The 60948-nt window shown below is 36.9% G+C and overlaps 1 long non-coding RNA gene across 1 annotated transcript; it reads left to right on the top strand.

The window, feature by feature from the left end:
• The first annotated feature begins 15062 nt into the window (after nt 1–15062).
• Nucleotides 15063–18102, top strand: LOC148224914 (uncharacterized). Its single transcript, XR_015801992.1, has 3 exons — nt 15063–15291; nt 16730–16827; nt 17957–18102. It is a non-coding gene; the product is annotated as an uncharacterized LOC148224914 (long non-coding RNA).
• The last annotated feature ends 42846 nt before the right edge of the window (nt 18103–60948 follow it).

The raw sequence follows: 60948 nt of genomic DNA, 5'->3' as shown, positions 1-60948 counted from the left end.
TTTTTATTTCCTTATTTAAAAAAAAAAAGGAAGAAAAAAATTGAAAAACGTCTCAGAGCAAAGAATTTTTTGCAGGTGAAAGCAGTCTCTTTGCTACATTTCTGAGTAGAAACTGCAGAGGCATAAACAGGAGAAATATAGAAACTCAGAAATTCTTCCAAATATTGCAAAATAAAGAAATAGACAAAAAAGAACCATGAGAAGCCAGGAGTCACGCTGTGCTTTCCAGTACTCCATCAGTCTCAGGACCGCACCCAAACCTGCTGAATTGTTCAGTGAACACCCTTCAAAGTGCTGACTGTCATAGAACCCCACATGTACCCAACAGGGTCACCTTCACAACTCAAACTGTATCCACGGTGAATGTGAGGCAATTACAGTAAACTTCCAATGGACAGCATGAATTTACAATCTTTTCCTTCTGTTTTAATGATGTGTTGGCTTACTGATTTATTTTCCAATCCAGTTTCAGGTTTGGATTCATGTCTGGACTGAGGAATGTTGCAGCAGCAGAAGTTGTTCGTTGTGTTTTCCTTCTCATTCCTCCCTTTTATTTGTGATCAGCCCTTATCCCTTCCTCTCCCTGATGAAGCCCCAAGTGCAGGGTTAATTGTTTCAAAGCAACAAATTAATTACTTGACTCACACACACACACATACACACACACACAGAGGTCTTGCTTTATTTATGAACTTGTTGGTTGTTATTTTTACTTTCTATTTCAGGAGCCTAAGTCACTTTTGCCTCAGATTCTACAAGTGAAGTATAATTAATTGCTTTATTATTTTTTATTCAGTGTCTTTATGGAACAAAGTAAAGTGCATTTGCTTCTTTACAAAGCACAATTTTCTCAAAAGTCTGCTACGCGATGATGTTTTGGAACAGGGGGACCCAGTAGAGGTCTGCCCTGCTGGCAGAGGTATGACAGCTCAGTATTTTGTAAGATGATCTTTTGCATAAAATCTCAAGCTGTTCCAGCTGGCTTTTTTGACTGTGTCCATATGGGAAGGGGAAGGAGCAGCTCTGAGAACAGGCAGTGTCCAAGCCTCGTGTGTGCTACTGCCGAGCACTTAGCCATACCTGCATCTCTGTTCCCTGCTACTTTTTGTCTGCCAGTGATTATTTCAGATCACTCCCATGCCCCTGCATGTCACATGAAGAGCATAGCAAGGCTTTGGAGCACTGGAGTAGGTCCTGAGAGATGCTAAGCAGTTAAGATATGAGCAGAAGATAATGGTAAAGTAGGAGCAGCTGGAGGAAGCAGACTGATCTCACTATCACCCAGGGCTCTCTCTCCAGCACTGCCCGTTATTCTTTCCTGATACTGGCTGTATGACTGCATGCTAAATCTATTGGAGACTGGCTTCTGCAAGGAGGACAAAGCACATTTTTATGGTAGTCTGTCAGTTCGGTGGTGATCTAGATGAGTCCGGGTTAAATTTAACAAAACCCTGTAAGCAAACCCTAGAACTCCAGTTCCCTACAGATAAGGTATGTGTCAGGTGAAGCCAGTCACACATTGCACAAGCTCAGGATTTAGGTTAGATTGGGCCTAGGAAGGGCTTGGGTGAGATTTCACCTAGAAGAAAGCTTAGAAAGTTGTGTCACTTCTTCAGAACTGGCTTCTGTTTTGAAATATCTGTGTTGTTGTAGGACCATCTGACATATTTGGCACATCACACCTTAGCAGACTGAGCAATAAAAAATTGAATTAACAGGAATGATAAGATTACCTTTGAAAGAAGTAAATGCTAAATAGATATATTTTTGATAGTAAATATTTCATAAATATTTTGTAGTGTTTTTGAGAAGAAAAAAGTGATCTTCATTGTTCTCATTTTCATCCTCCCACAGAGTGACAGAAAGAAATCGTTATAATTCTGCAGAGGTGTTGTATAGCAGCAGTTGTGGAATATCAATGTACGAGGCTCATAAAATCATTTGCAGCTTTCAGACTCTAATATCTCATGAGAGGTTTTGTTTTCACTTTTGATTCTTAAGAAACTGTACACTGCTAAGAGCTGAGGGAGAGAATGAGAAATGACCCCTAGAGGCCAGAAAACTTTTCTGAGAAGAAATTAACATTTTTTTTTTCTTTCTCAATACTAACACTCAAAATATAATATCTAAATGAAATATACGGTTGCTTTGATTGCATAATAATGAAGACATTTTAACAGGGTTAAAACATAGATGTATTTTGAACAGTCAAGCCCTCTAATAAAACAGATGTGTTTTTTCTTTCAGCATATGTGAACCCCCAGCTGTGTGCATTTGTTATGGCAGAGGAAGATGTTGATTTACTGTAATTTTTATACATATAAAAATTATATATAACTGCATATACATGCATAATATATGCCTGTCTAAAAATGTAGTATAAGTCCTTTCTTTCCAAACTGGATTTTACTGAACTTAAATTAAACAATGATGAATAAGAGTTTCTCCTTATAGTAAATTCTGAAATCCCAGTTTCATTCTAAGGATGCTGAATTCGAATTTTTATGCACACAACCCTCCCAGGCCAACACTGGTAACACTGCAAAAGCATTTTCCATAAAATGCCATTTTTGAGGGCTGACTGTTTATGAAGTGAGATCTTTAGCTGAGAAGTATGGCAGTGCACAAGAATTGTTTCCCACTGAAGTTGCCTGTCTGTGGCAGCAGCTGCTGTGATCTTGGCCAGCACACAGCCTTCAGAGCTGTTGAGGCTGATGATGTGTAGCAGTGGTCTATGATATTACTTCAGTAATTGTGAAGGTGATATGCCCAGCAAAGAATGGGCTACATGGGATTCTCCTTGCACTCCAGCTTTTGGAGGGTGACAAAGCAACAGTTAATAGAGAATCCCTTCAGAGATATTTCAAATAAACCATAATAAATGGTTATTTAGTTCCATATAAATGCCCACCTGGAATAGCCATTGCCCTACTCAGCAGGAAGTTCACTGTGCTCCCATCATGATTCAGTGGTGTCTGACACTTTCTGCTTGTTCACTTTAAATCACAGTATTAAAGGTGGAAAGCAGGGAAGAAAATAGGCTTCGTGCTTTTTTTTACCAATAGTGTTATAGAAAACAATCACATTTTCACAACCCAAAATTTCTCCTGCAGAGTAGATATAAACCATCAAAAATTTATTATATATGTTTGTTTAAGGTATATTTATCTTTTCCCCCACCCTGTTTTTAAAGAATTGACTTTGCATTTTTAAGATGTTGGACAAGAAATTGTAGCAAATGGCAAGCTGTAGAAGTTACAAAGCCTGGTCATGCATTTGCTCTCAGAAATTGGGTAAATTTTTCAAGATCCAAAAGCTTTTTTGATAAGTACTTCTAAATTTTATATTTTTAAACATAAGAAGCGTGGAAGCTAGATTTGCATGGAAGTCTTCAGTGTTTTAGTATTTCTGTGCCTGTGTTTCTGGACACTTAAATTTGGACATTTACAAATATAAAATTCCTGTATAAGCGGACACACCCAGACACTTCAGACCAAGATTTTTTTCTGAGCAAGCTTACTAAAAATGATTGAATTTCCATTTAAGGATGCCAGAAACATTTTCCACATTTCCTAAATAGTGTAAAAGACCAGTTTTCAGTTATATGATTCAGCATGCACTAGAAACCTAGTTTACCAGTAAGTTTCTGAAACTGAACTCTCCCTTACTGTCAATTTCAATCTTTTATTTGGAAGATACAAAGTTGTAATGCAATAAGAGGTTTCAATTGTATTCGAAGTATATCAAAAACCTGCTTCTTATGTTCCTTAAAAAAGTTTGAACACCCTCCCTCCGACTAGTTCTGTAAATAATTCAGGGTAGCAACACCAGGGGCTGTGGCAACAATACTTTTTTAAAATTGTTACATAATTTACTGACTTTCCTTCTAATGTGGTACAGGGTGACGCAATATGTATGTTCATTTGGTACAAGGGTTAGTGAGTATATTAATTAATCTCAAACATGTTTATATCCAGAAAAGTCTTATATTTCAGAATAACTGGAGAGTTTCTCTGTTGAAATAGACAATTGATGATTATTGCAGAGTGTTCAGGGCTTAGGAGTTTGAAAGTGAGTTTCCTTGGGAAGATGTATTTATGGAGAAATTGATAGACAATATGGACATATGCCAAGGCTCATTCTAGGAGAGTATTAACCTACAAAGATGATTGATTGTATATATATCTGCAAAACGAATCTCAGATTGGAAGAGGGTTCATCTTGCAAGTGATGTTCACCTATTTCTGCAGGTGGGAGGTGGGAAAGGAGAGTGGGGGATGTCAGGAGAGACATGGCAGCAATGGCATCCTCTGCATGGGGCTCTGCAGGTGACCAAACCCTCCAAACAGCAGCAAACAAACACAGCAGCTGCCATGGCCACCCCCGGCCTTCCAAAGTCTGGGGAATCATGTCCCAAAGTAAAATGTTCCAACAGACATGAATCCACTGTGAAAGATGCAGCTCTCACGCACCTCCCGGGGGTAATTTTTGTCACCTTGGCAGGGGCTGAAAAAGTGCCAAGGTGCCATAAACAAGTTGCTGCTTGTTTAATCTCTTGTTTCTAAAGGTAAAATTTCAGTTTTTCATTATAGTAGATCCCAGCTGAGTAATCCCTGTTAATCAAGCTCTCCAATCCCTTAAGGGGATCCAAATCTACAAGGGCCCTGATGAGTTAAAGGCTTGCTTTAGAGGTCACAGACAAGTTTTTTTATATTTAAAAGTCAAATCATCTGGTTTATTTATAGTGGGAAAATATGTGAATTGTTGACCTTCTTTGTTAAATTTTTAAATTTCCTGTTCTTCTGTATATAGGGATATAACAAGGTCAAAAATACTTTAGGAGAGATATGTGGAAAAGGAAGATAGCAGTACATAACAGAAGGGTGCTTCTAAAAAAGAAAAACTTGAGGAGTGTTTGGCACGAAATGAATCGGACAGGACTCCATACATAGAAGACCCAATCATTAAGGCTGAGAGTAAAGAAAAGAAGGAAGAGAGAAAGCTCTGCCTGTCTCAATATGAAGGACTCAAAGGGTTTAGAATATGAATGCAGATCTGGGATGTCTGCAGACCACAATGACGTGAAAACTGGAAGGAAAAATTCCTAAGGGTCAGCATGCATCTTTCTGGGATTATTCTGTTTGTGTTCTAGGATTTATATGCCACTGTCATTAGCAGCTGTCTCCTGATAACAACAGCTTTCAGAAATATATGGGATAGTAAATGTCCAGTAGATCAGAGCTCAATAAAAAGGCAGTAAATTATTTGCCATGTAGCATGCACCAAGAGTCATATTCCATCACTCTCTCTGCAGATGAGAATTTCTCCACAGACACATCTCATTTCCCAGTTTATTGTTTCACAACTTTTCATTGTATGCTAAAAGCCATGGAAATGATTCTACTGTGAAATTAAATTTTTAGTTATTTCCATGTTCCAGCATGGAGGTAATGGTTATTGGAACTAGCAAGATAACCAAAGATGATTTTACCTGCTAAATATTCAGGAAGAAAGCATTTTTGAGAGATACCACAGCATATTCAGACCAGCTTTAGATACAACCAATTACAAAGCCATCAGCATTTTAGAAAGATTATGAATTTTCTGGATATATTAAATGCCTACTTAAAAAGCACTGTAACAGTCAGCTCAGGACACAACATATTATTTTCAAAGCATTAATTGGTCTTCATCAGGCAACAATAAAGAATGTCTTTTAATGCCTAGGAAGAATTTTCACATTGTTATTTGAAAATAATACTGTTCACAAAGGGATCCGTTTTGAACATAAATATTCCCACAGCTCAGATAACTCAATTTATTTCACCGTTTTAGTGCCCAGTATTATAATGATCATACAGTTATGTTGTTTTTTCTCTTCTTGAGGACCTCTCAATGATTTTTAAACTAAAAAACATTTGTCAGTCATCATGAAACAGCGAACCAACCAAAACAGAAGAGATCCTGTAATGTAATCTGCAAGATCTGTTGTTACAGATCTGTAATCTGTTCTTCTAGTGAGGATTTCTGACACATGGAGTATTCAACATTAGAGGATGAGAGGAAATGAACGTGGCTTTTTGCAGAGCAGCAAAAAACACAAAGCACAGATTAAATCCTCATGGTTGGTGTGTGATACTCCTCTTTTTCTCAGCACCACAGGACACAGGTGACTCTGGGGCTGCCTCAAACCAGAATTGTAAAAATCCTTAAAATGCATCATATTAAAGGATTTAAGGCTCCCCCAAGATTTATGCACATCTAGAATGAGATAAGACAAAACCAAAAGTTTTGAGGATTTCTACTTTGGACTTGGAAACATCAGCAATTTTTTTCTATGCAGCTATTCTCTACATTGCAATAAGCTCAGAGAAAAAAAATCAAAACCTATTTGCAGGGAAGATGTTTACAGTTAAACCTTTTGAAACTGAATCCAATATTCTTATCTTTTTACAAGAATGTTTAAATTAAGGCATTGGATTCAAGCTAATCTTTGATTTGAATGTATCTTAGCATACTTACATATATTATATTTAGTTAGTTAGTTAGTTAGTTAGTTAGTTATGGCATGCTTCCTCCCAGAACATAAACAACATCAGAGACTTAGATGCACTTGCAAATAAACAAATATAATAAATATGTCATTTGCAGTAACCTAATATGTTTGAAATAAATCATCCCAACAGGTATGTTTTAAAACATGTCAGCTGTCACATCTTGGTCTGAAGACAGGGGCCACTAGGTGCCACCATACACCTCAGGAAAATTGGATTTCTTTCCCAGGGGAAAATTTTAACGCACATTCCAGTTGAACATAACTGACTACATTTCTCATGAAAATTATTTGAAAAATGTGCAAAATTTGCAAATAAATGTTTTTTAAAATGTAATTAGGTAATTGGGTATTTCCTTTCTATCTCATTAGTTTCCATTGGCATAGTCGTGTACATCTGCATGACAAAAGACAGAAGGCTGGGAAGCGCTAAGTGGTGAACTAACTCCATGAAAGGTGCTTTCTCTGTGAATTACTTCTGGATAAAATGAAGTTTGTTTTACTTCTGTTCAGCATTAGTTTTTAAAGTTATGAAAATAGCAAAATAGTATGCTTGGTGTTTTCAAATACGTGTATTTTGAGAGAAGATATGATTTCATATCACCATATGATTTCAGCAAGGAATCATTTATGCTGGAGGTGTAATTGGAGTTAGAAGGCATTGCAAATACTTTCATGGGAGCTGGGTCTTCACTAGAGGTGGTTATCAAGTAAACACTTATTTTCAAGTAAAATGTCTGGTTCCTTCACTCTGCTAACTACTTATAATAGATACAATTTCTGCAGGAATTGCAGCAAAAGTAATATTTAAAAAGTTATCTTGTTTCTTTGGCAGAAGCTGCATATACATTATTTCCACCTCCACCCCTTCTCTTATACCCACACAATAATCCCAGTTGAATAGTAATTGACAATACAGAGCATCCTGTAGGATTGAGTCATCTGTTAGTGTTAGAAACAGCAGATCCCTGAAATCTTGAATGGAAAGAATTTGTTCTAACCGTAGACCATTTAGCGTTATTGTATCTACATATATGTGTATGTAAGCACCATTGCATACTTGGGCAGATATTCAGTCCTTATGTGTATTGACACTATGATTCCATTAGACTCAGAAAAACTAACTGTACGGATTAAGATTTCTGATTACCTTCACATTTCTTTATGGGTTTCATGTGAGAAATTATAGCAAATTCAGACACCAGATAAAATATTTTTTCTTTTTCCTTTTCCTTTTGGGATATCCTGCACAGATTTTCCATTCTCGGAATTCTTACACTTAAGGCAAGATCTTAGCCACAGTGGAATCTGAAAAAAACACAATTCATATCCATTAGTATTTCTCGAATAAGTTCATGTGGCATTCACTGAAGTCATAATGAGACTCCTATTAAAATGAGGATGAATCTTGCATTTTTTAACGTCTTCTTTTTTTTATTTTTCAATTAAAAATAGTTCTTTAACTGAAAACTACCTTTCTTCTGGTTATTTCTTGATCTCTATGTTCAACCAACTGCTTTGCAGAACAAAACAGCCTTCAGTGCCTTTGCCTTTCTGGAGAATCCTGGAGACAAAGAAGAGTTTATTTAGGGGCATAGATGTGCAGTTATGCTATGATTCAAACTTGCAGAGCATATCAGTTTTCAACTCCTATTCCTTTGACTGTGAGATGGTCAAAGAAGGTAGTGAATTTTCCTTAATATTTATTGTGTTTCACCTGATTCAAGAAAAACTTAAAGCATGAAATTAATGACAATTCTAAACTTGTACTGAAGCTTTTAGTCATTAAGGCTTTGTTAAGTCACTGATGATCTCTACAATGCAGCATCCTCACATTCATGATCTGTGGTCTCACAGGTAAAATTCAAGGATCAAATATAATGAAAAAAGACTGCCTCTAAGAAGACTGGGTGATTCATGAAAGAGATCAAATATTACTTCTGCATGTTCTTTATTATCTCAAAAGTTAGAACCTCAGTGTAAAATCATAGCCAAAGAGTAAGAAGCATTAAACTGTTACCAAGTGTATTACCCCAGGACAATTACAGACTGGTGAATTCTGGTATAAGATACTGTTCAAGACATAAATCATAAGGAGGGGCAGCAAAAGCATTAATGATTTATTATAGAATAAATGCTATTTTTCAATGGGATAGTACATCTATCAGAAATGGCATCCTGGTATTTCAAAGGATCCTCTGGATATTAAGCATCAAGTTCTTGAAAGTGAAGATTTTACTCCCCTAAGAACCAAATGTTGCTTGCATATTGAAAAAGGTATATATGTGAGGGAATATCTGTGGGAAGAGCAAACAACAGAAATTTTACTCACTAACTTTTCCAATGCCACTTTCTATGTCTAGTTTTTTCTCAACTTCCTGCAGCCTTTGTTTTTGAGACCTTTCCTCCAGATATCTTTTTCCAGTGAATTTTAATTTTTTCTTCACAAGAATATATAAGCTCTGATATATAGAAGAACTTTTTTCTTTTTCTACCCCTGTTTATCAGAAACTGCTCAGCTCACTTACTTACCTGTTACATTCCTTTTCCCCAGACTGACTCTTTGGCTCACCTGTCTGTACACTGTTATACGTTTCTTCTAGTTTTTCTCTTTTTGATTCCAACAACTTGCACAAGTTTGATGTAAGGATCAGTGAATAATTTTGCATCTTTGCCCCCATTAAATAACTCCTTGGTTCAGTGTTTCACTGCACACCAACTTCCCCCATCCTCTCTCTGCTGTTCCTGAAAGGTGAGATGACCCTCTGACCCACATGCAGCAATCTGGAACTCCCTTTTACACAATCCTAGGAAAACATTCCTTTTTCGTGTTTCCCAGAGGAAGTGAATCAGTTGTAATAATGAAGGGAAGGGAGAAGCTGCCAGTTGTTTCCACCTCTGGATATTTTGGTTGGAAGGAGGGGAGTTACTGTATTATTAGGAAAGGATGCTGTGCTATTCTGAGATGTCAAAACAGGAGGAAGGTAAACAATAAAATTTTTTATTTCCGTATTTACAGATATGGGAGACGATATGTCTCATTAGTCCTCTGGACTCAAAAGCTGGTTATCAAAATCCACATTCTTTATTTAAGGGATTTAAGTTTGTACTTTGGACTGGAAAAAACTCACACTGACTTTTCTGAAATTTAGCACCTGCTTCACTTGTGGCCACATCTCAAATCTATCTGCAGGGTCTCTATGCTTTTCCATTGTTGAGCCCAGGGGTCCAAAAATCAGCTGCTAAGGTTTTTTCTAGGCCCATGTGAGTGGACACTGACAGTGCTCACAATAGGAGAAAGCTGTGGAGCGAGGCTGTGTGTGATACAGGCAGGGGCTAATAAGATACCCTCCTGCTAGATGCAGTTTTATCTCTGCTGTGTTCACATATTCTCTTAGCATCACTTCTCAATTTTAGGTAGGGATAAGGCCCTGCAAAGTAACATTTTTCCCTCACATTTTGTAGAGCAGATGAATCTGAGATGTAGATCAGCTCCTTCCTCCCCTCTGGTGAGGTAAAAAGTTCAACATTTTTCTCCTTTTTTTCCATTCATCCCTGCATAGATCAAACTTTGATTTATCAGTTATGTACCACTGCAGCCAGCCTTCGGGCCAGGTTTACTCAATTGCTGTCAGAGCAGCATGTGTTACCTCCACCTCCCACGCCGTGAACAGAGCACCAGCCCAGCCCCTGCTGCTGCAGGCAGCTGGGACCCATCAGGTACCACTGCCATGGCTGAGCAGCCCGTAACAGGACCTCTCCCACGGGGAAAAGGTACTGGGGTGTTACTTGATTCAGGAGGCCAAAACTGCCTTGGCTCCTTCTGCATTAAAAAAAAAAATAATATATTGTGGTACTCTTTCAGATGTCTGCAGGTCTCTTAGAAAGAAGCTATTCGAGAGACAAAGAAAAAAGATTAAATAACTTAATGCAAAAAACATGAAGATATGACAGGGAGAGAAAGTAACCAAGTAAATTTTCCCTCTTTTCTTTTCTTTTCTTTTCTTTTCTTTTCTTTTCTTTTCTTTTCTTTTCTTTTCTTTTCTTTTCTTTTCTTTTCTTTTCTTTTCTTTTCTTTTCTTTTCTTTTCTTTTTTCTCTCCTCTCCTCTCCTCTCCTCTCCTCTCCTCTCCTCTCCTCTCCTCTCCTCTCCTCTCCTCTCCTCTCCTCTCCTCTCCTCTCCTCTCCTCTCCTCTCCTCTCCTCTCCTCTCCTCTCCTCTCCTCTCCTCTCCTCTCCTCTTTTTTGTTTTTTCCCTTCCCTCCCCTTTTCCCTATCTGCTCACCTGCAGTTTTTTCTAGATTTTAGACCCTTTTCTAGAAAGTCACCTGCAAAGTGTATATGACCAGGAAAGGTTATGCTCATTGTGGCTATGACTGCTTACATTATCTGCTTTATGCTGATATGCTAGCTCATGTCAGAAATAACCACTACAATTTATATTTAGATAGCACTGAATAAATAAAAACACAAAGGACAGGAAAAAAAAATGGCACAAATAAGGAATTTGCTCACCCCATCTTAGCTCTTGGCACCTGAAATTGAAGACAAAGTGTGGAGCTTTGACGAGTGCTGAAGTAATGAAATTCTACTGTTGAACACCATGTTCATAACAAGCTGTTAAGATGGCATGATCTTGTTATCACCTGGGCAGTGAACTGTAATTCCTATGCATTTAAGATGGTAGACAGGATTAATTATGTCAAGCTCTGTACATTCATCAGTGCTGAAAGATTACATATATTTATATCAGACTGTTTATACCAGGTTAGTTTCAATACTAAACCATAACATGAAACTTTCCTCATCAATTAAGTAAGCTTGGTTGTTGAGCTAAACTGATTAGACATTAAATAAAAAGGTGTTCCCAATGTTATTTTGATCTGGAGTTATTTTTTCACTAATAAATTTCACATGCTATATGTTGCAACTAATCAGTGTTTATTTTCCCTATTAGTGTATTGAACAGCACCAATTATTAGCATTATGCAGGGGATAAGCAGCTGTATGATTTATGGAGTGCACATATGAATGCAAACTACTCAAATAGGACCATGGTCCCTTTTAAACAGTTGGGCAGCAAGCAAATGCAGGTAGTGCCTGGGGAAATAGCTAGGGACACTTCAGTCAGTCCATGTATAAAAAACATCATACATGTGTATAACTGGCAAGGACTGCAGTAATCTTAGACTTCTTGCCCTGGTTCTGACAACTCCATGGTTATGAACTGAACATGTGGTATGCCCTTCATAAAACAATTCTGCCATTGTCAAACTTCCTTCCACAGACAATGAACAAATTTATTGGACTATGCCCACTGAGCATGAAAATTCAGTCTCTAGGGATTACTTTTTGTTTTCCATAACCTGATCTGTTTCCAGGACATTTGAGGACTTTTCACAACTGGAAAACATCTAATTGTGGCTATGGAAGAAACAGGGGGAGGAAAAAACCCCAAACTTATAACTGTTAAAATTTCCACTAATAAGATTGAAAGCTGGGAGTAAATGTGCCTGGGGTGGCAAAAGGCATTTCACAGAATATTGCATATCCAGAATTATCTATTCTTTTTTTACGTGTAGCAGATTTGTGACACATAAAGGACAAGATCCCTTGGTATGCCTAGCAATGCTTACTGCAACAGAAGGAACACTTCAATAGATACCATGAACCTTGGCTCACATTTAAAATTTCAAGGGTTATTGCTTTTTTCAGTTGCTGATATAACTTTGCGACTTTCAAAATCTGGGACAGTAGAAGTCACAGCTCAAAAAGAGCATTGGGAATATAAGGTGATATAAAAAACAAAGGAATGCTGTATGAGCTCCTGTTTTCAGGCCACACTTTTGAATGCATGAGCTACCGCTCTTCATTTGATGCATAAATGTCTTTATGAGTGAGCTCCTCTGTATCAATGCAACTTACCTCTTACTAATTTACTATTTGGCTTCTGTAATTATTCTCATAACAATAATAATGTAAAGTCCTCATACCTTCAATTTTACTTTGTGAAGAGAATAATCATTCCAGTTTTACATATGAATGAACAGAAGTCTGAATGCCAAATCAGTTGCATAACTAAGCAAAATATTGTTTTCATTGCAGTTGTGCAACCCCATTGATTTGATGAGATGAAATGAAGATTCTAATCAACATGTAATGTGATTGTGCCCTTATCTGAGAATTCAAATTCTTAACAGGACTATTTCTTGGTCCTAGCTAATTAAATATTAGGCACTAAAGTCTGAGACAGTGATTGAAGAAAAAACATGATCCAAAGCCACCTAGCACAGAAGCCACCTGAAATCATTAAGCATCTTTCTTCTTGGCATAAAAATTTGCTTATAGCTCTATTTCTGCTACCGTAACTACTCAGAACTGTCCCAGTCTGAGCACACAGGTTCCTACTTTCCCTCCATTCCACACTGGGACCAGTGCCTCTGCAGTGCCTGGCAGTTCAAGAACACAGAGAAGAAAGGGAAGCCGTGGGACCTGATCCCTGACTCCTATACTATTTCATTTGCTTGTCTTTGGTTTCCAACTCATGTCTATATTCTGTCCCTATTCCCAGAACCATTCACACATTTTTTAATTGAATAGACATTGGAATACAAAAAATATTTTTTTCCATTTTCTGATGTCCAGACTTAGATCCGAGTATTTAGGTCTTTTTTCCTGGAAGAACAAAATATGCATTTTTTATTAATTTAGATAAAGAGGGCATGGAATTCTGGTTTGTTACTTCTGGATGATAATTCTAACATTTCCCCCTTATCCCTCAAAAGAATCTGTGAATAATCTGTCTAAAGTGATTATAAAGATATCAATTAAGTGAAGCAATATAACTTCCTTGCATGCTTTATTATTTTTATCTTTTCTTTTTTCTAGGTTTTTTTTACCTGAATGTATTTGTAGCTGAAATTCATGTTGCCCTGTTTTTCTTCACAAATCCAGAACACAGATTTTTTTCCTTGCTTCTTAACAGAGTAATGTGAAACAGTTTTTACTTTCTTGGGGACTTGTATGACATCCTCCCTCAAGTTTCTCTTCTTTAGTCAAAACAAGTCTTGCCCTAAACCAAATTTTTTAACTCCCAGATTAATCTATTTTTTCTCCTCATGTGCTCTATCTAAAACTGTACACATTATTCTAGCTAAGGTTGTAACAATCATAAACTGACTGAAGTACTACTTATAATTCTTTTTTTGTTCATGTATCTAAATATGCTCTATGCCTCTCCTACAACAGTTACAGTTGACTCATGTTAGCTTCTTATTTATGTTAAGATTCTTTCATAAAGAAAGGCTAAGTTTGTTTTACCATATGTCTGCTGTTGATTATTCCTTCATGAGTGTAAAGGCTTGTCTTTGTTCTTATTGGGACCCATTTTTTCAGACTCTTTTTCAGTCTGTAAAAATCAATTCCTAATCCTGTCTTCTGGTCTCCTGTTTGTTTTGGTTTTTTTTTTTTTTGGTCATTCTACACTGTCTATAAGTCTGTAAATTTTACAAGTCTTTCACTTCTCTTGTCTAGATATCAGAAGAAATATTATAGGGGACTAGATCCAGAAGCAAAACCAGTATATTTGATATTACCTATTTTACTGGACTTGAAGTTACTGATGTTTATTATAATAGAACTGCAAACTAGAATGTTACCTTTAACTCTAAAAGTGAGGTACCTTAAGGCATATTGTGTGCCCAAGAAAAGAAATAAAATCTCTGGAAGATGAGACTTCATTTGAAATTGCAGAAGCAAGGGAGAATTCAGTGAGGAATTCCCTTCTAACCTTAAATTAATGGGAACCATGTTAACTGTAGCATTTTACCAGATTTAATTATCACAGATCAAATAGCAATTGGAATTTAAGATCCAAAACTACAGACAGGACTTCAGAAGATGCAGATTTGAGCATATGCAGAGCTCATGTCAGTCTGTATTAATATGCAGAAATCACCTAAGAGAAGCTGGAAGTACAAGGAAAGAGAGATGTGTGTGCACTTGGCAGATCAAGGGGGACAGGCAGCTGGAAAACAGATTCTATAAAGTAGAAATGCTCAGATCAAACAGCAAAAAGTACCAAAAACAAAGTACACAAGAGATGGGAACATGCAAGGTCATATTGGTGTCGTTTGGGTTTTGCCTTTTTTCTTTTATATGTCCTTTGTATTCTTCACACATCTATTTGTAACTCTGTCACCTATTGTATTAGTAGCTAGTTTTCCCAGTACTTTTCCATGGCCTTTCCCTGAGCAGGAAGACAAAATAAATTCCAGAGCTCCAAGCCCTGGGAGGTACAAGGCCCCAGGTTCCCTTCCTGGGAACCAAGGCTGAGAACAAATCCTAGAGATTCATTCTCATGGACAAAGTACTGTTAGTGCTGAAGGGGGGCTCAAGAGAAGGGGCTTGACCTGGGTGGGAATTGCATCACCACTTGTCTTCCTAATTGGTGCTTTTTATCAATTATCCTAATTTCCTAAACGTGTATTCATCCCTGTAGGGGTGGGGTTTTGTGGGCATCTATCCATAACTGCCCCTGAAGGCCTTCAAATAAAGATCTCCTTTTATATTACCTCCCTACTAAAATTATCTTGAGTTTCATTTACAGGTTGGAAAAAGGGCAATAAAATGATGCCTGAGATTTAGAAATGCTGCAAGAACAGTAAGATATCTAACAACTTCCAAAAAATTCACAAGACAGAGCAAGAGGAACAGAAGCAGCAAAACACAGAGTAAAGATGTGAGTGGAATGCGTGAGTGCAGAACCCAACGAATTAAAACTGCATAAAAACCCTAAGTGGCTTTAATCTCATCTTTCTTCAGTAGTCAAAAAAGTGAATTGCATTTTATAATCTAGATGTCTAGAATCTCTCTGCTATCAGTGGTAAGAAATATGCCCACATAAAAATGAGTATAATATAATCCTGCAGACTGGGGTATAGGTGAGTGCAAGATAGAGCTCTGTGGAACCCCAGTAAAATTGTATGTAAGACAAAGAAGTTGAATAAAGAACAATTCTTGTTAGTGGTTGTCAATGTCAGAATTTGGAAAACAGTGCCGAGAGGGATGAGAAATACTACTGTTTTCAACATTGAAACTCAGGAACAGCAGAAGTAGAAACAAATCCATAAATATGCTGTACATTGTCTAGAGGGAAGGTGCAAATGATTAGAGCTGTCTAATCGTGCCTACAGCCCAAAGAAAGGGGTAACTGCAAGCCAGAAGCACAAGATTCACACAGCAAATATCACAGCAAACTTCTTCATGCTTGAAGTATTCATGAGTTATCCCAGCTGTAAATGTCCTACAGTATAAGATGGAGATTTGTTCAAATCCACTGAGCTTGTGCTGCTGTCTGGAGACTATAGAGAAGAATAGTAAATAAAATAAACTTACAAGTGTTTTGGGATATCAATAGGAGTGGGCAGGTTCCCAGTAGCTTATTCCAGTTGCTATTTGTAATTCTATATTTTTATGAAGTTATAGGATATATGTAAACCTTAATGCTCCCACAGGCAGGGGATGGATTAACTGAGGTGATTGGATACAGAGCAACTATCAGTCCAAGAGGTAAAGGCTGTAAAATGCTGTTCCCACTTAAAGTCTGGCTTAAAGTTGCCTTCCTTTAGTATCTCAAGTGAGATATTGGCCATTTACGTGAAGGAATGATACTCTGTATTTTGGCACATCTGTAAATATTCAGTTGACAGACATCTCAATCTAGCTAGAATTACTCAGACTAATGGTACTACTCTGTCATCTCCTCATGTCTATCTGAGTTAAGGGTAATGTCTGTATTAGTATAAAATCAATCTAGAGTGCCAACTAAAAGGTCAGTAAAGTTCTAGATCCACCAAAAATAGTCTTGGTGATATCTACTGATATTACAGAAATTATCAAATTTCATTGCATTAGCTACCTTTCCACTTAATACCAACATACCACAGTTTTTTATCATACATGGAGGGATTTGCTTCTGTGTAGGTGAAATTAAGCTGCTTATTTTTAAAAGAAAGAAATATTTGTTCAGTTCCAATGTATTCTTCCAGTGATTTCCTTTCTAAAACATCAAATGAGTCAAAATAAATACAAGAAAATCAGTGGGATATTCTACAAGGCTAATAAAATGCAATTCACTTGGAAGGAACTGGCAGTCTATTGCTTGCCATGTCTTACAGGAGGAAGCTGAAGCTGAAGCAGAGAAAACTCAGAGATCTTTCCATTGCCCAGTGGATGGAGCCAGTAGAGTTCTCAGAGTGCCTTCACAGAGATGAAGGTACAAATACTTTTTGAATCATACATGGAAATATGTAAGATTTTGAACTTGTTGCAGTTAGTATATATAGGTTTTATGTATATAAATGGTCTGGAATTAAACTTTTAATACTGAGGTGTTGAGCCAACACTGAGTGATTGGTGCAATTATTAATGTTGTTCTGTCCAAAATGTTCCTGTTGTGTATTTGGAAGTTTTAACAACTGAAGCAGAGTCAAGACACTCTAGTATTAGAAAATGAAAGGCAGTTAACTTTGTGTATTTTTAAAATACTTTTTCAGTAAGAGATACTCTGGAGTCTGCTGGACAGAGTGACAGAAAAAATGTTAGAAAGTTGAATTATATAAAACTTAGCATTGAAAGAAGACTCCAAAATGTATTCAAATTAATTATGCCCTAAAATGTGATGTGATTATGGGAAAATGAAGTTTGCTTAAGGGTGTCACAGCTCTCTGATACAAATCCTTGTATGAGCATATGGGAGAATCAGAGGCATGATCGGGTTGTGTGAAATGACACAGGTCACATAGCCAAAATCTATTTAATTTTTGCTTTGAAAACCATTATCCAATGGGAATATATGGAGCACTCTCAGTTTTTACTTTTATTACATATCCAGATTAGTTTAATATTCTGGAAAGCAATTACAAGCTAAATAAAAGATCATATAAAAGAGTAAAATGCACTGTTTATGGACTTTAGCTTGGCACTATGTTGCTATTTTATCAATCTTGGCTACCATTGCAGATCAGGATCACAACAGTGGTCAACAAAACTAGTGTTTAATTTTCTGTTGTATGACAGCATTAATACCTAATTTCTCTGGATATCCATTGTTTATCAACAAAATCAAGTGAAAACCATGTGTTAAATATTAATGAGTGTCATACAATTTACTCATACTGATTATTATAGCTTTCAGTCAGCTGTGATGGAAAAAAAAGATTTTTTTTTTCTTGTTGGGACAGGGCCTCCAAAATGTGTTGTGCATTTGTGGTATTACACTAGAGCCTGAAACGGAAAATATTCATCCACTTGGGCAACTTTGTACAGTATGATCATAGTACTGGGATAGAAAAGTAATGATTAAGTAATTACACTGTTTTGTAACTGCTGTGTTTCTTTTCCAGGATAATACACAGACAGAAAAGACAGCCTTTTTCAGAAAATAACCAAGGAGAGTAACCATGTCACAAAATGTGTCCTGGAAATAAGAAAAATAAAGTAAATACTATGTTGGACCTACAGGACTCCAAGGCACATGCAAGTTCCTTTTGAAGAGGTGTGGCATTACAAAAGTTTGCTACAATTAATGGCAATAGCTCTTCTATCAGAAAATACCACTAACTTTAAAATGATCCCCTTTATTTTGGTTGGATAGGGGAAACATTGATGAGAGAATAAAAATCTACAAAATCAACTGAAGACAAGAGATCTTGTCTCCTTAGAGACTGGAATAAACCAACTGAAACTTTGTAGAACTTGCTGGTAAAAGATTGCATTATAAATAGAGATGTGTTTGCAGTAATTTCTCTCAGAAAACATCTGGTCTTTCTTGTTAAATGTGATTAGTGGTATTTGAATCCAATTCAAGTACTGCATCAAATTATCACTGTTTAAGCTGGTGGCAACAATACTAACTATATGAGTTATGAGTGATTTTCTTCAATACCTAGTATTTTTCTTCAATACTTAGTATTTGTCATTCTCATGATTAAAGAAATCATCAGTGCATCAAGATAGTTGAATTAACTCTGAAATAGCTTTATACTCAAGTTATGCCACATCTGTGCTGTCTGGGGACTCAGAATTCATCCTTCTGAACCATTAAAAACATTTATTATTGAAACTTTTCAGGCCACTCAGCCACAGAGCAGCATAGGAGTGTCTTGCAATCTGCTGAGAAGTAGTCACTTCCTCAAGGAAAAAATGTCTGTGAAATAATGCTTAGTTTCATAATGTTCCAGTCTACAACACCAGTGTAAAAGCTTTAATGTGGGGGACAATGAGCTCATCTGAAGACCGCACACATTTTGCTTGCTTGCCTTCACAGAAATGAGAGACGACTTCACCATCCACAGTTACTTCAAAGCTTGGAGGTAATTCCCACTCACCTCTCCCTTCCAGATGCTATTTTATGCATGTTTTTTCTTTCCCTCAAAGCAGCAATGTAGTCCAAAGCCTATCATAAAACTAGCAAATCATTCCAATTCACGGTGGCTCATCATAATCCTGTAAATGTTTGTGTATATGAATTTATTTTTTTCTTTTTGGCAGCCTTGACTCGATGAAATAGGAGTCTGAAAAGTTTCATCAAGTCATCTGTGGCTTGAAATTGACTGCTAATATCAGTTATGGGGTTACCAGATGATACATTGGAAATGGGATAGGCACTCAAGCCTTAAAATGAAGTGGAAAAGGGTTCTCCAGGCTTCTTCCTATTCTGGCATCATAGCTCCAAGCTATCTCAGAAACATCATAAACCATATGGGGAAGGCCTCACACATCTCAGGCTAAGCTTGCACACTTGGATTTTATTAAATCAGTGAAAGCTACTCAGAAGCAAAAGCTTTGCTCTTGAAAAAGTAGATTTGTCGTGTGCCCAAAGGATGTTGATAAACAACTGGCAGTCAAACTTTTATCTTTTCTCCACACAGCTTTTAAAAACAACTGCACCAATCATTTTCTGAGACAATCTTGTTAACCACAGTCCTGCAGAAAAGAAATAAAGTCCCTCTAGAATGTCAGAATCTCACATTCATTTTGCAGATTTCTAAAAGTTTGGCATATCCGAGGCCAGGCATCTTTCACAGCTATATAAGTTCATTGATTCTCAGGCCATATGAGCTTCCTGGTTTTTACCAATCCCATCTATGTCTGGAGGCGCAGAAATATCCAGACTCCTCAAGAAGGCTACAGGTAAACAATCATGTATGTCCTGAAGAGATAATAAAATTTTTATGTCTAATACTACCTCACATATTTGAGATTGGTGGCTGGTATATATATTTATCTTTGGATTTGACCAGACCCTGTCTGCCCATGTACCAGATCGAATACTGGAACATTCATACGATATTCATCAGCTTCAGAGAGAAAATCTGAAAAAAACACTAGTGCTAATTTTTCTCTTAACATACCCTGAGCTGAACTTGTGACAAACCTTGTTAAAAACCATCTTACCTGCAGCTGAGGCCCAATCAGTGTACAAGAGTGCTTGGGTTTTTCTCTTCCTGTGAAGTTGATCATATATATCAAATAAAATAATAAAGTCAGTCCTAGACATGAAGCACATATAAACTGCATATATATAAGCTGCATAAGAAAAAAAATCTATATAAAATTTATAAAATAAATATGTAAACTGTGTAAGATGACATGTAAGGATGTGTAGATAGAGGTAAAGGTAAAAAATAAGATGCTTTGATACATATTTTTTCAAATAAAAGTAAAGGATAAAGGCAGACTGTTAAGCACACTGCTCAAAAAAAAAGCTTCCAACAACTGTCAAAAAACATTGAATTTACATGTTATTGCTAAATTTTTCATGAAATGAATGCCACGAATTTGGTTTTTATTTATTCTTTATGGCCAGATGAAGAGAAAATGTTTTTAATGTTTTTGTAGCAGCTCTCTGCCCAATAACAAGCCAACCTCTTAATCCTTCCCCAAGTAGCCACTCAGATATTTTACCTTCCACAGTAAAAGGGGAATCACAGATATAACATGGCATTGCTCAGGACCTTATCTTACTTAGCATTGCTGAGAAGTATAGCCAAAGGCCTGTGTTGTGTTTCTTTTCTTTTTCCCTTTTTTCCCCTTTTTTTCTACTTACATTTAAATCACTGCTAAGTGATGAAGAAATTACCTCATTAATTTCATAAGGACTATTGAAATATGACATATTTTTATACAAGTCAAGTAAAACTATATTTCATGTTCTGCAATATTGAATTCTTTACATCATGTATTTGAATTATTACATTGTTATATCAGATGCTTCATTACTCCAGCTAAGAATAGTGAAATTGAACATTAAAAATTCTAAGATAAAGTAATAAATAGCAATATGGTCAAAGATAATTTTGCCTTAAAACTGTCATTTTTACTCATGTTCTATTTTCATTCTTTTACCTTCACAGTGTAACAAGAAATGTCACAAAAGGGGAAAACACAAGGAATATACTTCGATTAATGGCAAGACATTTTGGATTAGATCCTATGGGAAAACTTTTAATCTTGTGAAACATTCAGTACATAAAGAGCAAAAACCCATGGCAGCTTCTAAGGAAGGAATTCAGTGTTCTTTGATTCCTACTGGTTCAGAGCTAAAAAGCACTGTTTGTGTTCATTAAATATGATGACTGCATTGTTGAAAATAAAATTGATAGCATCCTTTGGAATCAATGAATATCACAGATAGAATTATGTTTAATGATGAAAATATCAAGTATTTCACAGAAGAATCAAGTGTTAAAGCATATAGTTTTGTTTGTTTTCTGGAGCATAAAACAAGAAAAACAAAAAACATCATTACTGTTTATACACATTCATGATTTTTCTGATTTTATGTACTTATTCATAGGCAACTGATACTCAGTCTAATAATTTTGCCAATCACTTCTTCAGGCTTTACAAGTTATTAGTAGTTAATCTAGGTATTTATCTTCTTACACATCATCTTTAAGGCTTTTTCCTGAAACTCATCACTCTAAAATCTTCATAGCCAGCTGAGACACAGCTTGGTGCATGTATATTGTGACATAGATTTGTGTTCAAAGCAATCTCCTCACTGTTTGGCAATTTTCAGGCACTGTGTTTCAATGTTGACTTGGTTACTGTGGATTGACTCATGTCTCAAGTCCTCAAAACCTTATATGGCCAAATAATACTGTCTGTGAACCATTAAACAGTAAGACTTGCCATACACTGCTGAGGACATGGAATAATGAAGAAAAAAAAAATCATTCTTTCTTAAGTCTTCCCTCATTTTTCCCTCATCTTCCCTCACAATTCCCTCGTCTTGCACCAGTGGTGATAAACAATATGAAATAAAGAACAAAATTATCTTTGTTGAAAGTACACGGGATGATAAAATCATATCCTAGAATCATAAAATAGTTTGGGTTGGAAGGGACTTTAAAGATCATTGAATTCCAACTCCCCTGCCATGGGCAGGGTCACCTTCCACCAGACCAGGTTGCTCAGAGTCCCATCCAACCTGGCCTTGAACTCTTCCAGGGATGGAGCAACCACAGCTTTTCTGGAAAACTTGTTCCAGTGATAATACAGAAGATGCTGTAAACCAACTGTAATTAGGAGAGAAAAAACTTTAATTCCAGGCCAGGACTGATAGAGTTTATTTAAGCCTGGCAGCTGAACTGTCTAAGAGGAGGATCTCAAATTTAAAGTAGGACACTGGGAACAGACATGTAACTTGCATAGTGCATTATGAATGCCTGCAGAAGAAATAGTCACAACAGGTTGTACCAGTAACAGTTTAGTTGTAGACAATTGACACAGGAAAAAAAAATTACTATTTAATAAATGACTCAGATTTCATTTTTCTCCCTTTCCAGGTTTTCTTAATGACTGTGTATCAATATGTAGATAAAAGTAAAAAAACAATCTTGTTCAAATTTTTTTGCCTTAATATTTATACAGATTATGATCAAAGAGGGGTTTGAGATCTTATATACTCTTACAATGGATAATTGCTTCTAACTAAATCCTGTTCTTCTAAGTCTGTACCTGAACTGTCCAGTGTCCCAGGATGCAGAACAGCCTTTCTTGTTCTGCACCCTGGGACACTGGCACTCATGGAAAAGTAAATGGCCAGAATAGAATGAGAAAGAGAGAAAAATACTTGTGGTTTTATTCACAGAAGTGACTTGAAATCTAATTGAGATTTATGCAGTCATTTGAAGTGAATGAAAGATCATGGAGCCTGAATACCTCCACTGTCTCTGGGCAATGTATTTTGGCTCCAGATAATCTCTGCTTTATGTCCATGCTGCCTAACCACAGACTATCTAGACTGATCATATCAGGCCTAATGTCTTTTTCATGTGCCCTCACTGCTTCCAGATACCAGAAGCAGAGTAGCACTGAAACAAATCTGCTGAGCCTTGTGGAGCCTCTGTCAGTCCATGTAGAACAAGACTGCACTGTGGTGTAGTTGTACAAAAGGAACTGAGGGTAGTTCTCGTGGACCAAGCTCAGATCCAGAGCAGTGGTATGAATTAGACTGGGCCCCTCGGTTTTGTAAGAGTGGTTAAGAGGAGGCAGAGACCTAACCCGTGTTGGTGCAGTGAGGAGCTGTGCTCCCAACTCCTCTGGCCAGAGCCTGACCACGGGCTGGCACCCATGTGCCAGGAGGTGACTGTGGTGTGCATGGCCTCTGTGCTCTCCTGGTGCATTGGTACAGAACCTAATTCTGCAGAAAGACACAGTGCTCCTGAGAGCCCTGCTCTAGGTGCCCAGGGATGCCAAAGACAGGAGCGTGCAGGGAAACCCTCTGGGAATGGGCAGCTTTGCTCTGCACAGTCTGCAACTGACCACATGTGTCTGAGCTACCGAGATAAAGAAATTGAATTTGAAATTGGAGATATAGTTTATCTTATAGGTGAGGGGAGATACTGAATTTCTTTTTTTCATGAGGGACAGACATGTTATGAGTAATTCCATCCAAAGCAGTAAGAAGAAATTCCATCTATCTATCTATCTATCTATCTATCTATCTATCTATCTATCTATCTATCATATGCATATAGGCATTTTCAAATCATTCTTTTAAGCAGAAATAGAAGCACTATAAGCTCAGGTCTATTTTTTCCACACAGAGGGAGGTGGTAGTGCTCCAGTTCAGAACGATCCTACCTTTTCCTTACAATTTCTGCATATTAGGATAATTTATCAAACTTAGTGGAGAAAGAAGTTTTAGTCTGTTTTTCTTCATTTGCCTTTTGAGTGTCTTTCAGATGGGGATCAAAACAAACTGTATCCTGCCCCTGTGGAAAATACATTTATACTCAAGATATGCAAAACAGGATATGACAAAATTCTGGAGAAAAAGTACAGCACTGCTGATACATGAGGCTCTGGTATAAATCATTCCCCAGCTCTGGGATTCATGTTGGAAACTGCTCAGATAGATGATTTGATGCTTCAAAACTCCGAAGGAATAAATAGAAAGGAGAACAAAAAGACACTGATTTAAAGTGAAAATGAAGTAATGTGTTTACACTGAAGGAGTCTAGTCATCATCAGAATGTAATTACAATGTATAAGTTACTTTGGGTTTATATCTAGCAGATGACAGAATTATGATATGGCTATTTTATCAGTTTTCCAGTTTGGTCATGTGCTACTTACATACTTAGTTCATCAGCTACAACACTGGCCTACTTTTTATTTTATTTAGCTGCTGTTTGCTTACTTCTAGTTTTTCTTTGCCTTTATTTTGAAGTTGATTCATGCATATTCTTACTGTTAGTGTCACTTAAAAGAACAGTATTTTTAACATGATCAAATCTAAATAAGTGTTCTCGGTGTATAAAAATAAAAGTGTTATTTAAATGGGGCGTAAACTACTTCTGACACAAGCATCTATGTGATCTTGATCTATTTTTTAATACAAATTTCATGTTGGTGCTCCAGAGTTCCTGTTATATTTTTGCATACAGCTCTGTGATATAGGCAAGAGCCATATAAAAGCAGTAATAAAGCTAGCGTTTCACCTTCTCTTAAATAAATCTTTCCACACTAGACAGAACTTGGAGGATATACTTGTTCCTAAATAAAAACGACTAATATTGTCAGTGGGATTTCCTGCTGAGGAATTGATGTTTATAATCATCAGAAGCTACATCTCTCATCCACCATGTGCACACTATCACATCATTGCAGATGCTCTCACTTCCGACTGTGCCTTTTCAGCACAGTAGGCATCTTCTCAAAGTTTAATCTAATGCAGAAAACCCAATCTTCCTGTCTTGCAACAGAGAAGGACTAATACCGAAGAAAAACAACTTTAGGTCCTTAGGGTTATGCAGTTTCATTCCAATGTTTTAACTGTTTGGTCCTGTAATTGTACCTGAAAATCATTTAAATGTTTAGATTCCATGAATTAAAGCTGAGATGTGCATAAGGCAAGCTGAAGAGCTTTGTTCTAGCTCAGAGCTGGTTGGGAGAGGCTGTTGAATGCTGAATAATCCTGAACTTCTCTTATTGCAGGCAACTCTTCTGATGTGGTGCAGGCTGGAAAAACCTACTGAGAGCGGACACTTTCATCTGTTATGCTTGAATAATTAAATAAGGCTGATATTCTTATCACATGCAACTGTTACCGTAGAAAATGGATGCACTAAATAAGTCTGCAAGAAACTTTGTTATCATCATTTCTTGGTTTTGCTTCATCCATTCCAAACTCAATTTTCCATATCCCAGAAAAAAATTCCCCTAGACAAAATATAGGTAAAGACTCACACCTCAAGTTCTATCACACTGTAACAATTAACTTGCTGGATTCTGTCAAGTTTTAAGTTGAATATGGGTGCTAAAATGCTTAGAGCCATTTGTACATTGATCAGAAGAAAAACTCTAAGTAAAGTATCTGAAGTCCTGTTTTAAGCATTCTTAGCAAAATTGATCTTTTAGGACAAGATCTTAGCAAGAGTCAAATTTCTTTCATTCTGACAGAGTTTAGAATAGTGATGATAAGACATAAAATGAATGTTACAGAAATAAAACATAAAAAACAAGAAACAATCAAAATCTATTAATCAAATGACTTATAAATTCTTGCCTAGCCCTATAGTCATACTTTGCAATCTTCTAAAATCTACAGTGCCTAATAATTTCAAGTATTGCAAGACAAACTTGAGAATCTTGAGTAACTTTTAACAAAGAAACTATGTCAGTATTAAAAATTGCCAAAGGCAGCTGTTCCAGATGTTTGGATTGTAGGACAGAAGAGATGCTTTTATGAATGCTTCAGTGTTTCCGCCTGTCTTTGTACAGATCTGTGTTTGGGTGGTAAAAACAAGCTTCCTCAGATCTTTCTATTTTCTTTTCTTTCACAAAATGTTAGACACATTTTCTCCTATGATCTTTGATCTTATTGATACAAGTACCTTAAAACATGCTGAGAGCGCAGCAAGCAGAAACAGAGTTAATTTACCCATTGAAATGACTTCATCTCTGACACAGACTCTTCCATATGCTCCTCTTTATTCCAAAAAATCCCATCCAAGCCTCTATAGAGCAGCAGTGGCTATGAGGTGACTAAATCAAATATGTTGGACTGAGATTATCTTCTACATAAAGAATGACTTTGCAAAGACAAAGAAAGATTGCACATAGTAGATTGTGGGACTGTGTAACTTCATTATCCCTTTGACATGAGCACATGGTAACAACTGTCACTCATCTGTAAGCACCTTGTTCCTGAGCAGGAGAGGACTTTCAAACCTGCTTTCCACCAGCTTCATCAGTTTACATATATGAAAACTGAGCTGATGTGAGGGTAAATGACTTTCCCAGATCACACTTTTGAATATACTGAATATCACACTTTTGACATATTCCCATCCTTCTCCATGAAACATGCTCAGATCCAGCACATCTTTTCTTAGGTTTGCCTTTATCAGTAGCTCATAAATTAATAAACTCAAAGTAACTCCTTTACTTTTTCAATTTATTTTACAGTCTGTTTTTCAAACTTGTTTTTGCTGTTACCGTCTTCCTTTGACTTGTTCTCCACTTGTTTCATAGTGAGGTGAATAAATCCTTTCATGACCTGTAGAGCAAAAGGAGAAACTGAATAATACTTCTTGAATATAAAAAGGAAGGAAGGAAGGAAGGAAGGAAGGAAGGAAGGAAGGAAGGAAGGAAGGAAGGAAGGAAGGAAGGAAGGAAGGAAGGAAGGAAGGAAGGAAGGAAGGAAGGAAGGAAGGAAGGAAGGAAGGAAGGAAGGAAGGAAGGAAGGAAGGAAGGAAGGAAGGAAGGAAGGAAGGAAGGAAGGAAGGAAGGCTAATTATGGATTTTATAAAAAATGCAGAATAAAGATACCACATACTGTATAATTCCATTTTTTAGAAATACTTTCACAAAATCACAGAATCACTAGGTTGGAAGAGACCTTTAAGATCATCAAGTCCAGCCCATGCCCTAACACCTCAACTAAACCATGGCACTGAAAGCCCCATCCAGTCTTTTTTAAAACACATCCAGAGATGGTGACTCCACCACCTCCCAGGCAGATCATTCCAGTGCTAGATCACTCTTTCTGTAAAAAACTTTTTCCTAATATCCAACCTATATTTCTCTTGCCACAGTTTAAGACTGTGTCCTCTGGTTCTGTCACTTCCTGCCTGGAGAAAGAGACCAACCCCACCTGATTACAGCCACCTTTCAGGAGGTTATAGACAGTGATAAAGTCATTCCTTAGTCTCCTTTTCTCCAGGCTAAACAACCCCAGCTCCCTCAGCTGTTCCTCACAGGGTTTGTGTTCCAAGCCCCTCACCAGCCTCGTTGCCTCCTCTGGATGTGCTCAAGCGTCTCAATGTCCTTCCTAAACTGAGGGCACAGAACTGGACACAGCACTCAAGGTGTGACCTCACCAGTGCTAAGTACAGGGGGAGAATGACCTCCCTGCTCCTGCTGGCCACACTATTCCTGATCCAGGCCAGGAGCCATTGGCCTTCTTGGCCACTGCTGGCTCATGTTCAGTTGGCTGCTGACCAATACCCCCAGGTCCCTTTCTGCCTGGGCACTGTCCAGCCACACCGTCCCCAGCCTACAGTGCTGCAGGGGGTTATTGTGGCCAAAATTCAGGACTTGGCTTTTGGACTTATTAAGCTTCATTGTCACCTACAAGAACAGGGGCTGGTGAGCCTGAAACATTCTCCAGCCATTATAAAATAGGTTGTCCACTTCTTTTTCCTGCTTGGGTGGACAATACCAGTAGAATGTCAGCCTTGCTGGCCTTCCCCTTAATTCTTACAATTAGGCATTCAACTTCATTGTCAATAGTTTCAATACCTATGACATCAAAGGCCTCTCTAATATAAAGGGCCACCCCTGCACTTCTTCTCCCTTTCCTGTCTCTTCTAAAGAGCCTAGCTGTGTGAGTTGTCCCACCACATTTCTGTGATGGCGACTACATCATAGTTCTGCTGTTGCACCATGGCGTCCAGCTCTTCTTGTTGGTTACCCATGCTGCTTGCATTGGTAAACATGCACCTCAGCTGGGTTACTGATTTCACCCCTAGCTCAGACTTACCACCCTTGGGCCTGCTTCCAGACAGCTCAGCCACATCCCCTTCCCCCTTCAAACCTAGTTTAAAGCCCTCTCAATGAGTTCCACCAGTTCTGGTGCTAAAATTCTTCTTTCCTTAATAGAAAGATGGAGCCCATCCAGTTCCAGCAGGCCAGGTGCCGTAAAAGTTGCCCCATGATCAAAGAGCCCAAAATTCTGCTGATGACACCAACCCTTGAGCCACTTGTTGACAATGTGGGCTCTCCTATTTCCTTTCAGTTTTTCTCAGCCACCAAAGGGACTGAAGAGAAGACTATCCATATCCTTATCAATCACTTGCCCTAAAGTCCTTTTTAATTGCCCTGACACTGCTTTTTTTCAGTCTCATCACTGCCAGCCTGGAGTATCAGCAGTGGGCAATAATCAGAGGGCTGGATCAGCCTGGGAAGTCTCTTGGTAATATCCTGTACCCAGGCCCCAGGGAGGCAGCAGACCTCCTTGTGGGATGAGTCAACAAATACGTTGTTTATATTGATCTGGAAGACTTGCTCTTGACATAAGTAGCAAATACAGCTTCTTGTAGTTTGTTGTCAGTGTTATTAATAGAAATCTCACACCAGTTTTCAGTATTATGACATTGGTTACATTCAGTGAATCAGTAACAGAATAAAATCATACTGCAGGAAACTTAGAGACATTGGACAGTGCTTTGTCCTGTTCTTAACATATATTTTATGTTCATGTCAGGTAGGAACACATGAGAAGTTTTATTTTAGTCCCTGTTTTTAACTTTCCTTTGTTTCACAAGATTAAAAGAAAATAATTGTCTCTTATAAGTAGCCCAAATTAAATTGCAGAATGAAACAGTGTCCCACTAGTTTTACATTTAAAATTACTTATACTCAGTTTAGGATTATTAAATTGAACTTGTAATCATAACTGGTGATCAAATAGAAAACCTTAGTTCCCTTTCTGTTTAGCGTATTCTCTACACCTTCCCATTTTTGACTCCTAATTCCAGAGTCAAATTCAAGTCAAATTTGACTCCTAATTCTCCTCAAGCAAAGTCATCCTGGAACTCTTTTACCCTCCTGTTCTAATTTTTTCTTCCCAACAGTCCCAGTCTCCCCAGCTCAGCTTACCTCTTCCCATGTACCCCCATGAAGGCTCATGGACTTCTCATGGAGGCTGAGTAGTTATTCAGTGAAGACTCAACACAGAAATTTCCAGTGTGGATGAAAATGGATGAAAATTTCAATGCAGAAAGCACAGTGAAACCGACATAACAAGGTGGTCTCTCCATTACCACAACGTTTTCTAAATCTTAAAAGAATTTGATCCTTATTTTGAAAAAAAAAATATAATAACCAGATCATTTGAAATTGGCAACTAGAAAATGGATAATTGTAAAAAGCTCTTATGCAACTCACAGCTGGGAGTCTCAGAATCACTTTGTTTTTCAGGTGTTCATATGTTTCCTTAATGGTTTCAGTATGAGATGGAAAATGTCAGTAAAAGCCACCAAGGCTTTTACTGAGTGGAAAATACAGCTTCCTGTGAATCTATCCAGATTAGTTTAGTTTTCTCTGGCCATGTGGAAGTTCTGCAGATATTGAATCTGGTATGACCAAGGGGTTTGTATTAAATTGGATTATATTGACAGACTCCATCCTTCTGCTCCTTGCTCTCTTGATTGAGAGAAGAAAATTACAGGGGTAAAAATTGATATGAAAGATGGACTTTTTCATTTGGCAGCTATTTTAAGCAGAACCAGAGACTGAGCCTGTGGAATATAATGTAACCTTTGATATGTGAATGTCTCCCACTGCTAGCACTTTGTGACACAGATATCTTGTAGTCCTTTTTGTAGAAACAAATATAATTGCAATAATAAATAATATAACTTCAATTTTCAGGAAAAAACATAATTTGAAAATTAATTTACTTGTGTTGAATACACTCATCAACAGAATCTTTCAGATGTGTGTGAAGAGACTAACAGCCTTGGGGCACATTCTGCAGCAATGATTTTTTAATCATTTTCAGATTAACAGACAATTTGAAAGCTTACTGAATTTTCTGATATGCATGTTGTCATCACGTATATTTTTAGTGTGTAGCACCATGAATCAGACTTCATTTTTTTAGATTTGAACTATACCTTTGTTGCAATTTTAAAATTTGTTTTCTTTTTCTTAATGAATATTCGAATTATTTATTGATTTTCAATGTTACCACCACTGCATTTATGACTGCTGTCAATAGCTTGATTTTATGACAGAGAAAATTGAAATGAACAGCTTATACATTTTCATTTGCATACCATATGTAGTTATTTTTACTCACCTTTCCACACATATCTGATGGTAACTAGAAGGTAAAGGATACATTGAAAGGAATATTATTTAGTTCTTTCTGCTGATGAAATGTGTGCAGTTACCTTCATTTTCATATTCATTATTAATTATTTGTAATTATTCTCCAAATATAATTCAAAGATAATCCTTTCTAACTTCTGTAATGTTATTGGATGTATTACTTAGTCAAAAGCAAGCTGGCATGACAGGGTGATAGACAATAATAATTCTATTCGGTTATAAAGTGTATCTTTACATATTGCTATGAATAGCTGAATTTTTTCTTCTTCTTTTAATGTGCAATATATGAAATAGATGACCTTTAATATTCAGTTTCTGAGTGAATTAATGTACTTCTGTTGATATGGCAATTAGCTGTTTTTCTAGACTTAGAATCATTGAGTATCTCGGATTGGTAGGAACATTTAAGGTCTTGTAATCCAAGCCCTCTGCAGTGAGCAGGGACATCTTCAACTAGATCAGGTTGCTCAGAGCACTAATCCAGCCTGACTTTGAATGCTTCCAAGAATGGGGCATCCACCTCTCTAGGGAACCCATGTCAGTGTTTCACCACCCTCATTGTAAAAATCTCATCTTAGTCTATATAGTCTGTTCTACCATACCTATTGTGTTAGAAAAATATGCTACTTTAAGTTTTCTAACGTAAGATTGTTATTGTTATTATTAATTGTTTCAATTACTGTTATTGCTATTATCTAAAAAATTATTTCTGTGTTCATCTGTAAGTAATCCCAATAATTCTAGCTACTGAATTTACATTGTTTAAAAATGGAAACAGGAAAAACCAACCCTAGCAAAGAGCAGTATTGGGTCTGTGCCTAGATAATCATGAATTCTGCCAAGAAAAGATGAAGTATTTTGTTTTCAGTACATTAGACGCTAGGCCAAGAATTATATAAGGTAACTCCACTTTTATGGTGAATGCATTTGAAAGAGTGTGGATTTCAAAAGAAATCAGTGAGAGTTTACTAGACATGTAATAGGAGAATAAAGCAGGATATTCTAGGTACAATCATCTCAGAGCTTCTTGATAGGTCTCAGCTGCAGATTTACAGTGCAGTATGTCTGTATGTATCTTACACCAGCAATAATAGGCCTGAGGGGGTAGAAAAATAGTTTACCTGAGAGGCAGTTTTATTTATTTTTTTCCTCTATAAAGGAGCATTTTTGTTTGAATGGCTTTTTGCATTAATCTTTAAAATGCACAGCACTTAATCTTCGCACAGCAATTTTCACACTTCTCCCTACAATCTAATATGTATTGGTTGCCCTAAAGCATATAGATACACTACTCAACTTCTCTCTAAATAATTATTTGCTTGAGAATGTTATTTCAGCAAAACTAAAATTTTTCAACAACACAAAAACAACAAACTCAGTCTGGTCACACCATGTTTTAAAGCTCAATTATATGCTCTTTAGTTGCCAGTATTTCTCCTCAAGAAACCTTCAGAAACACCCTTAAAGCTTGTTTTAAAACGATGGTGTTCAGAATTCTGTTTTGACTGAATTATTGAAAACACTGTGTTGAATTTAAAGAATAAGAGTGTATTTTAAGCATTTTCTTCAAAATGTGTTTTGTGTATTTCAAAATGCACCTTTTTTGAAAACTATTTTGTCTGCAGAGAAATTTAGGTAAATCATATAAAAGGTGGCTTCTTTCCTAAACACATACAGACATGAACTTTGGAAAGAAATAATCCAAAACATTGGAACATAAAGACAGTAATTTTTCTCCAAATGTTCAAATAGTGAACATCTGGTTTAGGGAGATAAAAATTAGAAAAGTTTGTAGCAAACTTCACTCATCTGATCTTACATACTTGCAACATCCTTCATATAATATGTATGTGTAATCCACATAATTCCAAAATATTAGAACTGAATTTCTGCAAATTCAGTGTGTGTAAAAAACAGAGTGTGTTTCCATGATATTGAAATCAGTTTAAAAAAACCAACAAAAAACAGGGCTATACACACATATCATAAAAACACAGCTGTAACATTGCTCTAATTTCTGCAGTTGTAGCCCTATCTTTGAGATCAGCCTTGTTATGATTATATGAATCTTTATGAGCTCACCAAGGTTGACAGCCACTGATGCATTGCACATGTGTAACTTTTTAAGATTTTAAAATTTTGCTAACATAATTCTCTGAATAATGATTATTCTGCTGGGCATTAGTCAGATCTGAGAGAAAGCAAGATAAACTAATAGATTTTTTGAGATTTTGTCTGTGGGTCAGACTTAAGCACACAAATAGAGTATTATTGTCACATAAGGTGTGTCTCAAGGAGCTGGCGTGAGCATTGTTGGCACTCCAGGAGATTTCATGAGCTTCTACTCCAGCAGTGAATCTGTGATTTGGATGAGATTAACACTAAACTCTGCACCACCATAAACACTGAAAGCATCATGAGATGGCCCCATTTTGTCTGTGCCAGTTGCAATTTACCTTTGTGGAACTCACTGGGCAGCTAGGTTGTGTATACTGCGAGGCTTGTGGACAGGAAAACTTCATTAAAACCACAGCTTGCATTACTTTAGAATTATTCATCATTATTTTCCAAAAGAATTAATTAAGTCTAATAAGCTGAGTTTTATAACAGAAAGTTGTTGTTTGTTGTTGTTGTTGTGATGGTTTGCAGCTTTTTAAAATTTGAAATTCCAGAGCAAACAACTAAATGTCAAAGTCTTTGAATGTTTTTAAGGCATTCCAAAATGGGATTGCACCAAGTTGCCAGTTCATTTTTAAACTGATGTGTGTACTTTTACCAGCAGACACATCAAACAAATCAATCATGCTTATTATCTATTTGTGGAAAAGTATATGACTTTCTCAGTATGTCTTTTTGTGCTAAATTGCCTCCTACCACAACTCTTGTCTTAATGATTAGATTTCATCAAAGTGTGATTTTATTCCTCTACATGATTTATAGTTAAAAAATGCATTTTCTACATTTCTCCATCTTCACTTTCAATATTTGCCTCATAAGTAGTCTTTGAGAAATGTTTTAATTTTTCTTTGGTCCCTATCATGGCCGCAGAGACAAGACTTGAAAATGTTGCTGCCCATGATGTCTTTCAGTCAACTCTAGGTATATATTTTAAACCTTTCACATTCTTTCTATTCAAGTCTCTATTGTACTAAGTTTAGAATACATTTTGCAAGTAAATCTGTTACTATGAGACTGCACACACAGAAGAATGCAGTCTTTTGTGTCTACAATGACTTTTCATGGTCAGTTTACAAGAACTTATTTAAAGTGTGGCAAATATTTTCCTTTATGCCTGAATTCTCAATGACAAAATTAAACATTTTTTTCCTTTTCTCAAGTAAATTTCATTAGTTTCAGAAAGTATTTAGAGGGATTTTTATTTGAATAGTGAAAATAATTCCACTCAAAGAACTTGCAATCCATTCAGTTTTAGTAAGTCTTTATTTCCTTATCAGCATCTTGATTTCTTATGCTAGCTGGGATGCCTATAACGTCCCTTCTCGTTTCTGTAAAAATAGGGGATTTCCATCTATTCTGGGTGTATGAAAAGTTTGGCTGATAATATTTCTTCAATGTATGAAAGCTTCAAAGACTGCAAGACCTCTCACGTCATCAAAATGCAATAGAATGTCAAAAAGTGAATAACCTGTCAGCAGTCATTGAGCATGTACACCACGAATGAAAACCATGTGTTCTGCAACTGCAAAATGAAATGCTATTAGTAGCTTCAAAGTCCCTTTTAATTTCTAGTGTTTATTTTCCACAGCATAAGCCAGCAGAAAATACTTAAGGCAGAGTGTCACTTTGGAGAGCTGATAATTATATAAATCAGCTTCATCAGAAAATAGCAGAAAAATAATTTACAATGCAGATTTCTTATTTTTCTTAAAGTTAACACAGTCAGGACATTTCAATGTTTTATGCATCATGAAACAGTTCCATTTGTTGTGGTCATCCTTTGCTGTATGACTAGGCTTCTTGCTAGTTCTTCATGAAGCAATGATTTTTTCTGTAAATGTGGTCCAGATTCAGGTGGAGAAATGTTAGGATAGCAATAGTTGTATCAAAGACTCACCTTTTACCTGAGATGGTTTTCAATGATTAGTCATAAATAATTTGACAGATTTTTTCCTAACATAAAACGTACACGTTCTTCTCTAATAATTACTCATTCTCATTATTCACAATGTATTATTTTGATCTTCATTATTCAGAAAAAAATAAAAAATTTGCATCAAATTCTGTAAGAAAGACACACTAAGACATTTAGAAACAGTGGAATCCAGTGTGCAGAAGTGCTATGAGTATGCAGGTAGGTGGGTGTGATCAGTCAATCAAGGTTTTCTTTTCTACTTGGAACAGGAATTTTTCATACAGAATACTGTGCCACAGCATGATACAAACCCTCCCAAAATGACTCTAGGAAACTATAAGAGAATTGAAAATAAAAGAGAACAAGGCTATTTTATAGTATTTTATACATTGTTCCATCTTTTGTTTTAAGAAAGCCTAGTATTTGGCAAGCCAGCCTGGAAACATATTTTAAAAATAATGAGGCTTTCTTCCTCTGAAAAAACATCAAAAAAAGGCACACTTCACTATCTGAACTATCTATCAGAGTCTGAATTTAAATTCTTTGATATGAGTAATTTTCTGTATGGCAGTAAATCTTGTATGATCAGTATCTGGATGTTTCAATGCATAGCTCTTTTTTCCTTATTATTCTTTATTCTTTGAATTTTCAGTCCATTAGTTGGTCCAGTTCAGCTACATTAAATAAACACTTAAGGTGTTAAGAAAATTTTTGGATTAAACTTCTGTGTGCACAGAAAGAACTGATTGTATGTGAGCCACACTATGAGCATTTAAAACCAAGGGGATCATCAGTGTGCTTTGAAGTGAGAAGAAGTGAAACGGCAGATACAGAAAAGCACATGGTTTGGAAATTTCATTATTGGTAAACCATTCTGTTTCATCTAGATAAAATAAAAAGGAAAGGAAACACTGGTCATGCTGATGTTAGATTACTTATCTGTTACAAAGCACCTGGAATGAAACCAAATGAAAAAATTACCCTAATCACCTCAGTAGTTAACATGATAGGAAAAGCAAAATTTAAGTTTCTATTTATTAGCTACATGTACAAATGGCAAAAATTACTTCAATAGAGAGCAATGAAAAGCACTGAAACAAGAAAGTGCTATGGAAACCCATGTGGACTGGGAAAATACCACATGTGGCTGCAGTATAAAGAACAAACCCCTGGATATAATTAGGGACTGTTTTAAACACTAATTGGCCTGTCTTGCATTGCAAAAGATGCAAATGTTGGACTGGTTTTCAGGAGCACCTGGGACTCTACATCTTCAAGAGTGATGTGACAGCTGAAGAGGTTGCAATTACTTTGATCCAAAAATCTCACAGTCTCCAAAAGGCAAAAAGAAATTAATTACTTTTTGTTTAAGTAGTAAGAAGGTGATTAACACAATAAAACTGTTAAATTTAGGTTAAAAATAAAGCATCTGAGAGAATTTAGTCTTTGCAAAGGTATACCAATACAACCCAGGACAGAAGATTCCTCAAAATCTTGATGACAACTTTATGGACCAGATCTAAGGCAGCAGACATGGAAAGATGCTCTTTTTGATTTGTTGCTTGTCAACAGAGTGGATCTCGTGAGAGAAGTGGAGATTGGCCACCCTTGAGTTGCTATACTGAGGGCAGTTTTGCCAAAATCTTTCCAGGACCAGCACTGGCCATCACATGAGTCTCTAGAGCAGATTGCATATTAGATAACAGCACTGGTAAGAATCTACTCTATTGTTTTCTTCTAAAGCTGGAGCTCCTTCTCCTTGTCTCTAAGCCCTTAAATAGAAGCCTGATTTGTCTCAGTTTTGTTACAGGACTGATGGGAAGCTGCACAGACAGGGCTGAGAGCTATCATGATGGATTTCTATGATGTATTGGTGTTTGACATTCTTCTGTGACCACAGGCTAACTTTTGTTTACATTTCTTAGAAATTTGACATTGTACCAACAGCTTTCACTCATTTTTCATATTAATATTCCTTTTCCATTTGCTTTGGTTATAAAGCAGAAATTAGATCAGTATGGACCTCCCATATGTTTTTTTATTTGACATAATTGCCATATTCTTTCTCTTTCTTATAATGCTTCTCAATATTTCTTATAATGCTCAATATTCCTACTGATAGAATGATATTTCTGGCCTCTGGTGAGGAGGTAATGAACCCAAATAACTAAAATCTGATGGTCAAGATACTCTATGACATACATACAAGTGATGCTTCTGTCTCTGCTTTGAATTCAAGAATGACAAAGTGGATCTCCTGCATCTCAGATGCTTGTCTCTTTCCCTGAGCTATTTGCTCTTCTGAGAAGGACTTCAAAGCGTTTTAAAGCAAAAATCCCACAGATCCTTGGGCTCATTGAAATATCAATAATGAGGATATATATCTTCAACTCCTCAAAGCTTTCACCACAAAAGAAAATATTTTACCATCTAGTTCAAATTAGTAACTCCTGCTTGCAGAACTTACTGCTGCAAAAATCTTGGGTTTGTTCCTTCTTTCCACTGTTAAGTATGAGTCTGTTGGTCTATATGCAAAAGGAAAAAAATACAGGAGCAGCTGTGTGAAGTCTTTTCCAGCAACAGCTGGCTTATAGAAGGAATAGGGGCCTAAAAATGGCTGTCTCACTCACTTGAGTCCAAGTATACTCCCTTGGTATGTTTTAATGTTAAAATTTCATTTAGCAAAGTCAAATGAGATGCTCAGTCCAGCTATAAAAGAAATTCTTGAATTTAAATCAGTCATTAGTAAAGCATTAGGCAGTTAAGAAACAAGGTGCAGTCATGAAACCCAGACTCATCATCTGTTCCTTGCAGGCAAGTTCACCCTTCATGTCTCTGTGGTCCCTGTCATTGGCTACCATATACCTCTGATGGTCTCTGCTATAAAAATATGAAAATTAAAAGAAAATTTTTCTCAAGAAATTTTGATAGTATAAAAAGTTTTGAAGGTAAGCTATACAAAGTATTTCGTTTTTATTCCTCTGGGATTGCAAATTACCTTAAGACACCATTAAAAAAATACATAGAATTTCTGAAGATGGCAAGAGAGGCAAACCCTGGAATGAGTTTGAAGGAAAACCGAGCCAGACTCTTTAAAGGGATAAGACATTACTGGATTAATATGGAGGTTATGTATAAAATTCTTCCATTTGGGAATGATTTGGCTCAGCTAGTCTTTAGGAGTAAAGAATATCTGCAGCCTCTCCTATCACTTTATCTTTCCCAAACCAAAGAGAATCTTGGCATCTTTCAGGACATGGAAGCAGCAGGAAAATGCAACCAGAAGATCTGTACTAGTCTTTGTTGTTCCATTCAGTTGGTCTAGTTTTCACTTGCCTCACATATTTCAATATTGTAGTCAACTGCCCTTTTCTGTAATTATAGATTTATGGTTTGTATTTACAGGCTTATGAAGAGGAGTGATAAAAGACTTTTAAGTTGATTGCACACCATGCAGAGTCTGAAAATATTCTTCAATTGTTATATTGACTGACTTTATGACCCCTTGGTGCTGACAAAACCTCATAAAATGCACATAATGTGAAGTGGAATGCATCATTGCACAGGTGTAAATGACTACACAAGATGCAAGGAAAGCATAGGCAAGCCAGTGGTACCTAATAAACACTTCCAGCCCAGGAACTGTTGCAGACTCTCATGTAAACACTTAACATGTGGTTCTGCTCTAAAATGTGACTATAAAATGCATTGTGGTTTTTTATTGCATTTCAGTGATACCATATTACATTTGCTCAGCTTACAAGTAAAAAATATTTTTTTTTCTGATAGACATGTTAGCAAACTCCATGTAAACATTAGCAAACATGTAGCACACATGTAGCAAACGTAGCAAACTGCAAGTAAAACATTAAACATTTAAATTTTTCTTTTCTTCTAGCGCATTTCAAGAGTAAAGTTTATCCAGACTCAGCTTTTTCTCATGGCTACCTCTGCAAATGTACAGATTTTACTTCTGTGAGCACCAAAACATGCTGCAGTTTCTGGACATTGAATTAAAAGTTTATTTAAAGTTTTCAAAAAACATATCTGAAAACTGATATGCTGTGGTCACATATTGAACTTCTGATGAACCAGATTGATTATAAAATCCAGCCTAAGCTCTTATTCCTGTTGAACCCTTCAATTTTCTCTACTCAGAGATTTTCCCTAAATTTGCAGAAATAAAACCCAAGCATCTTTATTGTTCATTTAAGGTATTATTTCTCATGTAAAATGGCCTTTTTCAATTTAATAGTAGTGTGGGTAAAATAAAATCTAATTTAATAGTTAAAAAATTGTAATGAAGGCCACTTATGCTCAATTATTCCCCAGAGGGGCAAAACTCCCATTGTTTAAAATACTAGGAAATCAGGATATAAGATATTGTCTGAGTCTGGAGACAGTATGAATAAAACATGTTCACAGTAATGATGTTGCAGTGGCAGAGAAGCAGACTAGGTAATCTCACAGGTCATTTCCCTGCTTATGCTTTGCATTGGCATTCTCTGCAGTATTGAAAATTTGATTAGTTTCCTTATATAGGGCCCATCACAGCATGGGAATTGAAAAGAGAAGGGTGTAATAGACAAATGCACACATTTATTTTGGTTCTCCTAATTTTGAGCTATAAAGTGCAATCCACTCCAAAAGCCATCTGCAGTTCTAAAAAGAGCAGCAATTTAGTGCAGGGAAATTTCAGACAACCAAATTTCTCAATTGTTTTTACATACAGGGTATGTTTCTGTATAGGAGTCAAAGGGGTCTGTCTGTCTCACGTCTGAACAGAATTAATTATAACCTTGATTCTAGTATATTTTGTTTTAATATATATTTTTTTGGAGAGGGGGAACTGCCACAAATGTTTGAGATCACAATAGGCAATGCCCCCGAGGGCCCCAGGGGGCTGGGATCTCCTGGTGCTGTGGGAACCCCCAGGACAGCAGGGCAGGGTCTGGCACTCAGGACATCTCACCCTCAGCCAGGAACCACCAGTGAGCCCCAGGCCCAGGCAGCAGGCACCTCCCTGAGCAGGGAAATAGCAACAGCCTTACTTTATTTCTTACTGAAGTAAGAACTCCAAATGCTCATCTTAGAATTCTCATCCATGTGAAAAGGAGAGGATACCATATTTAGGATTTGTGGCCATGTTCTCATTCAAATGCTATGTTATGAATACAGAAATAAGGGTATGAAACCAAAATGAGGCTTAGATACTGACTGCAGCAGTAAAGTACTGCAATACCTAGAGTCTAAGTAGGAAGAGAAAATCATGTTACCAGATACACAGGCTCTGTACAGGACAAGTGCATGTAGTAAGAGTTTAGTCTCACACCGTGTTTTGAATCAATTTGAATGCTGTAGGGAGATTTCTCCAGGAGCAGCACTCCCACCTACCTCTGGTGAGGAGGAACTCCTTAGGCAAAGATTCCTTCAGCTCTGGTCTTCTCTGGGGCTCATGGGTCTTTTTCTTTCTTTCTCTATCATAATCATCTAGTTCTAGATGTTTCTTCAGTATAACAGAACAGATATAAGGTCTTCCTTGACCTGAGGAGATACTGAAAGACTTTCACAATCTCCTCACTGCCACATTCTACACAGTCTTTAGGGGGTCCTGGGAAACCACACATGGGGCAGGAGCCCCTTCTTGGGAGATACCCAGGTCTATCTCCTTTTCCAGTAATTGCTTAATACCAAGTGCCCAAGTGATGTTCGGAGCAGGGGTGGTGACCATGCCCAGCCCCGAGCCCTGCAAATTCCTGGCAAGACCACAGTGATGAGACAGTCAGGTGTGAAGTCCAGCGGGGGCAGTAGGTGATGGACAGCAGGTATAAGGTGGGGTATAAAGTGTGCTGTAAAGTGGCAAGGACCCAGGCTGTGGATCTGGTCACAGGTGCAGTTCCCAAGAAAATAGGAGCTGTGAAGTTGCCCCAGTGAAACTCCCCTCTCTTTCAGGACTGTCCCAGTGTTGTGAGCCCAGGCTCCCCAGCCAGGCTCAGCAGAGCTGGCTGGAGCATGGGCAGCCTGTGCCCTAGGAGCTGGGAAGGATAGCAGGGCCATGGGCAGCACTCAGAGCCTGGCAGCATGGAAGCAGGGTGCCCTCCTTCCCATACACTCTTTAAAAAGTTTCATCCATTGCCACATTGCCACACTTTGTGTTCTGTCCAGGTAGGAATAGTCAGACTATGGACACAAGAATGTCCTTTGGACGGCAGTCCTGATGAATGTCTGTACTTGAAGGCTGGAGTGAGATGTCATCCCAGCTCAGGGCTACAAATCTGAAGAACTGCTGAGTACCCAAGGAAACACAGCTCTGGGTGATGAACCATGTAAGGCCAAGTCCCTGAAGAGTGCTGTGCTTTAAGGGTTTGTGGAAAGTTGAGCTGGGATTTTCAGGACTGAAAATCTTTTATGTCATGGCTGTTTTCAAGGAACTCTGTCTAGGGCTGCGTGCTCCTGAGGAAGTGCAGACAGTATCGTGACACAGAATGATACATAACTTACTCTGCTGCTTTTTCTCCATTCTTCTCCATCAGACAAGTATATTTCCAGTTCCACAGTACTGGGCAGAAAGATGCAGGTTGTTGTTTTAGGCTCTCAGCAAAGAACCATGAAAAATACAATTATTTGGACAGCTATCCAAGGTATATAGCTCAGAAATTAAAAACATCTGTCAAAATATATAAGCAAAACACAAACTTGTTGTATGAGAATTGTCTCTGAGACGTAACCTACTGTTTCTAACTGAACACACAGACTATATCAAGGCTGCGTGTTTCTTATTTTATACAAAAAAGGAGTTACATTTATTAATGCAGGTGAAGTCTATAACCATATTTGTTTTTAATAGCAAATTAGTTTACTATTAGGTCTTGACTCTCTCCTCTACCTTTTTAATGTTTGTTTTCAACTAAATATAGCTCATAGTGAGTTAATAAGCAACAAGAATTGTTCTGGTTTGGCTGAGATATACATTGTGGGAAGTGACTCTCCTCTGGTCTCCCTATTTCTTAACATCTTAGAGTTATGTGGAAGTGTCTTCTTTGGAAAGTAACAGCATAATAAAGAAGTATTATTTCCATATTGGCCAATGTCTATAAGCTTTTACTTCTCTGTTTTTACACAAATGAACAATTTATTCACTTAAGGTAATATTGTATATGAAAGAGAAATCAGAGCATAAGTCTGCAATTCAGTTACATATTATTCCTACACACATCTATTCATCAGACTCCAAAGGTATTCAGGGAATTCCGAGATTTTTCTGACTTTAATAAAGTCTTCTCTACTCTGAGAAGCCCGTACACTAACTCATTGAGAACATCCAGGTAGCCTGATCCTTGGGCAAGTTAATATTGTCATGAGGTGAGACTGTAGCCTAAAGTGTCCCAGGTTTCTGAAAACCCTTGATATATCTTTATGAAGCTGAAACTAAAGGGCAACTGTACTGAGCTCTAGATCACCATTGACAATAGCTAAGATCAGATACTTATATAATATTCATATCCAAACAATTAGACAACCCAGTCTCTCCTCTCCAAAACTTACTCTTAGTGTTCTGCCTGCTTTCAAAATTAGCTTTGTCCTTACCATGGCCCAACAGTCCTTTAACTGCTGATATCTCTCCCTGCTACTGACTAACAAAAAGGACGATCTTAATCAGGATAAGCTGCTATATATCACAATTTTGACTTTTGGTAGATTAGCATTCAAAGTGTTTTCTATCCCTTGGAACACGAGGGGCAAAACATTTTAAAAGTCTACTGGACACTCCTAGAAACAGCTCTCCTTTGTGCAAGCATGTAATTCATTACAAAAAGGAATTGTCTGTAATCCTTCCTTAAAGAGAGGTTTACCTAAGACAACATGTCTTAAAAACCCTTTTTTTCAAGGTAATGCTGTAGAATAAATAAACTCCCAAACAAGCACTATTTGTAGCAGGATGAATGAAGTGATTTGAATGTAAAAGATGTCTGTAGGCAGATTAAATGGCATGAATGAAAGTGAAATGGCAGCGTACCCTTCTTCAAGACAGAAGCACTTGTGTCATTCTTTGTATAAGGAAGTTCAAGTTGAGAGCTGACACAGCTGTTGAGCTGCTAATAATTTCTTCCTCCTGTTCCTCCTTCTCTTCTTTTCCTAGTTTTCCACCGTCTCTTCTTTGCACTGGAGAATAGCTCTGCTCCTTTGGCTGCTGTCGGTTTTTCTCTCCATGATTCTGACTCACTGGTAGAACAGATGTGCTTGTAATAACTCTGTAGTAAATTAACCTCTGTGCCACCTTTTGCATAAACTTGAAATTTATTTAGATCTTTACCCTTACTCATCAGCATATGATGGTCAGCTGCTTCCAATAGTTCTCACAGCACTGGCTTCTGGTACTCATATTATATGCTCTGGTTTTTGCCTATTCTTTTTTTTTTTCTTCCTTCTTAATAAAACCCAATATTTTACCTAGGTTTTAACCTTTATTTCTTTCCAGAAATATGTCCAGTTAAAATCAAACAATCAGTAAATTACTTTCGTTGTTACTGATTCCTTTCATTTTTTAACAGACAAATCCGGGAATATTATATACAGATGCAAGAGCAAAGTGTATATATGAAAAAAAATCCTTTATATTTGAAAATTTCTGCTTATTAAAGAGCCCTAATAAAAAAAAACTGAATTTGGGATTTTCTTAATTTCTGCCCAGACACGAAACTTGGCTAAACAAGTGTAGCAGCACTGTTTCAGATGTGGCATTTCTCATTGCAAGGAGCTCTACTCAGACCATATCATACCTTTTAAATACCAGCACCTGCTTCTATAAATTTTTCCTGGTAAGGCAAGACATATATATTTCTGCTCCTTTTAACCACTGGGTGCCACCTAGTCTGAGTTTGTGATCCAGAAAGATTCTTTGATATAAACAGAAATACTGAGTAAAGTGGTAAGTCTGTGACTCCAGCAAAAAACAAAACAGAGCTTCCAACAGGTTATGAGAAAATGCTATCCAGACTCTGACCAACATTAAGATACTTAATCCCTTAGTGTATTACAAATGCCACAAAAGTGAATTTCTTTATCTTTCTCCTAGATCTCCTAGTGTATTATCCTCGAATCCACTATACAAATGCCTACAGTTATAATAAAGTCCTGGAAAACAGTGGAAGTGGTGTTGCCCAGAATGACTCCACAATGCTGAAGTTTTTAGATAAGTGTACACAACCAACTCTGAGATGAGTGCTATTGAATCACTTGGTTTCAATTTCCTATTCATGGGATAGCTTTTGTATAAAAAGAAGATCTAAAACCAACTTTGATCTTCCTTCTGATTTCTCACCAATTCCGTTCTTTGTTTCTCTCCTCCCCACTGCATACTCCTTGTATCTATCCAGGAAAATATTGAAGAGTCAGATATTTCTGTTGACACGCTAAATACTGAGCTGGAACTTACTTACATTATATTTTATTCACTAAAAATGTGGATTTAGGCACCTTAAAAATATCCGTGAATTTGAATGAAGTTTTCTGAATACATTAAGCCAAACAGTGCTTTGCAGAAAGGGCCCAAACTCATAGAGCAGGGGATGTACCCCTCTGCCTTTTCTTCTCCTCTACACAAGTCTGTTGATAGGGATCAATCTATTAAGTGCTATCTAGAATGAGAGTATTAATATTCGGATCTAGAGTACTTCATGCAGTTGAAAATATAAGAGGACTATATGATTCAATAAAGTGGAAGTATTCTAGGATAAGTCTTGCTTTGCTTACTGGTCTTCTACATCTTCTACTTCACAGAAATATTTAAATATTCACTGGGACAAGAATAATGGTTATTAGTTTCTATGTAAATGTCTTAATACCTCATCTGCATTTGTTCTCTGCCTTCCTTCCAAGCTCTACAGTTAGTTACTGGGACCTGCTGGGACCACTAGATCTCATGCATATTACTACAAGGCCAGAAAGGGATATCTCAGGGCTTTCAGTGTCCCTAACGTAGAATTTGGTTCCTGCAGCATGACTCTTTGGATACCAGATGTCTTCAAAGAAATTCCTATGAGTTTTCTTCCTATAGTCTTCTCTTTAGAATATTTAAAATGAACAACGTCCATTCCAACTCAGAGGGCAGAGGTTTGTGAGGGTTTTTAATTATTTTTGTAAGTAAGAATTGAAGAAAACCTCTCATGGCATTATTTTTCCCCCAGCACAAATGCTACTTGGACACTATTTGAGAAAAAGTTATATTGCACTATTAACCTATGCGGTATATATTCTATGAATATTTAAAACAATGTGATTTGTATCATTGATGACATAGTAAGTTGTACAGCAATATCCATCTATTCATTCAGCTGAGGAGCCAAAAGTGCCATGAAGATCTAGGAAATTGCCCTCCATTTCCAAAAGAAATATTTCCTTCTTGCAGCAACAATGATATGAAGACCCAGGGAGAGATTTCTTGCAAAACATAGCACTGCAAAGAAACATTCATCATTTAAAATCCTGACTGACCTCCAAAAACTCTCATTTTAAATATTTAGATTTAAGTAGATTAGCCTAGATTTAACTGGACAATAAATGCTTATGCTGTCAGCCAGGACAGAGCTTTCAGTTGGACATCTGTCACGAGAACTTCTCTGGTTATAAGATATTGTTTGATCCTTCTGAAGATATGTTGCCAAACCCTCATTACTACTAAAATGTCAGCAAAATTTGTGCCAAGTGTGGAGAAAGTGAGGAATGTGGCCTTAAGACTGTAGTAATTTTTCTTCCCCAAAACAACTGTAAATGAACCAAAATTAATATTTTATTACAAACTGGAAAACAATGACACTCTCCAACTTTTCTTAGATTCAAAGGCAATTTATAACTTCATTACATATGATGATGTGTAATCTGCTCTGAATGAGAGAGTAAACATTGTATTACATTAGAACTGCTATTAAGTGACTGGAATAACTTATCTCATATTATTTATCCATAATTTGCTTGACCTTGACTTCCTGTCTCTCCAAAATAATAATTAGCTCCTGTTTGCATGAAAGAGAACATAGAAAGCAGAAAAAATAAATTAACATTACAATTGAAGAGAATAATCAGACTGCAGAGAATATTTAGCTGTCTGAGCCTTGTTTAATTTGGTAGTTAAGGTAAGTAAATAGCCTTAAAATTCTCACCTTTTGGGAAAGAAATGGTTTAAATATTCTGAATAAAAGAAAATGAAATAATTTTAAATTCCCCTACCAGAAATCTCTATCGATCTCATGCTTTTCCTCATCTAGTCTGCTAGGAGTTAGCAAAAAAAAAATTAGATTATTTGGTCTCACAGATAAGAAGCAATTAAACATCATATATTACATGGTGGCATTTTTTCCAGAGGGATTAGCCAATACATACATGATGCAGATAATATTCTCTCTGCTGGCTTTAAGATTCACTGAATTGACATAGTCACTACTCTTGACTAAATATTAGTAAAGGGACTTGAGTAAGTAGTAGGAAAATACTACCATTTCATCTTCAGTTCTCCTATGAAACTTATTAATTGAAGTATAACATTTATTATATTGTAATTAATATTCTATTCTTTGTTATAACATTGATATCATGAATTAACATTTCACCATCTGTGAAATGAAGTTTATGTCATACCCTAAGAGGCATCTTTTCATGAATGAAGCAAACATTGATAATGTAACCACAGATATATTTATGTTATGTGTTTGCATATATATGCAAGTTCATATTAATATAGCTCTCAAGTGCATTTGACAGACTTCAAAAAGGGCCAAACTATCCCAGAGGGGAGACCAAACTGATCTCAGAGGGGATGGCCTCTGACTATCTGACTATCCCAGAAATGGGAGGACAGACAGAAATGATCCCAGAATTGGGTCCAGGAGGTCCAACAGAGTAAAAGACAAATCCTCATTTCAAAGATGATCCATGACATGAAGTTTAGGGTCAGCCAGAACTGTCCCTGCTGAGGGACCAAGATCTCACAGGAAGTTCATGTGAGGAGTTTGGGAAAGTACTTGCAGCATAGGAAGTTCTCAATGAGAGAAGCTCCATCTTAAATAAAAATTCAGTCATTTATATATGACAGAAATTTAAGAGAATGTAGAACACCATAATTTTGATTAGCCAGTAGGTGCTGTTGATTTTTTACTTTTCACAAGACTCAAACAGATGCTTTCTGTTCCTTCAGAACGATTTTTAGTTCTCCAGGCTTTTTCTCTTTTCTTGCAGTTAGAACTGCCCATGGCAATGAAATCTTGCATTCTTAGGATGTTTTCCCTTTTTTCCAGACTATTTTTCATCTTTTGGATGATAAGTTACAATGACAGCTTGCTGTTTTCTCCGTTATTGATGGTATCTCAGGATGTCATCAGTTTCTAGATACATAGATGCACTTCAAAGATGCCACCCACAATACTCAAGGATGCTTCTGGTTCATGGGTCTGATTGCCAAGCTCTCAGCCCCTAGGCTGGCAGGTATTTCTCTGTTGGCAATTCTGCAGGTGTCTTCTGTTTGGTCATTTTCCCCTTCTAACCAGGTCACATGCATCACTACATCATGCCGAGTAGGAAGGGGAAGTAAAGCTCATCTAGTTGGAGCTTCTCTATTTGACAGATATGTCAGGAATATCCAAATTTCATTTTTGGAATGTGATGTGGGAAGCACAGTGTTGCACATGTACGTATATAACACCTTGTTTGCTATACCAAAACTAATTTTACAGCCTCCTTTCAGGCTTTAATCTAACTAGCTGAATATATACTATTGCAGGTATGCCAAGTCCATGCTGGGATATACAATATGTTAGCGTGGTCTCCAACGTACTGTCACTATAACTTAAAGCAAAGCTTATATGTTATAATATAGGTGGTATTCCTCTGCCAGTACAGAGCTAGCAATATCAACATTAGTTAGAAAATAATTGTATGTATAGTTTCTTTTGCTCTTTGTTCAGCTGGAAACTGAAGGAAGTTTAACACTCATGGGAACTTCCTTCCAGTTTAATTCCCCATGCAGAGCCTAGGAAGGTCTGTTCCATGTCGGGGTCAGATCTCTAGTATTTCAAATATCTGCAGGAGACCGAAGATAATAGAGTACGATTTCCTGTTCCAGTTGCAATAGATCCCTTGTTTGAAGCATAAGTTCTCCTAGATCACAATTCAGAAGAATATATATATATTCTGCTTTTAGATAAAAGGCTAACCATCCATCCGAAGAAAAACTCCATAATTTTAATACAATGCTGTGAATGTCAGTAATGGCAAGTACCATGTTTCAAACCTGCAAAAACTTTTATACCTATAAATATTTTGAATTCCAGAGGAAACATTAATTTCATCTGAATTTAATTTATTCTGCAAGGACAGTATTTTGTCCTGCTGTTTGATTGCATGTCCACTGGAAAGCTTTCAGTGTTCATTTTCATTTCAGTACATGGGTGTCATTTTTCATTAAGTATGAATCACTCTGTTCCAAGTGTTTGTGAAACAGTAAATTGTTCTACCAACTGTGTCTACATCTTTGTGTAAAAAGCCATTGGTACAAGAAAAGCCAGTATTCTAGCTCAGTATATGTTTTGGGTTTGACACCTAATTTTCAAAACCCAGCAGCGCTGATAGTGTTTCCCATGTTGAAAAAAAGAAAAAAAAAAGTGATTTTCACCTGTTACCAGCAATTGTAGCAGCGAAAAAAAAATCTAAATTCAACAAAATAAAGATGAAATACCATGCAGACACTATGCAGAAAAGTGTGAAGTGTTCAGGGCTTTTCCCAGTGCTGGTCTCACTGCTGCTGCTTAGCCTACATGACTGCCAGCTGCAGTTGAGGTGCCCTCTTCAGTGGTGCCTGACAACTCTCATTTAGAGACTGCACTTATTAATCTTTCATTTTTGTCTGAACCAATAGTTTAACTTTGCCAAGGGGCTCCTAACACAACCTCCAGTCTCATGGGAGATGCAAGCTTGGGCCCAGATTTGACTTAGGACAAAATTTTGATCAATCTTCATCTTCAATCTACATCTTTCTTGACAAGGACTGTGACTGTTGTTTTGATTGTAGGATCCTGCTCATAGGCCATGTTTTCAGCAAACAGGAATGAGCCAAAAGAATGTGGGTGTTTATATTTTGGGGAGGAGAGATGGGTAGGAAGGGATCAGTCGCTGAAGCTTACAGACACAGATACCCTGATTCATAAGCCCAGGAGAACTCAGGAAATTCAGATACACCAACTCCAGGTCATATTTGGGATCAACTAGGTACTTAAGCAGTTCTACAGTTGAAACCATGTACCCTTTTCCTAAATACCATGTGATCCAAACCCTGTATGTAGGCAGCCAGTGTCCACCTTGGGAATGGAATTCATCTGGTTGAAGAGTAAGAGCTTAATTTATCTCATCTTAAGGATGATGTAAAAAATATGGCAAATGAATCTTCCTACAAATGTTCACTTCTAGGTGACTGTCTCGAATTTAATCCTCTTCAATACAGAATAAACAATAAAAACTAATTGTGATGGAACTGACCTTGAAGGCCTTTTTGACTTTCTGGACCTGGATGAAAACCAAGGATGTAAATGATTTTTTTTTTTTAGTCAAATAGAAAATCTATTGTTTTCTAGCACAGTGAATGCTTGGTAAAAAGTGTGTAATTATGTGTCTGAATTTATACTTTAAACTCAAATTGCAGAGAATAGTGAGGAGCAGATACGTAGGAGTCAGGGATATGACTGTCACAATTTGAACACAGCATATTCAGCAATGCTTCTAAAACCATCTGTGATTTGAGATGTAATTACACAGAAAAAAAAGTTACATAACTTCAGTAGTATGGATTTCTTTGAAGAGACACTCCACTACATGCAGTCCTTTTCTGAAATATTGCACAATATCCTTTTCACCCATGAGAGCCCCAAAATCCAGAACAATGCTGAGACTTTTCAAAGACTGTGGGTAGGCTCCAGTAAAAGCAAAGGAGTATTGACCAAATACACTGTTTCTTGGGGGTTTTTTACAGGCCTGAAATCTGCATCAGAGTTACTTATTCCCTTTTTTAATTGTTGGTCTAGGAAATTAGTACTGAATGGTTCCTCTGATGTAACCTCAAGGTCTTGCTTGTGATCTATTGTTAGTTAAAGTAGTACTGAAAAGTTTCTGCTCATCAGATCTTTGCTTGGATCACAACTGAAAATTAACATAGTCATTTTGACCTGAACTGTTCACATCTCAGTGAACATCCATCTGGGCTGGATTGGCATTTTGAGCTTATGAGAAAGCTGGTGTTGCTAAGATGGTATGGACCAAAATACAGGCACACCTGTGTGAATTTTTTGCACAGTGTGTAGTTTCATTTTTCTGGACTTCAGCCAGCACTAATAACTGTCTGTACTTTCAAAAACATGATATTCATGCATAGATTCTTATGGCATATTTGTTTATCTCACATAGATATTATCTCAAATTCTCTCAGTTTCATCTCATCTGGTTCAGAGTACTTATTTTCATATTTCAGCTATTTTCTAGTCATTAATTTCAATTTCTTATTGGGAGTTTTGTTAATTTAATCTTCAGAATCAATCCCATATTCCTTTTACTATTAAAGAACCCTAAATCAAACCAACAAAAAACCCCAAACCTGTTGCATTTTCTTTTGGGAATGTAAGAGCAGAAAAGCAGTGAGTTAATCCCATGATTCCTGCACAACAGGCAAGAAATATATTTGTAACATTGATGAAAGACAGTTGGAAGAGATTCTCAATATGCTAACTTTCATTCTTAATCTCACACACACACCTAGAGAGCCACACACATGCATGTGTTTTTCTTCTTGAGTAATTTCCATCCTGATGTGATTATTCTCTAGAGACCAGCTCTAGAAAACCTTGTCTGTAGTAAAATGCTATTCATTTTATTGCTATTAAATTCTAGTAAAATGCTTTGATAATAATTGCAGTCCTATTTTATATAATTTTCCCTATCGTGTAATAATATAATTTAAATACAGTCAGCTGTACATTTCACAATGAACATTCAGTATTTTGCTCAGCTTCAAAGTTTTTAAGCTACAAGAATTATTATTTTTCTTACTATTATAGCTGTTCCAGTGGAATATGCAAATCAGGAAAGTTCATAACATCCTGTTTTCACATACTCAGAACTCCCTGGGATATTTACAATGCAACCTGAGATTTTAGTACTGTGGTTATGTCCCGATATGATTTTCTTGGAAATAGATGCAGGTTGAAGACCTCCTCATATTATTTCTATTTCTTCTCCCCAGATAAATGTGATTAAAACCCAGGCAATTCCATGAAGAGCAGAACTAATGAGGCCTGATTTCCTGTTGATTTCTCCTTTTGTCTCTTGGGATTTGCCTAAAAGAAATATGGGCTGAAGAGACAATCCTTTCTCCATTAATTTTATGTTCACTTCAAAAGAAAAGAAAAAGAAAGAAAAGAAAAAAATAAAGAAGAAAAAGAAAAGACCAAAAAGACCAAACCACATAATGCGTCATGGTTTAGCCTCAGTTGGCAAATACCATTCATGTCATGCCCAGGTCCTACATTTTCCAATACATTCCTACACACACACACACACACACACACACACACACACACACACACACACACATACATATATACATATGTATATTTAAAAAAAATATATATACATATATGAATGATTTCTGTACTCTGTGGGCCATTCCCAAAAAAGTCCATTGAGCTGACTTTATCTAATTAATTGGCTATTTTCATCCAAAATCAAATCCCCTTGAAGCATTCACAGGACTTCTCAATCCTCTCACATTACCCACTAAAGGCACCCAGGTTCTTGAGCAAAACCAATCTCTTTAACTGTTTTGCCTTTGCCTGAGACAGGAATAACCCAGACTATTTTCCCCAGCATATTTTTATGTGCACCACAGGAACTTTAGTCCCTTCTGCAGTATGTAGAAGTTGTGATTGGGCAGGGCCAGATGGATCAGCACATCCTCTGGTGTTGACTAACTGTGGCTTTTTACAGAATGTGCATCCCACATGCTGTGATTCTCTCTTGAAATTTTTTTAAAGGATATACAGAGTATTTGCAGCTGCTTCACGTGTAACGCAACATGGAGGTGAGCACAGTAAAAAGGTATCAGGCTATTCCAAACAACCATAATGTTCTGTGTGGTACCAGGTCAATTATAAACCAGGTCAATTATAAACAAGGGTACATCTAAACTCTAGCCTTTATGCAAATCTTGCGTCTTTGGCACTTGTTTTAACTTTCTCAGGTTGATTTCTACTATACAGATGTATTGGCCTGCCACTTACCCATTTATCTACTGAGAGGAAGAGTCTTTAGAAGCAAATTCTGAAATAAATTTCCTTTTTCAAGTGAAAAATTTTGTCTTTTACCTGTGTTTTATCAGATAGTCAGCTGATGTAAATCTGTAATCACTGCAGCTAAAAATAATTTGCATCTGAAATTAAGTTTCATTCACTTATTGACAAATGGGAGGTTAATCTCCTAAAGTAAAAACTACCCTGATACGCTATGTCCATAAACATAAAAAATACTTAGATGTGATTTATCCACAAATATCAAGCATAACGACATCAGTAGCAACTGATTTAGTAGATCAGCCTTTGAAAAATTTTCATGTGCCTTAGACAGACAAAACAAGAAGAAAGAAGTCCTAGGAAATTGGTATTTTAGAAACTAAAGGTCTGTCAGCCAAGGTAACAGCATTGCCAAGAGGACACTAATAATTAAGAGAAGAGAAATATCAACAGCAGGAGAAAAACATTGGTCAATTAAGAGGCTTAGAATATATAAATGTAGCCGTGGAAAGGGGTTTTAACCCTTTAAGTGCTGAGGAAATAAGATGCACAGCTATATGGTTGCCTTTTATGACAGAAAGAAAGAGACCAGTTTATTCAGTAACACACTTGGTTTTATAGCATGACTCGCAATTCCAAGAGTAGAGAAAAGATGATTGGTTCACAGAGAAGACACCCCATTCCCAGGGCCTGGTCATGCACCACAACAGATGCTCTATCTTGTTATTAATTCCTTTTTATTTTGACCAAGACATCACCCTGGGAGAAATTCTCCCTAGCCTTGAGCTGAACCAGCTTATCAGCTGGGAACAGAGCTGAAAAGCTCCAGCCTGGAATATTTTTCAGGCTGTGATTTTCTTACTTTCTCAATATGTGCCCCTACATATAAACTATATTAACTGAAGACAGAAAAAAGTGCCATAAAAATTAAAGTATCATTATGTATACATCCTTTGTCCAGCTGCGATTCGTAATTCTGGTCAATTATTTTGGTGGGCTGATTTGCAGGACCTCACTAAGGTGACAAGTCACCTGACACCCACAATATTGTTGTGGGACACCACAGTACTGCTGTGGTCAAAGAATGACCCCGATATAGGACAATTGGTATATGCAAACAAAATTCACAGTGCATTTCTTATCAAGACCACTTTATGCCTGAACAGTGTTGCTGCACTCAGCATTAGAGAAGGGAGCAACAGTGCCTTCAGGATCAGAACCCTCAGTGATGTATTTATCCATTTCTCTTAATAGGCTCTGTAGTTTCCCTTCTGATTTATATTGGTGCTTGTTCACTTTTATAAAAGCTTTTTCAGGGAGGGAAGAAGAAAATGTTGGAGGTTTGCAAGAAGACTGAGAGCATACTGATGGCAGATCTACACAGCAATAGACACACCAATAATGAGGTAGCTTTTTACAACCATGCCATACAGCTTGGTGACACTAAAAAGCCATACAGCCCTTTCATCAGCAGTGTGGTGCACCATATGCTGATATAGGACAGCTGAACATCTACTAACCTGGTCACAGCAGCAGCCCAAATTCCTGATCACTGTCAGAGTCTAGGGCTCTCACCGCTGACTTTGCTATACATGGGTTGTGGAGTCAGTCCATGCAGCTTCTTCTGCAAACTCTATGAAGAATAGAATTTTCTCAACCCCTTCACATGAGGTTCACTGCATTTCTGTCTTTACAAATCAGGTACACGCCTATTTTTCTTCCTTTTTCTGTGTGGGACAGGTCATCCTGATGCTGTGCAGCCTTCCCCCTCCACATTTTAGAGGTTGGGACTGCACCAACCACTGCCTGTGTCATCTGTGGTCTCTGCCTCCCAGCACAGCTCTCTAAGTCAGGCAGGCTGCCAGGATGACATGGCCATATGGCCTCTGGTCAAGGAGTAAGTTCCATTACAGCTATACACTATTTTGCTGAGCAGCACAGACATCGCTTTAATATGGTATTTATCTGACTCTGCTGCTAGCCAGATGTTGGGAGCAAACCAGAATGATTATCTCAGTGGGCTGATCTGTAGGACACCAGTGTAGTTAAAGCCAACACATGCCATAGTATGAATAGAAAGAGAATTACCAAAAACTTATATGAGGTCCAAGACAATTCTCTTTGCTTTGATTTAGTAAACCTTATTTTAAAAAAGAAAAAAAAAAGAATTTCAAAGAAGATCTCCCTAGAAAATGGTCTGTGTAAATTAGCAGTGAACTCTTGAAAAAGTAAGTCCTGTAATCAGTAGGATGACAAATAAAATTTTCAATAGGTTGTCAAGTAACAGGAAACAAGATAGCAGAATATGAATCAAATTGTAAATACAGTTAGGACAGCAATTTTGAAACTCCTCCCTGTCTTGAAAAATGTTAATGGAAGGAAGGAGATAGTTTCAGATTTGGGAAGTTTTCATATTAAAATATATCAAAAACTAGGAAAGGACTTGGGGTTTCTCAGGGAAGGCTGGTTATTTTTCTTACTTATTTCATACTGTAAAAGTAAAACCAATTACATCCACTAGAGAATATCATGAAAGAAAGGAAAACATTTAATCTGAGACAAAAAGAAATGAAGACTCATCTTTTCTAAAACTGAACTTTTCCTCTTACAATAGCTTTAGAAAGCATTTTCCTACCTGTATCTTACTTCAAGTCAGCTTTGTGCTTCAGAAATCTAGCTGCTGAGTCAGTAGCCACTGGCAAAAAATTGTCTCCCTTCACAAACTGCTGGAATGGAAATTGAGCTGACTCAGAACTTACAGATGACATAATGGAGCAATTTAAAAAAAAACTTCATTATTGATATATTTGTGAAGGTTATTCATTTTATATTGCAGTATATGCTTGAGAGTCTTCAAAGAGAAGTGCAAGTTCAAAGGTGGATGGAAGAGTAAGCTTTCCATTTTAGAAATATTTGAAGGAAAAATATAATCTTGGCCTTTGTCTTGTATGATTTTACTTTTTTTTTAATGTTAGAAGCAGCAAACAATTATTTAAAGGAGAACAAAAATCAGTATTTCATCATGAAAATTCCAAATATAGACTGGGAAAGCTAAAAAATTAAAACCTAGGAAATTAGATATATTACATCAAAACAGAAACAAGATAACTATTTTTATAATATAAAAATAATAGAGGGTTTTTTTACTACAATCATAAATAGCACAACAAATTTATGTACTGTTTCAGGCTCAAATATGGGAAAGTAAAACTATGTTGGTACTGTTACAAATGCAGTGCTTGGTACAGCATTTTTGGTATACAGTATTTGGTATCTGTTTGAGACTGGGCAAATGAAACTGAAGTTATGAAGTGGTATATGAGAAAGAGTAGAGCTGAATTAGTCAACAATATTATTCTGAAGGCTCCGTTCTTTCACCATGACTTTTAGTTCCTGTCTTAAATTATTTCCTACGATTTTCCCTCTTGTTTCTGCTTATTTTGCTTCACTGTGGGTTTGCTCTTCTTCAGGGCCATCTGATCTCATTAAATAGCATCTCATAAATCACTTTCAAGAAGAAGAGGGTGAACCATCTCTGATCTAGTTATTGTTGGCAATCTTTCAGAAAGCTAAGTCGTCTATCCTTATTTTCAGAAATGGCATCACTACATTCAACTATCTAAATCTCCCCTTCCCTTCCTGCAAAGAAAACAAACATTGACAAGAATAAGAAATAAGGGTTGAATTCCGTTCAAAATGAATTAAAGTAGGAAACACCAATTTATTTTTTTAAAGGAGCACTTATTTACTGGGTACCATATCCGTAAAATGCAATTTTGATGCATGAAAAAAGTAATAAAGTGTATGGTGTAAGTCTTTATCAGACAATTAAGCCAATATTGATCTAAAATCACAGCTCTGTCTTACAGATCCTTGTGCAGACCCTGTGCTCACCTGTCTCACCAGTCTTGATTCAACACACATTTTTTAGCTTAAGGAAGATAGGAAATCATACCTTACTTGACCCGAGCAGGATAACAGCTGCTATCATGGGTACAGATTGCTTGGCTTAGGCCCTAACCAGACAAAATAATGAAATATGACCCAGCAAAGCTCTGGGGTAGCATTTGTTTGCCAAAACTCGAACAAAGGTAAGACAAGACAGGCAGTGGTGTGAAGTGTTCAAGTGTTTATATGAGCATGGGATTGTCTAGACACTTGAAAGTGGTGGTAAAATCAGCTCTAATTGCATCAAATTAAAATTGAAGTGAGTGGGTTGGAGGGGTTGATAGGCAAAGCAGCAAAACAGAGGTGAGGTTTAGTGAGACTGAATTGCTTGGCTGCTCCTGTGTAACATCTGAGCATAAAGTAAGGAACAGTCCACACAGCTGTAACTAAGTAAGACACTTCTTGTGGGCTTGGATGAAAACTGTAAACTTCTTTTTCCTTGTAGTGAAACCATTTAATATACAATTACAAGGTTATTGGAGAGTCATCATCCCCAGATGGCTTTTAAAACAGGTGTGACAATGCACACTCTTATTTATGGGAATAAGGTCAGACAAGATTACAGACAAGTCTACTGTCTGCCTCCACCAACACACAGGACTGTGATGCCCCAAGGAGTGGAAACAAACTCTATTAGTGTAAATACAGCAGCCAAAACCTTAAAAAAATTAAGAATTTTTTCCCCATAGGTTTACTTTCACTTTAAAAAAGTATAAAAGCTATACTGGCAAAAGGACCTTTTTCTGGTAGAACTCCTAGGCCTCCTTCCAGCATAGCTCCATCAGCAAAATATATCACTTAACTAGCAGACTGAAGTGAGCCAGTAAAATTTCTAAGTCTAGACCAGAACTTGGCATTGTATTCCAATTCCAGGGTGGGGAGATGCTATGTGTTCATATTAAAATCCTAATTGGCCATGAATAAGTCATAATAATTATAAACATAATGTATCTAGACAGCATAAAACCCAGGCTTATTGTTTTGCATTTTGATATTATCTCAATACAGCCAAGAAAAATGCCTGTGATACATCTTCTTTGTGAAAGCTACTTACAAATTAGTTTCAAAATATGAACTGCAAGATGAAAGCTACTGGAAAAGCCCCAAAGCCAAAAATCAGAACTTGGTCAGCCTCTCTTGACCTATCATTCAAGAAATTAATGATAAAATTATTATGAGCCACATGAAGAAAATTAGAATAGTTGGATGCATAAAAAGCAGATAATAGTTAGTTGCTTCATCACATGTCTCTGCAGAGCAGGGATTTCTGCCAGCAACTGACAGTTTTGACCTTTAAGCATTTTTAACCTCATAGAGTAAAAATCTTTCCATGGTATTTGAGATTTAAGATTTAAAATCACTGGGCTCCTCCAAATGTGACCTTCCCTTCTCCACACCCAACAAAGGCAGCTGGTGAAAAGACTGGATCATTCTTCCCTACTATAAATTCCACAGAAAAGGTCTAGGGAAAAGGGAAATTCTGTAAGTTTATTTTAATCGAAGTTTCTATAATTTTTACTTTCCCTGTAGAATGACAGGGATAAAGCATGGAGAAAAAAAAAAAAAAAAGAAGAAGAAAAAGCCAAAACAGATAACATTAAACAGGAGAAATGAAATGAAAAAGTTAACTTTTTTTCCCAAAGGGTCTTAAAAACTAGGTCAGTTTTCTTTAAAAAAAAAGGAAAATTATTAAGAGATTATCTCCTAAAAATGAGAAATTGTTAATGGGTTTTAAACCCAGAATTTTAACAAGGTTATTTAAATCTGTCTTAGGTAAGGAGGCAACAAACATAGAAATTGCCTTCACCAAAGGAAATTAGGCAAAATTTTTGAAACAGGAAATATTTAATTAACAAAATATAATACTAAGAGAAAAAATCGAGCTGTTGCTCTAACCCATTTGCAGAAGGATTTAGGCAAGGATTTGGAAGGAAAGTAACCTATTCTGACATGTTTGTTAGAGGATAAATGTAAAGACATAAGACTCCAACTATTTGTTCATCTTTTTCTCAAAAGGTCTCATTATTTTTTGTGAAAGGAATTGCAATTGTCTCTGTAAATAATTTTAAAGCATATATTTTTGACTCAGAACCAGCTCAGAATTAACTTTTTTGTGCTTGCTGGGCTTAATCTGGCAAATATTGTGCACATTTTCTAAACTCAATATGCTCAGCTAATAAGTGCAAGTGTCATACTTACCCACTAGTGATATACCAGAAAAAACCAAATTCACCCCATTAAAGGCTGAACAGTTTTAGGAACTGAACTGTGTTAGGAACACAGTTTTAGCTGCACTTTAGATGTTAAAACCAGAAGAAGACATATTTTGGAATCCACTTTAATGTCTGCACATGAAAAATATTGATATTGTGGAGACATTCAGATGTCTTGAAAAAGACAACACATTCAATAGCTTCAAACTGAAGCCAGTGAAATAGTGCTCAGAATTGGAATTTGTGATACCAGCTAGCCAGGTAGTGTAGGTGTAAAATTTGGTAGTGCATGTGTAAAGCTCCAAAGATAAAAACCCTCCTTTTTTTTTCTTTTTTCTTCCCCAGAAACACATAAGTATCATTGAAGAAGGATCATTTTTTCCTTCACACAGACAATGAGAACTCATCATTTTAAAACATATGGTTAAATCTCACATCTCATCCAGTCCCAAATTTTCTGCCTGAGGGATTGCCTATGTAACACAAGAGTTAAAATGAGCAGTAATATAACATATTGGTCAAAGTAAGTAGTAGCCATAAGAGGTTAGTAATTTAAATGTACTTTATAGGCAGTCCTAGGATTAATGGCAGTGAATGATGCAGATAGAGGTTCACTAGAATCTAGACTGAGACAATGAGAAGTTTGCTAGAAGATCCACCAAGGAGAAATCAAATTGAAGCCGCGAGGCCCTGCTGGAAGTTGAACTCATGCTGTGGTATAGGAACAGCTTAGCTGTGAAAATTTCACACCAGGTTTTGTAGTGTTTCACATGCCAAAAGTTAGGCACAAAAGCTAACATCAGTGTTCAAAAACCCTATTGTAACTGTTCTTAATTTTTAGAAGAAGAAGAAAGAGCACAGATTTTTCAACAACTGATATTACAGTTTCCACAAGAAAAACAACTGAAGATTTAAGCCTGCTGAACTGGTTGTCTGTAGACACATGTTGAATGCACTCTTTTATTGGCTTTAGAAAAATTGAGAGAGCAAATCCAACAAGTATCAGTGAAATCTGTATTCACAACACTGTCCTAGTTTATCCCCTAGTCATTTGGCATTACCTCTATGCTTCCTTCCTTTCAATCTGCATTTTTTTCCCTGATTGTCTTCCCAGTGAGTGTCAGACTAGCAAGAAGCACACACTTGCAGTGCATTTGCATAATGTAACATGAACTCTTCCCCTTGTCAATGCCAGTGATACAAGAGTCTCAATCCATAGCTTGCCAGTCCTTGTTCTCCTTCAAACAAATTCTGAATAGTGTGTTGTACGATACCAAAAAGATATATACACATTATTTCTACTTTGTAAAGCAAAGCAAACAGCAAGGTGTGGATTTCTCTTTCCCCATGAGGAGAGGTGGTTGAAAAAGGATATTTTAGAAAAACAGGTATTAAATTTAAGTCATTCACAGACCCGTCTTTAGCTCAGCACTCATTCCATTGACATTTCCCAGTAAACATAAGTTCCTTGATTGATATGTGATGGAAAACCTCATAACTTGCTAAGACTCAAGCACTTTCCCTGTTGACAGGCAGGCAATATAACCCTGTCAAAGTATAACCCTTACAAGTAGCAGGAGTGATGGCTGTTAGCAGGAATGTTAAGAACCAGGAAAGCTGCAGGCTTAAGGGGAGGTATGTTAGGGAAAAAAGCAAAGTGAAGTCAATCTTGTGACAAGTATCAGCAAATGCAGAAGAAAATGGGTCTCAGGCGAAACTGGAGGAAAACAAACTTTCCTGCGGAAACCTCGCGATGGTGTGGTTGTTTTTATAGTATGCTCAGTACCTCTGTGGTGTAGGCATAGTTTACCTGTGAAATTTTCACACCAAATTCGTCAGTGCTTCACATGTTAAATGTTAGGCACAAGAGCTAGCCATGAGTAATTTTATTATCTGATGTAGGCCTGATGGGCACTGGAACACTATTCTTATGCAAAGACACAGCCACTGGGGACTGAAGAACAAGAGAAAAGGGTGCTGCTTAAAGAGAATTCCTGATGAAGTAGATTGCAGTTCACTGTAGACTTTGATTATGATTGACATCTTGAGACAGGATGAAGTGAAAAGAACCCTTTAAAGAAACTAAGCAGAAAAAATAAGGAAAATGGCAAAGGTAAAACACCTGCTGTAAATAACTTCAAAGGAGTTAGAAATGCAAAAGTTGGAATAATACCAGAGAGAAAACCGCCCAGTCTGACTTGCTAGATAATTGAGTGGATTACTCAGCAGAGAGGATAAAAAGACCTTTTAAATCTTGAAGAGACTGGAAAGAGACACTTGACTAAAGCAGATGTCAGCAGAAAAATGGCATGCTGGGAAACATCCATGTAAAGATAGGAAAAAATCCTAAACAAACAAGCAAAAAACAAACAAAACCACCCCACCATTCCTTCTTCTACCCATTCAGATAACTGGGGGAGAGTGGCTGGGAAATGTTTCAACTTTCTTTGGGTAGTCCAGTTTTGTTCTTCATTTTTTCTTCTAATGGTATTATCCTATGTACCATAAGGTACCGGGCATTGATTGCCTGTAGTTCTCAAAAACGAACAGGCCATGAATTTTGCAGATGCCTGTATTTTCAGAGAACAAGAAGGGATAGAGCCTGTACAGGTGCCAAAGCCACGTTAGTGTTTGCTCATTCATGCAACTTGAGAGGGACGGCAGGGCTCCACCACGCACTTCATTTCTGAGTTGTGACAAAGAGGCAAACAGCTGCCTCTGCCCACAAACTGCATGAGAGGGCTTTCTCTCCCCCAAAATAGACTGCTTACTGGAAACTGCTGATTCTAAAAGCAAACATAGAAAGCTGCTGGAATTAAATTACGGGTGCTTTTGATATGTGTTTTTCAAATAATTTTTACATGCTATTTTATTGCTTTTTTCTAATGTTCCTCAGCAAAATTTTGTTT

This window comes from Sturnus vulgaris, chromosome 2 (assembly GCF_052056855.1).
Source record: "Sturnus vulgaris isolate bStuVul1 chromosome 2, bStuVul1.hap1, whole genome shotgun sequence".
NCBI lineage: Eukaryota > Metazoa > Chordata > Aves > Passeriformes > Sturnidae > Sturnus > Sturnus vulgaris.
The sequence above is the reverse complement of the archived record's forward strand: the minus strand, read 5'-3'. Positions and strand labels throughout refer to the sequence as shown.